The sequence below is a fragment of the Nelumbo nucifera genome, chromosome 4 (genome assembly GCF_055504915.1).
Source record: "Nelumbo nucifera cultivar China Antique chromosome 4, China Antique-T2T, whole genome shotgun sequence".
NCBI classification, from domain to species: Eukaryota; Viridiplantae; Streptophyta; class Magnoliopsida; order Proteales; family Nelumbonaceae; genus Nelumbo; species Nelumbo nucifera.
Genome location: NC_142652.1, coordinates 18,983,222 through 19,040,635, shown reverse-complemented (window position 1 = coordinate 19,040,635; position 57,414 = coordinate 18,983,222). Strand labels below are relative to the sequence as shown.

At 41.5% G+C, this 57,414-nt stretch overlaps 3 protein-coding genes, 1 long non-coding RNA gene and 1 pseudogene across 6 annotated transcripts; 4 read left to right on the top strand and 1 right to left on the bottom strand.

The window, feature by feature from the left end:
• Positions 1-2,217: 2,217 nt before the first annotated feature.
• On the top strand, positions 2,218-16,075 carry LOC104598190 (uncharacterized protein At5g01610-like; annotated as a pseudogene). Its single transcript, XR_016085247.1, has 3 exons — positions 2,218-3,229; positions 14,224-14,278; positions 15,618-16,075. The product of XR_016085247.1 is annotated as an uncharacterized protein At5g01610-like (transcript).
• Positions 16,076-18,972: 2,897 nt separating this feature from the next.
• LOC104598033 (early nodulin-like protein 17) lies at positions 18,973-21,418 on the top strand. The gene is made up of 2 exons (XM_010259906.3): positions 18,973-19,258; positions 20,619-21,418. Exons 1-2 carry the CDS (start codon positions 18,973-18,975, stop codon positions 20,960-20,962), a joined length of 630 nt encoding a protein of 209 aa, XP_010258208.2. The 3' UTR covers positions 20,963-21,418.
• Positions 21,419-24,365: 2,947 nt separating this feature from the next.
• On the top strand, positions 24,366-25,764 carry LOC104598191 (early nodulin-like protein 20). Its single transcript, XM_010260118.3, has 2 exons — positions 24,366-24,596; positions 25,234-25,764. The coding sequence occupies exons 1-2, from the start codon at positions 24,419-24,421 to the stop codon at positions 25,584-25,586; spliced, it is 531 nt and encodes a 176-aa protein (XP_010258420.1). The 5' UTR covers positions 24,366-24,418; the 3' UTR covers positions 25,587-25,764.
• Positions 25,765-33,354: 7,590 nt separating this feature from the next.
• On the bottom strand, positions 33,355-35,847 carry LOC104598034 (uncharacterized). The gene is made up of 2 exons (XR_735287.3): positions 35,280-35,847; positions 33,355-33,550 (listed from the first exon to the last, which is right to left on the bottom strand). It is a non-coding gene; the product is annotated as an uncharacterized LOC104598034 (long non-coding RNA).
• A 152-nt stretch (positions 35,848-35,999) lies between these two features.
• LOC104598035 (cell division topological specificity factor homolog, chloroplastic-like) lies at positions 36,000-44,071 on the top strand. 2 transcript variants are annotated; one of them, XM_010259908.3, is made up of 2 exons: positions 36,000-36,243; positions 43,131-44,071. In XM_010259908.3, the coding sequence occupies exons 1-2, from the start codon at positions 36,154-36,156 to the stop codon at positions 43,734-43,736; spliced, it is 696 nt and encodes a 231-aa protein (XP_010258210.1). In that variant the 5' UTR covers positions 36,000-36,153; the 3' UTR covers positions 43,737-44,071. The 2 variants fall into 2 exon arrangements, with proteins under 2 accessions (XP_010258210.1, XP_010258209.1); XM_010259907.3 differs by having other exon boundaries at positions 43,128-44,071.
• The last annotated feature ends 13,343 nt before the right edge of the window (positions 44,072-57,414 follow it).

The following is a 57,414-nucleotide window of genomic DNA, read 5'->3' as shown; positions in this document are numbered from 1 at the left end:
ATCTAGTTGAGAACAACAAAACCTGCAACGTCTCCCCAAGCTTATTATTATAGGGGCTGTTTTGTTCCATCGCCATTCATTTAATAAATGTTTTGTATGAAATTTCTCTTGAAAATACGAAAAAAATAGTGAAAAAGGTTTTTAACATTATGTTTTGATAAAACCTTATTGTGCTACACAAGTCGAGGGGTAGCATTTCCCCTAAAGCTTTTTTTTTTTTTTTTTAATGTCTGCCCCATGAAAAAGGTTTTTAACATTTCTTGGTAGTCAGGTCTCAGGTGCCATTAGATGCCATTAATCACCGCTCAAATAGTGAAAAAATGTCTCTAAAGCTTATTACTATAAGGATTGTTTAGTTTAATTGATGTTTATTTAATAAATGTTTTGTATGATTCTCTCTCCAAAAAATGAGCAAAATTTGTTGAAAAACCTTTTTAATGGTTTTTTGATAATTAGGTGCCATTACATGCCATTGAACACCATATAAGCTGAATAGTGAAAAAGCACTTAAGCGTTGGAAAAATATCAAAATAAGACATTTCTCGCTCATACACAACCTGAGAAAAACATTTCTTTAATAAACGGTTTAACCAAGTCAATGTCTGGAATCGATGTTGTTTTTTATGTCTTTTGTGGTGTTTTCTCATTATTTACTATTTCTAACAATAATATGCTGATGTGGTGTTGGAAAACTCTTATGTAGCATCATCTAGCAATAAAAAATTAAAAAAAAAAGTTTTTTTAGAAAACAACATACCAGTGCATCACGTTTTCCCAAAAATACTTATCAAAAAACGACAATGATTCCAAACATGGTCTAAATAATACTTCAAATTCAAAGCACTTGGAGAAACAACTATGTAGCATTGAATTGGTGCCATTTTTCGGATAATCGGCAACAGAACCAAGCACCATTGTAATAATCACCGGCCTCATGATCATATCTCCAGCGTTCAAATTCAAACAATAAAAGGGTGGTTTCGTGATTTCAATTTAATAACACAGCTGGTGTGGTATCAACGAATTCGGATTAATTGAATGTTTTAGCTGTTCAGCGGACTGTGAAATTAATGATGATGAAGTTTTACAGTTCTACGCCGGTATTCAAGGTGCCACTGTAAAGGATGCGGGCCCTATATATTTAATACTGGCATAAAACCTTATCACTAAAGCATTCGGTTAAGCCTTGCTCGCTACCAACAATCTTCTAGCGCATAATAGTTGATGCTTGTCGCCTTTGTCGTCTCTCGTCGGTATTCGGTAGATCACTCATGCAACGCAAGTGGCATATCTTGCGTATTTGCGTGGCCAAGGCATGGGCCATCTGGTAAGATTATCAAAATACCCATCTAATGGAAAAATTCCTCTTTTTTCGGCGTTCCCTACCGATGGGCCATGGGCTCCACTTCCTTCCTGTTTTCCTTTTTCCCTTTTTAGTGGATCCTTCGGTTCATGGGGCGCGTGAACCCTCCAATAGGAGGCATGCACGTCGCCCTATTCGGGAATTGCTATTCCGTTTACGTAACGAGTCTTTTATGGTTGTCAGTCCGGTTCAACCGGTTAGATAAAAATAAAACCCGAGCCCCCTATCTTTCCCTCTTATTCGTTTGAATTCTCTTTCCCTAGTTTCATTTTCACCCAAGCCTTAGCTCAAGAGCAAGAGACCACCGGCAGCGATTTCAATGAGTCCGACGGCTGGAGTCAACCGGCGATAAGCATCCACCACCCTCATTTTCCTTTCAAACCTATTATTCCTCTCTAATATGATATTGTTCTTTTCTACAGACCACCACTAGTGGTGATTTCTCTGTTTCACCAAGCTCCGACCGTGTGAAATCAACCGACAACAAGCGTAAATCGGCTTTACTTGTCAGTCTTAATTGTTGAAGTTCTAACATTGAAAATCTAACAATTTTTGTCTTATCTGTATTTCCTTAACACCAAGATAAAAGGTTTGATAAAGAAAATGGAGAGAACAAGCTATTATTGGATGGGAATACTTCTTTTGATAGATAGACAACATTTCAAGCTTTTGATCAATCTACGACAACGTGAAGACCCATAAATTAGACCTTGATCTTCCCAAGATGTGGGTCATTTGATTCTGGCATCTTCACAACTCACAAGACTTTCACTCTTGTCCCAGTACAATCTATATGTTACTCCATGGGTGATGACAAAAATAAGAACTCCATTAATTAATGTATCAGGGTCGCATTATATCTGATTACTGCATCAAATACTGCCATGGAGTGTTCTTTGCCAAGCAATACCCACATGCAATCCGGAAAACTCCCGTGCCTTTGACGATTGGCATCTCTCTTACTTCATTCAAGATTGGGTTCCGACCCACCACACTTAAGGAACTACCATTGTATGGTCAGCTGACAAATGCATGGATGAGAGTCGTTAGAAGGCTGAACTTGTTCTGTTGGGAAAACATGGCATAGAGCCCCTGAGCACGCCCCATGAGGGTTGAATTTATATCGGGTGTGGCTATGAGTGGGTTGTCCATTACGTAGATTGATCCAAACCAGGATGCAATTGGGTCAAAGCTCGTGATGTTGGATAGCCGGTGATAAACGCCCCAACCCAATTGCTGGTTTACACTTGTCTCTGGTTGATTCCATGCCGTTAGAGCTCATTGAAACAGAGAAATTGCCATCGGTGGTCTGTAGAAAGAAAGAATATTAGATTGGAGAGGAATAACAGGTTTGACCGCCGCTTGATTGACTCCATCCCATCAGAAACTGAAATCGCTGCACGCCACCCTCATGCTCTTGAGCTAGGGCTATGGTGAAAATGAAACTGGGGAAAGAGAGTTCAAACAAATGAGGGGGGGAAGATAGGGCTCGGGTTTTGTTTTTATCTAACTGGTTCGGATTGACAACGTTACGTTAACGGAATAGCAATCCCCGAAACGCGCCCCGTGAACCGAAGGGTCCACTGAAACCGGATTCCTTTCTTCCAACAGTGGCGTGCCTGTCTCTGACGACTGTGCCACGTTTTAGAGGGAGGAAGAGAGGGAGGCTGGACCGCTGAAGGCAGAAGGCGGTAAGCCGGTAAGAGCATTTTGGATTGAAGAGAGCTCCTTCACCTTGGTGAGAAGGGAAGAGAGGAGACAGGAATGGAAAAAGCCTTGACAACGGTTCAGAGCTTAAAAGCTGGGACTTTTTGGATTTCGAGGAAAGCCAAGGAGGAGATCTCTAATATTAGTGAAGACCTTACTGTGAGTGCTGATGATGCTATTTAAAAAGGTTACTCATCTATTTCTATTTCCTGTTTGCAATTCTGGGTTAACTTGTATTTATCTGCTAATTGTGGACCCTATTGCTACATTGCCACTCGTTTCTAGGCAACCCACCAATCCAGTTGGTGATATTCAGTTAGCTCCGCATCCATATTCCAAAATTAATGGTTGAAGGGGAAATCATTGTCCCCCCTCCTCCCAAAAAAAAATGGTGTAAAAGAAGGAAGAAAAGATCTTGTTCTGCGGGGTTCATTAATCGATAATTTTGTGTCATCTATCCGAAAATAAAAGAGGGAGAAAAGTGAAAGATGAGTTGTTATGAACAATGAAAAGGGTTCTGGATGGGGGGGAGTAAGATGTTTTAGAGTGTTCCTCCAGTACCTTGCTTTGCTTTTCTGTTCCTTCGGTTCTTATTTCCACATAATCATAACCTCTTTGGACAAGTTTATATTTTATTTTGTACTGGTCAATCAAAACTGAAATGAGACAGATATCATCGATCTCAAAGCTATGTTTTGAAAAGTTTCTGGTATTTTCAAATCTTTGTCTTGTACGCTGCTCCGTCCTTCAAAGTAAATTAAAAAAAAAAAAAAGATTACAAAGTGGTGAAATATGGGCTGTGATTATATTAAATCAACGAGAGCTTCCGGTCTTAGATGAGCTAAACACCCTGCTATAGCACAGAGAAAGTTGAAGCATTCCCCATATAATTATGCCCTGAAGCTCAATCAATCTCGAAATCCCCATGCTATTACTAACTTAGCACAGCTCAAGAATTCCACTATTCACCATAAAGTTCTGCCCTTGAAGCTCAAATCCAAGATACTCCTTTCTGTTGCTAAATTATCAAAGTTAAATACTCAACTGCCAATGTATCTTTCTAGTTATCATTTTTTTTTATCACTTTTCTAGTTATCATTTTCTTGTTGGATAAGGTGGAGATTCTTCTTTGCAATTGATAGGATTACTGTGAATCATTGTTCATTGGATCTTGATGATTTTGTATCTACACTGCATGCATAAAGGTGCCTGCTTACGCAGACTACAATATGTTTTGTGCCATTGTGTTGAAGTAGGAGAAATTTTAATATCTCGTGGTTTCATGGCTCTCCTCTGTCTTGGTTGTCTTGTTTCTCTATATTACTTTTAAACAGTTATCTTATTTAACGGTGCTTCTTATTGCAAATTTATTTTACAATTTAGATGGTTCTTGGTTCTGTTGACATTTATCTGAAGAAACGGTGTCAGCTCTGTGCCACATAGCCATTTCTCCCAATAGAGTTTGAAACGTTGTTTGGTTAAATTATTTATCAAATAAATATTTGTCTCAATTTGTGTGAGGGCCATCTGTTGGGGAAAGGGGCGGAGCCAAGTATACTGGTGGGGTCCTTGACCCCCTAAACTTTTTGTTAAATCATTATTTATATAGGGTTATTAATGGGAGATTGGATCAAAATGTAATAAATTGAGTCCTTAGCCCCCACCCCCCACCCCACACCCCACACCAAAAAAAAAAAGAAAAAAAAGGAAAATTCCTGGCTCTACAACTGGTTGGGGAAGCTTCATTTTAATGTTTCCCCCTATCAATGCGTTTGTTTTTCACTATTCAGCTTATGTGGCACTTAGCTGTCAACCGTTTTTTCTTTTTTCGTTTGAAAATGCTGTACAACACATTTATTAAATAAATGCCAACAGAACTAAACAGCCCCTTAGTGAGAAAATGACTTTTTTGACAATGAGTTTAAGTGCCATGGTTTTTTAGGATATTAGAAGTACACTTCTATTTTTAGTCTAATAGAACAGCTATTGCTAGGAAGGTGGCGATTTTATTGCAACAGGTATACTCATGCTTAAGGCTGTCAATGAGTTGGATGGACCCAAACCGGGTTGTGATAGGTTTTGGTTCCTAACTTCCAGCCTGAACTAATCATACTACAAAGACAACAATTTTTAATACCTGCCTTTCCCATGGTATGGTTGTAATATTATCATATTGTCATGTCCAAATATGTCAATTTAAAAAGCAAGCAGTTTTATTGTCTAATTACAGGTTAAAATTAGACAGGGTCTTATTGGATCATACCTGATAATCCCGATTCATAATTAGGTTTGTTCTAGGTCTGTTATTAAACACTATGAGATCTTGGTTTGGGACTGGCCCTGAACATTTATTACCAATTCAGGACCAGGTCTACCCTGACCCTGGCCTAACCTGGCCCATTGACAGCATTAATTATGGTTAGCTTTGAATTTGATTTGACAGCCAAGGATTTCAATACTCTTTGGAATTTGGATAGTGATGTAGCGCAATTCGGGCACTCCTAGTTGGCGGCTAACTGACTTCTTGTTGGCAACGAGCGGCACCTGAGAAGATGAAAGGAAGTATTCTCGGGGGTTTGCCCGGTGGGAATACTCCGATGCTTAAGTTAGTACTGTGTATGGGGAGCAAAGAGAGAAATGAAAGCTAAGAGTGGAGGTCGCGCTTTATCACTATATTTGAGAGGTTGGAGGTCTCCAGAAGAAGTTTTTCCTCTGTCCTGAGGGCTTTTATAAGAGCGCTCTTGCGAGATCGGGCATAACCGCCATTGGGAAACTGGGAAGGGGTAAACGATTATTTGGTAGCTCACCGGAGGAGTCGTAAGGCAATCAATAATGACGAGATAGCTCAGTGGGGGAACATGGAGCCCAGGGATCTCTCTGCGTTCGCCTCTGCCCACTGCATGGTGGTAAGTGGCCTTTTTCCCTCTTGTTTTGCCCTTTTTCATTGTCTTTTGATCTTCTTTTTTGTTGATAGGTAAATTCTGCCATCCATGCCATGGCTCTCCAATCGCGTCGACGCCCTCGACTAACGTGCTGCCAATCAGAAGCTCCAGGTCGAGCTCGATCGGATCCGGGGCAAGCTCCATCACACTCGCAAGGGGAGCGAGTTTCAGGAGCTGCTCGTTCATGACCAGGAGGCTCAAATCGCTCGGCTTATTGAAGAGAGCGCACGCTATAGGGAGGAATCGTCGATGATGGCGGGGGAGAGGGAGCTCCTCAGGCAACAGGTGCGGGACCTGGAGTCCACTCTTCTGAATTAGACCCGAAACTTTGATCAGATGGTTGAGGCTGAGCGAAAGAATGCAATTTGGGATTTTAAAGACTCCCAAGAATTTCATGACCTCCAGGCGGAGTATGGCTCGGGTTCGTACCGCTCAGGGTTTAAGCTATGCCGGTGGCTGGTTCGGAAGAAGTTCTTCGGGCTTAACCTCGACGGCATTACTATGAAGGGTCTGTCCCCCGAGACAACAGACCAAGCGGATGAAGAGGAGCCTGACTCTCCGGAGGATGAGGAGGCAGATCCTTGAGGTGGCGTTTTTCTGGGCTTCTGTGGCTTCCGGGTGCCGTAAACCTGGTCTTTCACCAGTTTTTCGGTTGGGTGGTTGTGCCCCATGATGATCAAACCTTTCCCGAGCTGTTTAGCTCGGCTGCTGCACTTGTTATTTTCCTTTACTGCATTTGTTTGTTGTTCTTCTTTCTTTTTTTTTTTTTTTGACAATGAAAGTCTCTCCCCTCTTCTGAGTATGATGAACTCCTTTTTTTTGTTAAAGCGATCTCATCATTTGGGTTATTGAAGTTACCTACTCAAAGTAGGGCTCTTCGGTAGGCGTTCTCCCCATTGGTCACGTTTAGGGCCTTCGTGGCATACCGCGAAGTGAATACTACATACGTCTGAACTAAGCATTGGTTGGTTGTCCCTTAGTTCGACCGACGTATCGAGACGAGCTATGCTTCGTAGGGTTTGAACCCGAGCTGCTTACGCCTTTAATATTTCATACTTTGCCTTCGCTATTGAGGTAGCCATCTTTCTTCACGCCGAGGTCTTTGTTAGCTCGGTGTTTTGTCCCTTAGGCTTAGGGAGGGACCCGTAGTCCGCTCTTGGATTCTCCCAAGCCGAAGTGGCGATTGGGGTCTTCTTGTGCCGAGGTCATGTTAGCTCGGTATTCTGGCCCTTAGGCTTTGGGAGTAGCTCGTGGCCTACTCGCTTCTTACAGGTAATATTGTCTCAAATTGACAATATTCCACGCTCGAGGTACTTGTTTCCCTTCGAGGGTCTCGAGCTTGTATGTTCCTTCCCCAAGCACTCGTTTCACTCGGTAAGGACCTTCCCAGTTGGACCCGAGTTTGCCAGTGCCGGGTTCAGGTACCATAACTTTACGAAGGGACAGGTCGCCAACGCGGAGGTTCCGCTTATTGACCCTGGCGTTGTAGTACCGAGCTACTCTCTACTGGTAGGCTGCGGTCCTAATGTACGCGAGATCCCTTACTTTGTCGAGTAGGTCGAGGTTGGTGTGTAGCTCATCTTCGTTTGTTTGATCACTGTATGCTCCTAGGCGCAACGTAGGTACTTCGATCTCTGCGGTGATCACTGCTTCGGTGCCGTAGGTGAGATTGAAGGGTGTTTCTCCCGTGGTGGTTTTCTCCGTGGTCCGGTAGGCCCATAGGACACTGGGTAGTTCATCTGCCCACAATCCTTTAGCTCGATTCAGCCGTGACTTCTGCCTAGCCATTTGCCTGAGGGTGCGCGACTGAAGTAAAGTTCTATTGGATCCCCATGTCTCGGCACCAGTCTTGAAATTTGATGTCCTCGAACTGTTTGCCGTTGTTGGAGATCAATACTCGAGGTAATCCGAAGCGGCATATCATGTTCTTCCAAAAGAAGTTTTGAACATTTCGGGCTGTTATTGTTACGAGGGGTTCGGCTTCTACCCACTTAGTAAAATAGTCCACTGCTACCACTAAGAAATTCCTTCCACCCGTTGCTGACGGGAATGGCTCGAGTAGATCAATGTCCCACTGTGCAAAGGGCCACGGACTGGTGAGGTATTTGAGGTCGGCAGCGGGTTGGTGGTGGACATTGGCATGTCTTTGGCATTTATCACATTTTCTAACGAGTTCAATGGCATCCGCCTTCATCGTTGGCTAATAGAACCCTTGTCGAAGTGCTTTCTGGGCGAGGGCCCTGTCCCCCAAGTGTCCGCCACACAGACCCTCATGGATGTCACGGAGTACGAGTTCGGCTTCGGTAAGTCGCAAGCAACGCAGGTAGGGGAATGTGTAGGATCTTCTGTACAACCGCTCGTCTATCATGACGTATTTAGCTGCTTGACGTTGCACCCTTCTGGCTGCATTGCGCTCAGCAGGGAGGGTCTCGTGTAACAAGAAGCTCATGAGTGGGTCAATCCAGCTCGGCTCTGCTTGAACAACGGGAGCGACCTCCTCTGCCCCCCCCCCCCCCCCCCCGAGAATGCTAGGCCAAGACAGGTCCTCTATGTACACGGTTCTCATGGTGATGTCGCTAGTGCTGGCTAACTTGGACAGGGCATCGGCCTCGGCGTTCTCCGACCTAGGGATCTGTCTCATGAAGTGTGACTGGAAGTTGAGCAGGGCCTCTCTGACTTTGTCTAAATAGGCGACCATGGTTGGCTCGCGAGCTTCATACTCGCCCGTGACCTGGTTGACCACGAGCTGGGAGTCGCAGCAGGTAACGATGTGCTTGGCTTTTACTTCTTTGGCTAAGGCTAGTCCGGCTATCAACGCCTCGTATTCTGCTTCATTGTTAGACGCCTCGAACTCGAAGCGTAGCGCGTATTCCAGTTTCATGCCGCTTGGGCCGTGCAGAACTATTCCGGCATCGCTGCCCTGTTGGTTCGAGGAGCCATCTACGTGAAATATCCAAGGCTCCTCATCCCAGCTCGCGGTTGGCCGAGCTAGGAGAGGTGCCACACTGGCTACTAGTTCACGAGGTTCGAACTCGACCAACCCGGGAGCTTCGGGCTCACCCGAGGTGGGAGCCTCGCGCTCAACCGGCCTGGGAACTTCGGAGTTGAACGTGCATTCGGCTATGAAATCTGCTAAGGCTTGAGCCTTAATGGCAGTTCGCGGCTTGTACTGGAGGTCGTACTCACTGAGCTCAATGGCCCACTTCGTCAACCGACCGGAGACCTCGGGCTTAAGCAATACTTGCCTCAGAGGTTTGTCGATAAGAATGATAACAGTATGAGCTTGGAAGTACGGGCGGAGCTTTCGAGCTGCTATTATCAATGCGTTTGCTAGCTTTTCCATCTCCGGGTATCTCGTTTCTGCTCCCTGCAATACTTTACTGACATAATAGATGGGTCGTTGGACCCGATCTACTTCCTTTATTAGTACCGAACTGACCACCTCGTCGCTTTCCGAGAGGTAGAGTTCTAAAACATCGCCCTCATCGGGCCGGGTTAGGGTCGGCACGCTAGTAAGGTATTCCTTGAGCTCGTTGAACGCGAGCTGGCAATCTTGGGTCCATTCGAACCCTTTGCTCTTTATTGCCTTAAAGAACGGCAGACAGCAGTCCGCCGACTTAGACATGAAACGGCTTAGGGCGGCTATGCGGCCATTCAACCTCTGAACCTCCTTCGGCTTCCGGGGCGGTTTCATGTCTAAGATGACTTTAACCTTATTCGGGTTGGCTTCAATGCCTTGCCGGTTAACGATGTATCCTAGGAACTTACCCGAGGTTACGCCGAAGGCACACTTGTTTGGATTCAATTTCATATTGAACTTACGCAAAATTCCAAAAACATAATGCAAGTCTTGTATTAATTCATGTGAGAATTGGGTTTTGACGACCATGTCATCTACATAGCATTCTACTTTTCTGCCGATTAACGGCGCAAACAATTTATTTACAAGCCTTTGAAAGGTTGCCCCTGGTTTTTCAACCCGAAGGGCATAACCTTGTAATAGTACAGACCGAATTCTATGATGAAGGCAGTCTTTTCTTCGTCTGCCGGGTCCATCTTGATCTGGTTATTGCCCGAGTAGGCGTCCAAGAAACTTAGCAACTCATGCCCTGAGGTCGCATCCACCAAACAGTCGATTCTGGGGAGCGGGAAGCAATCTTTCGGGCAAGCCCGGTTCAGGTCGGTGTAGTCGACGCACATGCGCCACTTGCCGTTGGCCTTATTTAACAAGACGGGGTTGGCTACCCAGCTTGGGTAGTGGACTTCTCTTATGAAGTCCGCCGCGAGGAGCTTCTCGACTTCCTCGTCGACTGCTTTCCACCGTTCCGGGGCTAGGTTGCGTTTCTTTTGTCTAACGAACCTAACTACAGGATCAGTGTTCAGCTTGTGAGTTATGAGTTCGGGGTTTATACCAGACATTTCTTCCGCGGACCATGCAAAAATATCTAAATTTTGAAGTAAAAAACTTACCAGTTCGGATCGTAGGGGCTCTTGGACGGAAGCGCCGATCTGGAGTGTCCGAGCTGGGTTTGCTGTTGAGGTCGGGACCGCGACTGTTTCTTCTGTGGGCGCGGCTCGTTCTTCGCCTTGATCCGTGGGTCGTTTCAGTTCAAGGTAATCGGCCACCTTGGTTTTTCCCTTTAGGGCGGCAACGTAGCACTTGCGGGACTTGAGCTGGTCGCCCCGCGCTACTCCCACACCGAAGTCTGTTGGGAATTTCATAGCCAAGTGGTAAGTGGAGACCACCGCCCGTAGGACATGGGTAATCGGTCGACCTACTATGGCATTGTAGGGAGAGGGGGTCGCTACCACTAGGAAGTTGTGTTCGAATCTGACCTCCTTTGGTAGGCCATGTGCCGATCCCTTCAGGTACTGCTATTTTCCCAAGGGGCCGGACTTTTTCTTCGCTGAAGCCTACCAAAGGAGTGTCTGCGGGCTTCAGGTCGCTTCTCTGCAACTGAAGCTGGTCAAACGCGGCTTTGAAGAGTATGTTGGCCGAGCTGCCCGAGTCGACGAGTATGCGCCTAACCTCGAAGTCGTTGATTCTCAGCTTTATTACGAGCGCGTCGTCGTGGGGGTAATGGACCCCTCGCGCATCGTCTTTTGTGAAGAAAATTGGCTCTTCCGTTCTCGGCCGCTTTGGGGGGTTCTGCTCCTCCCGGGTGACCTCGCGAACCGACGTCCGAGCTGCTGCTGAGGTGCACCCTGCAACGATCGAACCTCCCACTATCATGTGGATGGTTCCCCGAACTGGCCTCTCCTCTGGAGGCTATCTTTGTGGTTGTTCGGCCGGCCTGCTACTGGACTCGGGAGCATCTTTACCGTGCTTTCCTTGCCGACCTGTTCTATTACTATTATTATTGTTATTATTATTTTGTACAAAGTTTCTCAAATATCCGCGACGGATGAGCTCCTCTATCTCATCGCGGAGGTTTTTACAACTCTCGGTACTGTGACCATGGTCCTTATGAAAACTGCAATACAGACTCTTATTCCTTTCATTGGGATTCCCCCTCAGATGGGGCCGCCACTTCACGTACGGGGCATCCTTGATTGCCATCAGGATTTCGGCCCGCTTTGCGTTCAGTGGGGTGTAGTCAGCTCGGTCTGGTGCGGGAGCCGGAACAACTGACCCGGCTTTGCACCCCGAACTATTTCCTTTTTTCTTCGGGTGTCCTCTTGACTGGAAGGTTCCCCTTCTCTCTTTCTTTTTTCGGGTGCGCCCTCACCCTTCTGGTTGATCTCCTCTTCAGTGGCTATGAACTTATTCGCAAGCTTTAAAAACTCGGTTATGGTCGCGGGTTGGTTGACGATCATGTGCCACTTGAACTCTTTGTGCTTTACGCCCTTCTTGGCCGCTGCTAAGCGTACGGCAGGGTCCAGGCGCGGTATCTACATACAAGCGTCGTTGAACCGCTTGATATAACTTCGGATGGACTCTCCCTCTCTTTGGGCTACGTTGAAGATGCTTTCTTCAGTCTGCGGGCACCGTTTGCTGGTGACAAAGTGGGACTTGAAGGATTGTGCGAACTGCGCCCAACTTCTTATCGACCCGGGTGCCAAGTTCCGGTACCATGTGCGGGCTGTTCCCCTGAAAGTAGTGGAGAAGGCCACACACATGCATGACTCACTGGCTCGCGCCAGGTGCATCTGTGACTGAAAGGCGTGTACATGATCATTCGGGTCAAACGTCCCGTCATACTTGTCAAGAGAGGGAAGCTTGAAATCCTTGGGCATCGGGACTGCCAAGAGTTCAGAGGACAGGGGGGACGGAACCGAGAGGAGGGGAGCCTTGGCTTCGGCCGAGCCTACCTCTTCTTTGTCCATGAGCTCGGGCAAATCGTGGGTGACAGATCGGCGAGCTCGGCGGCGGCGTCTCTGCTTCTTGGTGGGCTCGACGTTCGTGCTGCTCACCTCCGCGCTGTCCAGAATGGTTTGCGGCAGGAGTAGCCCGGTCCGTTGGTGATGGCTACGGACGAAAGGGGCCTGCTTAGAGTCTGTTGCCAGGATCTCGAACCGATTTTCAAGGATTGGGGTTCCGAACTTTGACTGTTGAGGCGACGTTGATCTGCCGAGCCGTGGCCCTCCCGACCTGTCCACCATCGGCGAGATCGGGGTAGCCGGTCTCTCCCGTCTGCCGTGGGGGGGGCTGGTTTTTTGGGAGATTTTGGGGGGCCTCTCCTCGGGCGGGGTGCTCGCTCTGGCGGCGAGATTTGGCTTGCTGCGAGGCCAGGTGCTGAGGCTGTTGAAGCTGGGGTTGGGGCAGGTGAGGGAACTGCTGCTGATACTGGTACTGGGAGACCTGGTGCAGCACGTGCTGTTGATAGAGCTGAAGTTGCTGGAACTGTTGCATTTTGGCCTGCATGGTCTTCATGCACTGCATCAGATCCTCTAGCTGGTTCGGGCTGGCCGCTGGGGGCATGACCGAGGGTTTGGTGAACATCGTTCCGACTGTAGCGGGGAGTGGGGCGATGACAGGTGCCATTGTGAGAGGCACGTTCAAGCTGGGAATTCCGTCCGCTGAGAGGGGGACGATGAACTGTCCGATACAGACAGTAGGAGACTGGGGTTGCTCCCTGGAGTTACCCATTTCCGTGCTTCGTCCGACGTTGCTAGAGGAAGCCATGAGCGTTGAGTTGTTTCAAGGAAGAAGAAGTAACTGAAAGAACTTAAAGGGGAAGGCCTTTTGTCTCACAGACGGCGCCAAATGATGTAGCGCGATTCGGGCACTCCTAGCTGGCGGCTGACTGGCTCCTTGTTGGCAACGAGCGGCACCTGAGAAGATGAAAGGAAGGATTCCCGGGAGTTTGCCCGGTGGGAATACTCCGATGCTTAAGTTAGTATTGTGTATGGGGAGCAAAGAGAGAAACGAAAGCTAAGAGTGGAGGTCGCGCTTTATCACTATATTCGAGAGGTTGGAGGTCTCTAGAAGAAGTTTCTCCTCTGCCCTGAGGGCTTTTATAAGAGCGCTTTTGCGAGATCGGACATAACCACCACTGGGTCCCTGCCACAGCCGTTACCTGCCAGGGCTGCGCAGGTGGCCGTTGGGACATACTCCTTACCCGGGCGAGCGACACGTCCCCAAAGTGACAGGCACGCCTCCGCCTACTGAGAGACGTAGGCGCTGACTGTCGAAAGGACAGGGACCGCGCCGTCAGTTAGGGACGTGGCCCAGTCTGACTAGTACGGCCTATTAAATAGAAGCTTCCTGAGGAATGCTCGTGCGGCCCATTCGCGAGCTACTTTGCAACGAGCTTCGAATACTTCAGAAGTACCCTTAGTAGGATTGGTCCTCGGTTGACTTGCCTTGTTTGGGAGCTCGGGCGAGCTAGCTTTCTTAGCTCGCAAGTTAAATTTTGCCTCGGAATATCCCTTGAGGTAGCTCGGGGGACCCGGAGCTTGCATTGTGACGAGCCCCTCCTTTCCCCCGCTACCATGTAGCGAGCTGCTTTATGGACCTATCACTTAGCCGTACAGAACCATAATGCTGAGCTGTCGCTTACACTGAGTCAGCGTCCACGTGTCGCCGTTTTATAGATCGGGCCAAATCATCCTTCATCCGATAGCTTCACTTAGAACTATCTATGCTCTGCAATTCTATGTCGCCCTTGGTTACCTGTTTAGTTCCAAAGTTCATGTCATAGTGAAACCGGAAAGCATATGTTTCTATTGGTTTTTTTCTTGCACTGAAATGGTTACATATAATTGCAGACTTTCTCGAGCACTGTTGAAGAGAAGGCTAAATGGATTTTCAACAAGCTAAAAGGTGTGGATCTTATTTTATATAAATGTATCTTTTCTTGGTTCAAGGAAATGTAAGTCTGATGAGACAACAATTCCTCTCTAGAAGCCCCAAAACTGATTTCTCATAAATATATTGCTTACCTATGTTCTTTTATGTTATTCTATCAATTGTTCTCTCTTGGGGTTATAAAGTTTTATGTTTTGGGAGAAAGGGGCTTGTTTGCTCGTATGGGGGCCTAAATTGATCCATGTAAGATGTGGGGATTTTGTCTTATTGGAGATCCCAAGATATTTTCAAGCACAAAAGCAAGAGAGGTTCATTTGGTAGGTTTTGTCATCTTACCTGTGATGGTCAAGCACAGAACTTTCATGCCAATGTTGTTTGTTCATAACTTATGGAGCTGAGTTATTTTACTCCTTCAGCAGCCTTCATCCAATTTCGCATTGCTTGGCAAGAAAACTAAGATTGCAGATGAAGCACACAATGGATGAGCTGACGCAAGTCACTCTTCCATTCCTCTTTAAGATGTCTCCACTTTTTTGGACAATTATCTGAAGGAAAGTGTAATCCTAGCTTCTCTTAGATTTGGACATGTGGCCATATATTGAGTTTTGCTATCTATTGAGGAAAAAAATAGAAACTTATTATTTTATGTGATTTTAAGCTTTTCTTTTTTAGGATATAAGTCTGAGGTTTTGGGATGCGCTGTTGCCAGATTGTGGCTATTGAATTCCATGTATTTTCCCTTAATTATTGGACAAAGAAATCTCATTCTTGCTGCCCCAATTGTTGAGAAATACTTTCTTGAGATTGGAAAAATTCTTTATGGAATATATCTCAATGATGAGCAGGACAATGGAAGGGTTAACTGATCATACTTTTAAATTGTGTGGTAATTAGATGGATTGGATTCATTTTCTGAATCTATTATAATTCCTTAGGCTCTCTATGAGAAGTGATAGCAGTTCAGGTGGCAGCCCGAATGCTTCTATGTATTTCTCTAAATTGATCAGCTCTCGTTTTAGGATTTGAACAAGGAACTCTTCTGTTAATTTAACTCTCTGGTCTGGAAGTGCTGTAGGATTCCCATCTATATGTCAACCAATTGTCTACTATTTTTCTGGTCTAGTCACAGCCACTTGGACCAATCTGAGTGTTTTAACCAACAGTTGTTTCTACATTATTAGCTATTAGATGTCCTTTGCGCATGACTGTGCATGAATTTTGTGATGTTCATCATTTCATTTATGATAAAAACATGTTTGTCAATGTGTGTGCACACAGACAAACTTTTGTGGACCCAATATAATGGAAGCTTATATATCTGGTGTTTTTCTTCTCTCTCTCTCTTTCTCTACAGGCAAGCCACTGAAATCCCTGCCAGATCTTCTACTAGAGTACAATCTACCACCAGGCCTCTTTCCTCGGAACATAATATGCTATGAATTTGAGGAATCAAAGGCCAAGCTGATTGTGTACTTGCCCTCTGTTTGTGAAGTTAGCTTCAAGGATTCTTCTGTAGTGCGGTATGCACTCGAGTTAAAGGGACACTGATGAGAGGAAAGCTCACAGGGATAGAAGGAATGAAAACAAAGGCCCTGGTATGGATTAAAGTGACGAGTGTAGCTGTCGAAAGCTACAAATCCGACAAGGTTTGGTTTACCGCTGGTGTGAAGAAGTCCAGGCCAAAGGATGCATATGAAATTGTGCTTGATTCCGTTAAAGTAGAGGAATTTTGAGATTAGAATTCAAACATCTTTTTTGCCAAAATTATTATCCTCATTATAGCTCCCATTTGCTAGTGCTTTTCACATTCACATGATGCACTGATTTCTTCTTCTCTCTCTCTCTCTTGGGGGTGGGGTGGGGCGGGGGGGGGTTCTCCTTTTTCTTCTGATAAGTAAGATTACATTGACACTGCATGGCCCATCTTAGCTTGGCTAAATAGCCTTCTGTGACATGGAAAAGAAGGAATGGTTTCAGATTTGTGGGCTTTTAGTAGGAACAAGCAGTAGGCTCTAAGCTAAGGTGGACAGAAAGACCATGTGGATGATCTAGATTTTCGACCTCAAAGCAATTTGCTTTGCAGAAAAACCTGCACTGCCGGCTTAAGTTGCTCTGGCACTATAGCATAGAGCAGTGAAAGCATGGCAGAACTGTCGATGATATAGAGGGCACCCCAAAATCTCAACAAGTGTCGGTTTTGTTTTCCCACAAAAGGGTTCAGAGTCGAGAGGCAACATATTTATTCTTGCATTGCTTTCTAGTATAAAAGTTAATGCAGTGCCAATCTCGACCGATTTCATGTCGCAGAGTTGATTTTGCGGGTCCATTTCCATTGGTGTCCTGTATTTTAGTTTGTATCAACCATGTTCGGTAAAGTCAGTCCCCGCCCTCAAAAAAACGAACTGAGGGTCCGTTTGATTCACAGTCGGAATCAAAATTCATTGGAATGGGCATCAGAATGATCTTTCCTCCCACCTGTTTGGTTCATATGGGAATTGGAATCAGCTGAAATGGATTTTCATTCCCAAGAGAGGGGAAAGGAATGGCCATTCTCTCCAATGGGGGAATGCCATTTTACCAGGAATGGGATTCAGATTTCCCCCAATCCAATTCCAGACCCTTATTCTGCAAACGAAACCTGACCCTGAATGATTTGTGCCAATTAAACATCAATTGTATGTTATTTCTAATTCTGTCCTTTTCCAATCCCTGGCCCTGATAATTTTGATTAGGTAATTGGAATCCATCTTCCCTTGGGGGTTGTCAATGATTTGTTCGTGTAATAATGAACACCGGGGAGTGATCAAAGGAAATCACGCTAATTTGGACAATCTTTGCTTTTTCTTTTTCTTTACTGGCTTTGAGGTAACAAAGGGTTGTTTTTAAAGTTGTGATCCTTTTTCAGAGGTTGAAGCTCAGTGTGATTAAGAATCAAGCAAAGTGCCTGTGCCTGCTCTTACAGTCTGTACAGCCATAGTCCCCATTCATATTTCTTCTTGAGCTTTTTTGGGTGCTTGGAAGCAGTTATCGCCAGTGGGTTATGATGAGCCCACATGCCCACAACTTTGCTCAGCACTATATCTCTTCAAAAAGATAATCATTCAAATGGGCAAATCCCTAATCCCTAATCAACGATTATAAATGAAGTGATTGATTTCCATTATAAGCTGTAATTAGCTATGAAAAAGATATGAATTCTCAAATGAAAAACTACCAGCAAGATATAGAAATAGTTTTTTGAGTGATTTTGAACTTTTGAATGTGATATAAGTTCCTGAGTGATTTTCAGCCTTTCACACGCTGGATTCCATTTAGACCATGATTTCCAGCCGTGACCCAACTCTAATAAGTAATAGGAGGACCAACAGAAATCCAACGAGTGTACAGGGTCGACTTGGTGCTGCATTAAATGAAAATTTGACAGCAGTAACTCATTCTTCTTGGCCAAAGAATCCAACGTCGTTTACTTGTTCGGTTAGGCTTTAGCTGTCGGCACTCAAACTAGTTAACTATCCTTTATTTTGTCTTATCTTTTAAATTTATGTCAATTAATTATAAATTTCCAAGTTTCTTAATTCCATTCATGTCAAAACGGTTTAGCGGTGGCTCTGATGAACAAATGGAAAGAAGAAGAAGATGAATAATATTTTTGCCCTTTATTCATGTCACTATTTTTAAAATTAGATCAGACGAGACGGTTGGATTGAAAAAACCGAGAACTGATCACCTGTCAGTTCCGTTTTCCTCCAAAACTGCTTTTTCCTTTAAAACTGTTGATTTTGGTCAACAAACCGCTGAACTGACCAGTTAACCGTTCAAACCGTTTTGATCGTTTTTCAATTTTTTATTTTTTTATCAGAACGACCTTTCAGACCGTTCGAACCAGTAATCAGACCCTGACTGATTCGGTAATCAATTCGTTTTTAAAAACCACAATTCATATTATTTTAAAAAATTTAACTTATTTTTGAAAGTTTTTTTAAATATATTACTTTTATTGATATTAAACCCAAAAAATTGCGCTTATATGCTAGAAACCCTTTTATTTTTGATAGTGGAGACAATAACCGAGAGACTGATTCAAATGAAAGGTGATTGCTTATCGATGATTACACACATGCAACGTTCTAAGTCACCACTAGCGTGAATAGAGGCATATGTTGAGCCATACAAAGACTATTGCTGATTCGCATTGCATATTGTCTTTTTCCCATATTAAAAGAAACATCAATGTGCTAGCTCGTAAGGTTACTGCTTGGTGTTTGGGGACTAAAACTTATGGAGTTTGGGAAGAGCATCCTTCTCCTTGTATTTGAAGTGATCTAATAGATTAAATTATATTATGCAGAGAAAAAAAAAAGGCTGGAGTGCAAGTTTCATCCTATTTCCCGTTCATATATATATATATATATATATAAAAAAAAGATTTGTTCAGTTTGATAAACCAAAATCTCGGTTTATAAAATCTTTGTGGGTCCCATATTGTCGTGAAAATAAGATTATAGGACAGGGTGTGAGCACCAGTTGGATCTTGGGTGTACGGTTATCCACGTCAGTCACAGCACAGCACTCAACAGTACCGTACGCGTACGCGTAGGCGATCTCCCGCTCTCATTTAACAAAAGGTATTAATTTTTAAAATAAAAAAAAATTGATATTCTCCGTATTTATTAAGGTATACTATCTGGACTCACTTTTCTCATAAATAAATGACCGTGCAACCGGGAGTGGTTGTAAGGGAGTGGCTAGAGAGAGAAGAGAGCGAGAGAAAGAAAGAGAGAAGAGACAGAGAAGAGGGTTCTGGAGCTATGGAGGTATGGAGACGAGAGACTGTGTCGTCGACGCTGCTTCTGGTGCTAACATGCACCATTCTCTTCCTGATGTCGGGAGTCTCCGCCACCAGATTCATCGTCGGAGCAAACATGGGCTGGACTTCCAATGTCAACTACACTGAGTGGGCAAAAGGCAAACATTTCTACCTAGGTGACTGGCTCTGTAAGTGCTCTCTCTCTCTCTCTCTCTCGCTAAGACTGATCTACGTCTTTCGCCATTTAAGCTAAGATCTGCCTTTTTCTTTCGGGCCGCTTCTGCTTGTTCCTCTGCTTCTTTCTCTTCTTTGCTTCAGATCTTTGTACTGATGCTGTTCTCCCCCTAATTTTTAGCTAGAAACTAAGGCATTTCATAATGCCTCACTTGTACTCTTTCTGTTTAAAATAATTGCACTGACGAATAATCTTCCCCATTTTCGGTAAAACCAAGATACCATTTTGGAGTCCTATCGATGCTTGCTTGATTTCTGCTACTAAATCGCTTGGATTGCATTTTGAACCCGTATTTTTTTTTCCGCTTCAGATCTTAAATCTCCTATGTTCCTTCGCATTTTTGTCTCTTTAATTTCTTGAAATTTTATGTAGCTGATGAAAATTTCCTGTGTATTCTTAAATCTTAATTTCTTATATCTTTTTAATTTCTCGTGTACTTTTTGAACTTTTGCTGTTAACATGCTTGAAATAAATTAAGTTAAGCTTCTTGTATTTGGATCGCTAATGTTTCCAGTAATGAAGCTGGTTAAATTTGAACCTTTTTGTCTCGTTTTCTTCAATTCTCGAGGACAACGAAAGACATTTTTACACATATCTGTCAGGAAGTTATCTTCTGAATAACGGGTAGCATTGAGATGAGATACAGCAATACGGGCTGTGAATTCTTCAATCTTTGCTCAGTTTCTCAGATTTCGGTTAATAATGTACTTACATTTCAGTCCATTCACTGGGTTTTCATTTGCCTTTCATTTATGATTCTCTCTTAACAGTGAACTCAGATCTGCCCATTTTTTGCTTTCACCTGGGTCCCTTTTATTTTATTATTTTAATCAGACCACCTCTGAACAGCTCAGATCTTCTGTACCTTGACGGATTTTCCATTTTCTTTTGTCACTGCCTTTTCAGCTGTGTTTTGACGATTGCTAAATACTTCATTAATGACTAGTTCACTACATTTTACTTGATCAATCCTTGTTATTTTCGTTCCATCTCTTCCGTCTTTGGAGTCTTTTCTGGTTTCTGCTCCAAATCAGGTTGCGAACTTGACCGAGGAGTAGACGATGCGTGTTCTTCAACGAAACAGTTACTTTCTAGAACGTATTGGAACTCGGGTCCTCACGGTGTCACCCAGAGCTCTGGTTTTTTAATTCAACCGTCCAAGCTCGATTTTCCCACCCATGAAAATCCGTGCTCGCCAAATAAAAAACCCATGAAAAATCGCTATTTGCTGATTTTCTTTCTGTTTGCCAATGATTTTGATTTGAGTTATTCCGTTATTAATTAACCCAGTTCTGCACTTCCCCTGCTCGCAGTTTTTGTATACGACAGGAACCAGATGAACGTGCTAGAAGTGAACAAGACAAACTACGAGACGTGCAACGAGAACCATCCGATTCACAATTGGACCACCGGCGCAGGGAGGGATGTGGTTCCACTCAATGTCACCAAGACATACTACTTCATCAGTGGCAAAGGATTCTGCTACGGCGGCATGAAAGTCGCCGTCCACGTCGAGAAATTGCCTCCACCGCCAGCATCTTTGCCGGAGAAAAGCAAGAATGGGTCTCCGTCCAATTACGGAAGCCAGATTGTTTTGCCAGCTGTGTTCGCCATTGTTGCACTCTTTTGGGACAACTTCATTGGGTTTTGGTACTAGTAAGACGTAACCAACTGCTCCCACGCTCCCCAGTCCCTAGCTTGAGTTTGTGAAGGAGAGTTTGATTGTAAACGTTTGAATGAAGTTGTTAGAAGGAAGGGAATTTCAAATTTGTACTCTGTAACAGTGATTGCTTTTGAGTTGTTTTCACCTTTTTCTAGTTGAATCAAGGATGATCCGAAGTCCGCGATCCATGGTGGAGTAAAACGCGGTCTTTTGTTGATTGATGTCCCGCAATTTAAAATAGCGATGAATGCGGAGCTGAGCGTCAAGGAGGAAGAAAGCGTCGGTGGATGGGATCATTGAAATGTTTGTTTATTTATTTATTTAGTCATGAAAGGTAAGAATGTAACACAACACAACCAGCTTTAGTCGGAGGCAGGCAGGTGGTGGTTGGAACTTGGAAATGGCATTCTTTCGCGTCGTGTTATTGTTACCATTTATTTATTTATCTTCATCTGAGGCGGCAGTGAGTCATCCATTTCGGTTTACACTTGATATCCATCGGATTAACCGGCTCTGAATTCTGTACTGTGATGCCGACCAGAACCCTAAAAATCGGGTCTGGGTCGGCTGGCCTGGTAGCAGTGGTTGGGCCACCACAATTTTAATGGCGATTCGAAATCGTCATTAATCGAACAAAAAATTCAAAAATCTATAACGACCGGAAAGACATGTTTGGCAGAGATGAGAGTGGGTTATTTTTGGGGATGGAATAAGAAGCAAGGGAATTCACATCTACGACGCGGGAGATATTCTCAATGGACGTTGAGCTGTGCATGTAGGGCGCGTTTGGGGGGCGGGGGGAATTGTGAACTCGGGGTAAGAACAACCCATAAACCCCTGGGCCCTGGCCCCCGGCCCTCTCACTCTGACTCGCCATGTGCATCCTAGTTGGCATTCCCTTTCTTTTGTAACTGTGCAAATGCAATGTATAGATTAGGGGGAAAGCAAAAGCTTTAATTTCTCGTCATTTTTCAAAGATTAGCCACAGCAGATGTTTACATCCCACAGAAGTATAATTGAATTGCATCTTATTATTATTATTATTGGCTTTGAGGCAGTAGATGACGGCAGTGATGCAGTATATGTATCAGTAAGGGTCCCACTTGAGGGGAAGGCATCTAGTTATAGCCATTGGATTGGCAATAAGATGGGACTTCTGCCCGTCCAGACTGTCCAGTCCAATTATCAAAGACAGGACACAGGATTGTGTGATTAGGGGTATCACTTGGACTTAATTTGGTCCAATTGCAGTTCAATGTGAGTCCATTATAAATAGATCAGATCTAATCTAATGAATGTTTTGGACCAAGGACTGGTCCAATTCAATATTTAGACCATCCAATTTTTTTAAATTTATTTTGATTTAGATTGGTTTTAAACTAAATGGTCCATTGATACATATATTCTTATCTTATATCAATAAATTAGATATTGACTTAATTCAACCCAATCCAATATAAATTTGTTATGGATGGACCAGATTTAATCTAATTTAATAAATATTTTGGACTGAATTAATCTAATCCAATATGTCTTATTGATCCATCCAATCCGTTCAAATTAATTTTGGACTGGATGAGGTCCAATCCAAAACCGGTCCATTGATACTCTTAAGTGTGATGACAAAATACTCCTGTTCCCCATAAGATATACAGTATAAAGGGGAAGCAAACCCCTCATTCATCCATTTCATACGCCAAAACTAGTTCCTTTACCTGGTGCCTCACACACACATCCTATCATACATTAGGAGCATCTCTCATACTTATTTGTTAATATTCATGAAAAATATTTTCAATACATGGTGGATGTACATGTGAGACGCCCATTTGTGAGGAGCAGATTCCGTCACCCGTGTAAGAGACCTTCTCCACTTTCTCCGGTTTGCCTACACAACTCTATTCCTCTCCTTTGACTAGGATCTGATATCTGATGTTAGGTGTTTTCTTTTTATTTATATTAAAATTAAAATTAAGAAGAGATCCCCTCTAATGTGATGTGGCACCCGGAGGGACGAAATTAAATAGGACGCAGTCGGTGGTGGTCTGGTGTTATCGCGATTTCTGTAGGTGCGTTGAAAGCTGCCTCTGTACGGCGGGTCCCATGCATTATGCTTATGCTCCTGAGATGGCGGGATGCGTGCGTTGCGGCGAGGAGGCATCTCTCGCCTATTCTCTATCTCTGTTAACTGATACCTAACCTCGCTAAAAAGTGACTGACTGGCCACTGGTCAGCGTTGTTAAAAGCGTGCAACTTGGGTGGATCTTGCTGCACGTTTATACAAAGCCAGTTCAACCCAATGTCCATCTCCACGTCGACCTTCTCCATTCATCACTTATTGCCATTTGGATTTGGAAATTAGAACAAATAAAAATCAACCATTATTTCTCGTTGTGTTCACTGTGGTTGAAAGGTTGAATGAAACCATTTTTCAAAAGAAAACAGAAAAGAAGTTGTTAAAAATAAATTGAAATCAGAATAGAAATCGCTATTTGTTGTGACTTGTCCAACGGAGCAGATAAGCATATAATGTGCAGTTGATGACCCCAATAAAGTATTTGTTGTGACTATTGCAACTTGCAACCATAAAAGGGGCTTTCTTGTAATTTAGAGTTTTTATTTGTTATAGAGAGCACTAGCAGGGTCTGTGAATTGCTCGTAGTAGGGCATATGGAAACTGTTCTCATCCTTGAGTGACAACGGATCCCAGCTTTGGCCCGGCCCAACACAAAATTTATCAACCCAGCCCAAGTAGCCATTGAGCCTATTGATTTGAGAGCCCTAATTATGATGCAGTTGTCTTGTCAGCGTAGCCCATCAAATGGCCACTCTGCTCGGTTCGCGTACAAGATCCAACGCCCCACCGATGGTGATGGTTTACCAACTGTCAATTCTAGTTGAGCGGTTGCAGAAGGATCTAGATCTAGAGTCTTGATGGCACGTTCCCTTGGCAGTGGCATCATAAGTCCGATCTGTCCATAATTTGTGGGCCACTGGTGAGTGGTGGTCACTGGTTGTGGTGGAGGGAATATATGATGTACGTATTGTCCCATAAAAGGAAAATGAAACGGCTGCAGTTCACGCTTTTCTCACTCTCAATGGCAGTAACTGTTTTTTTTCACATGCACTTCGCAACCCTAGGATCGGAATCGGACGAACGGCGAGCCACTCGACTTAACACCCCCCAGGTCGGATTGGCTTCCAACAGATTCTCCCGCGGCTCCATCGCTACTGTTATTGCTAATGTGCACCGTAATGCTCACAACATCAGCTTTAATTCTTACTCAAATTGACCCGCCTCTCTCTCTCTCTCTTTCGTTGTGACAGTTACTTTTCCTTCCTTCCCTTCCCTTCGGCCCTTTCCATCGTTATAAATAGTAGATTAGGAGTCCATTCCCAGCACGAGAGAGATAGAGACGAACACAGACAGAGAAGAAGCGAGTTGTAGTAATGGGGGCGATATCGAGAAGAGCACTTCTTCAATGGATGATTCTCTTGATGATAGTTTGCATTGGACGCGTTTCAGGGAAAATGCTTCGTGTTGGAGGATCATCACAAGGGTGGAATCCCGACGTCAACTACACTGAATGGGCTAGTAAACAATACTTCTACGTCGGCTTATGGCTCTGTAATTCTCTCTCTCTCTCTGAAACACATACAAGCAAATCTTTTTTTCCTATATTAACTGTCGTCTTCTTAAGTAAAACCCTAGTATTCCATATTTACTGTTACATTGATATGCTTCCTTCTGTATTAAAATGATTTGATCTTAAAAATAGAAATTCAGGTTCCCCGCATTTGTACGTATTCCTGGTATTACAATTAATGTGTCATTAACGTGTTCTCTATCATTGCCTCCTCGATTTCTTCTATCCAATTCTACGTACTATCTTCACGTATGGATGATTTTCCCTTCATTCCGCCCCATCAAGATTTCTTTCCCCTTTTTCTCGTCTACATTTTCACTATTTCTAGTAGATTATGAAGCTTCGCAGATCTTCTCCGCGAAGCTTTATACTTAGCATATATTAATTTCATCTCAACTCTCAAATGTTCTTCTTTCTGCTTCCATACCGGACTAATAAAATCCAATACTATTTTTTTTTCTTCTCTTCACGTTTTCCGTCATTTCTACAATAAAGCTAATCTGATGGCATCACAGATTCCTTTATTCAACTTTTCAACCGGTTTTTAGGGTTAGAGTTGTTATTGTTTGTGCTTTTTAACTGTTTTGCTTTTTTCTCTTGTTTTTTTTTGGGGTTCAGATTTTGGATATGATCGGTATTATTACAACGTGTTGGAGGTAAACGAGACGAGCTACGAAACATGCAATGACAGGGACCCAATCACAAACGTGACACGTGGAGCGGGAAGGGACGTATTTAATCTGACGGAAGCCAAAACCTATTACTTCCTCAGCAGCGGAGGATACTGCTGGCATGGCATGAAACTGGCTGTCCCCGTTCACCAATTCCCCTTACCTCCTCCCGTTGCCGCACCTTCTCCCAGTTCCTCCACCAAAAGCAGCTCCACCTCCTCTAGTCCTTCAATTATACTGCCAGCTGCCCTTGTTTTGGCTGTAACCTGGACTATAAACTCCCTCTTCAGTTTCCGGTAGCGATTTCTTCTCTATCCTTTTGGTTGAACATTTACTTCTTGTATTGGTACCAGGAAATTAAAAGACTGTTTTTGCTTGCTGTGTTGTAGTCGGTATTTCTTGCTAAGAGAGTAACAGCTACATTTGATTATCCCTTGCTTATTTTGGTTAGCTTTTTAAACAAACTATTGATTTGGAGAATCAACCAATGGCTCTTATAGTTATAGAGAGTACATCCATCCCTATTATTGATGTATTTATTTATTGGAAGAACAAGTACATTCCTACTAAAACCATACCCTCCAGTGAATTTTAAGGCAAACTCACCTGACTGGTTACCACTTTTACGATGCCGGTTGATTCCGCATCATATCAAACCAAAATGAAAAAATAAATAATATGTAGCAAATTTGAATCGATTGGACCATGATAGTAGAAAGATACGATACCAAAAAGACTTTAATCAATCAAGTGGTAATCAAGCAAGTGAGCAACTGGTATTTATTAAAATTCAAACGGGGAAGGGTTGATTTGTCAAAACGGGATAGGAATTGATACATATTTTATCCAATTATAAATGGATTGAATTGAGTTGGTACAGTTTGCAGTCCTAGATACATTAACAGAGGTTGAAACACCTAAAATCTAAACTCCATTGCATCCATATCCTTAAAAGTAAAAAAATAAGTAAATTTGTTCTCTTCTATAAAGTTCAATATTCACATATTTTATTTATTCAGTTTTGGTAATCATTTGGTTGAACTCAATAGCAAACAGGTATTGAACTCGTGGATCCATTGGATACAACCATTCTCAAGTCTGGTTTCATCCAGCCGGTTAAATTGAGCATTTGTTAAAATTTGAATGCCTACGAACCTAAACCCAAGTCAGTATGGTTGAAATTCTTGAACCTGGGCAACCCATCCAGATAATCAGATACCCATGGGCCACGGCCACAAGTCGAGCTATGAAACTGTGACATCAATGTCATTTTGTTAGGCAAAACTTCGACAACCCTACCATGTACCAGAAATCTGAGCCAGCTTCCATCCTCAGCTACTCAAATGTCTCAACCCTAACCATTCAAATGGGGGTTGTGAGCAAATTCTCTTTGGCCTAACTAGTATTCTTATCAAGTTAACTATCAAGGTGTAAAGTGATTAGACATGGATCAGTTTGTCTGGGTTGGGCTCTGTCTAGACCTTCCTGTTCAGTTCTAGAGGAAGAGGCGCTTGCATTCAGCCCTCACCCCTAACACATCCCTGGCCCAACTTGGAGATTAAAGGGCACTCACTCCCTCACTCACAAAAGTTAAGATTCTTAGAGGATCTGCCCCAACTTTCCCTTGGAAGCTGGTCTCTGACCCCTGAATGTAAAACAAAAAATCAGGAGACGGAGGTCCTTTTCCCATGTCCAACGTGAAGCCAACAATGCTGCCCTGCCCACACTCTTGCCAAGACCCAAGATGGCCATATCAGAAGTCTGTTTTCAATCCTCAAATTTATCCATTTGTATCAAATAAGTTGTGAAATCACCTTCGCATTTTACTATGAATTTTGATGTTGAATGAAGCAGCCTACGGGCTTTTTCCAAAAAAACCAATGAAAGTTTATCAAAATTTTGGGTGTGATTATGATGACAAGATCTCAGGTTTAAGAATCCGATCCATCCAAACCACTCTCAAATTTTTTATTGATCCGTGGTCAAAGATTTGGATGGTTCACTTCGGCCCATGACACTCTTATTAACATTATTTGGAATTAACGTGGGCCCATGCACACAATACATGCCCACATCACAATATATTTAAGCATTCTTATAAAGTTTTAAAAGATTTTTTTGTCGATAGACATTCACACTCACACCACGGTGCAGAACACTTGTACATGTGTGGTGTGATTTCAACCACATCAAAAATGGGCCCAATGGACCAGTCCATAGCATAAATTTTCTTGACAATACCAAACACCCCCTAAATTAGGGAATGATCTAAAGTTCTGAACCAATCATTTCTTAGGAGCCTGAATCTCCCGAAAGCAAAAATTCTGAACCGATAGCAAGCAATTTCTTGTCGACAATACCAATCACCCCCTTAAATCGGGAATGTTCTAAAGTTTTGAATGGATCATCTAATAGGGGCCCAAATCTCCCCAAAGCCAAAATTCTGTGCACATAGCATCCAGCCATATATTGAAAAATATCTCCATGTGTGTCAAAATCACGGAAAGATATTCCCAATGTGTGGTTAAGTTCCTATGCTTTCACAGTATATGCAGACTTTTTGCTTAAAAAATCTCATTCCATCCACTTTAAAGATTTTTTTTAGTAAAACACCTTAGAAATTGATAGGGCAAAATATCAGCTTAAATTCTTATCCCACATATAACACATAAGCAAATATTTGTGACCATAATATAAAACGTTTATTTAAAATCTTTAATAGTGATGCATGAATCGTGTAAACACATTAAACTATGTTTTGGGTGCCTGGTATGTGGCAACTGGTAAGTTACATGAGACGGATGGGCTCCCTACACAGCATCCCTCTCTCTCTCTCTCTCCTACCATATTTACAGGCTAATAAATTCTCCATTAGCATGTTCATTTTCCTATTGACTCTTTGGGATTGACATTCAAAGTTTCTTCCATACCTTAAGGCCATTTAATACATTAATTCTCTCCACTTCCTATACTTAGAATTAAAATTTTACCAAATTCATAACCCACTAAAATTTGTACGGCCCCACAATTTTTATGTTACAAAAATGACATGCCAGAAGATTCAAAACTAGGTTAGATGAAAGCCAGCAAACCTACCAGTACACGCCTACTTAGCTGTTATAGTTTCATCATTTCTAAGCTTTAAAGTCTTTACTTTTCTTCTAAGTGCATTCCTGTGATATTTTTTAATTAATTATTCATTAAAATCTACACTTATAAATATTAACAACTATAATATTGATTTCCTAAGAATTAAGATGTACATGTATATGCTTAGTTCATCAATCATTTTTCAATGTTTACCGATAGTTTATACTTCACATGATATATCAAATCATGTGTTTCTTATCTGCATATGGTTTATTTATGATCATTTGAGATTTAGATTTAGATTTAAATTTAGTGTTTCAGTGTATCTTACTAAAACCAAATTACTTAATAATGTTGAAAATTTTCAGCAAAAATATATATAGTTAAAATTTATATTGTGTTTGAATGTTGTCATTTACTGAATTGCCATAAGTTCAAGTTTAGTAATTTTCAATTCATTTTGTTAAAAAAATACAACATGAAAGTCATTTTAGTATATTTTATTTTGTTTCAAATCCAATATAAATCCGATGGATAAGATTCAATTCTTATTCAAATATAAATGAATCAAATTTCCATCTACCAACAATCTCTTTTTCTTTTCATTCTTTTGTTGTGGAGGGAGAATTCAATTGCTCCAGGAATTGCAAATGGTGTATGAAATATTAATTTGCAATAAAGGCTCAGTTTGGAAAGAGTACAAATGCATACAAAATAATACAAATTAATAGGTTTTGCACTCTACATATTTGTATTTGTACCCCTTCCAAACAAAGCCTACAAATATGTATAGTACAAATCTATACTACTTTAAAAAACACGAATAGCCTTAAGAATATTTCTGAAATTTTTTGAGGATAAAAATTACCCTTTTATATTTAAATTTATTGATAAAAATTAGGGTAATCAATTATTAATATTAAATGAGTTGAAAAGAGGTAAATTTAAGGTATTCAATGCATTCAATTCCCTCTCATTAAATACAACATTTAATATATTATCTTCCATTCACCTTCATTAAATCATATATTTAAGGCATTTTTGTTTCTTCTCATCATTAAATTCTATTAATTAAATCCACACATAATAAATTAATAATTCGAATACCATAAAACTTATACTTTTAAAAGTTACTTGAAAAAAATAGTGTTTTCATCTAGGTGGTGGTAAGAAATTAAACCATTTTGGATCAAATGGGCTAATCCATGTTGCCACAATTAAATAATAAAATTCAAAAATAGATAAAATGCAAATATATATATATATATATATATATATATATATATATATTAAAAAATTGAGAACATTTGTAACATTATATATTCAACATATTAAACAATAACAAGTATGATAAATAAGAGATGTTTTTATTAATGATGGAAATAGAATATAAAACTTAAAACCAATTGAAAATAAAATGATTTTCCTATTCTCTCTCATTAAATATCATATCTGAGGTATACTCTCTCATTAACTCATATATTTAAGATATATTTTTTTCATTATTAAATTCTATTAATTAAATCCATAATATTAATTTTAATAGTATAAAAATAAATATTTTGAAAATTAATTTGAAAACAAAACCATTTTCTTCCCTCTTGGCGGTCGGTAAGCAATTCAACCATTTGGGGTTAAATGGGTTAATAAATAATGTCAAATTAAATAATAAAAAATAAAAAAATAAATATATAATACAAAAAAAAGAATTAGACATCTCTCTAATATTGTATATTTACTATAGAAAACAAAAATAAGTATGAAATCTAAATGATGAAAATGAAATGTTAAACTTAAAATCAACCTTGAAATGAAATGCTACCATAGTCAAATAATAAAAATTTAAAAAATAAAAAATACAAAGAATCACACAAATAAAAAAATAGAGAAATTTTTGGACAAAAATCTAATGTTATATATTTATAAAAGATAAACTATTGGGTACATCTCTAATACTATACATTCATTATATTGAACATAAATCTTTAAAATGTAATAAAAAGTACAAGTAATAAAAGATATATAAAAAATTATATATTAATTATGTCAAACAAAAGTTAATTGTGATAAATAAAAATTATTTATATAATATAGATGAAATATATAATTTAAAACTAAATCAAAGCAAAAATATTTTTACTTATAACTGAAACCGAATAATAATAATAATAACAATAATTGTTATTATAATTTAAGATTTCCATGTGCAATGCACATGCACATTTACCATGGGCATTCAAATTTATTTTTAATGATATTATTACTTTTATTCATTTTTTATTTTTATCTTAACTATGATATATCTAAAATTCAAGTAATTAATATAAAGAAAATTTTCTCACATACAATGCATGTGTTTAATTATTAGTAGATACAAAATACCAAGTTTTGCACTCTACATATTTGTATTTGTACTCCTTCCAAATTGAGCCAAAGTGTTCCTCCGCTCCAATAGAGCCTAGCTAAATTACTAAATCCAAAAATTTTCAAAATCAAATTTTGTCGAAAATAGATATTTTATATATACAGATTATATAAATCAAGTATGGAATCTGATTTTAGAATCCAACTGCAACCCAAACGTCAAGCCTTGGAAGGTTCCTAATAGAAGCTTACCATTTACACCTCATTCGTTTGCCAAAAAGTTGTTTCTTTTGTCAAGAAATGTTAGTTGGATCAATGAAACAAGTTCTCAAAAGAGACCTAATTTTATGTATTGGCAAAGGCATTTTAGTTCCACAATAATTTTGGCCAATTTTCCTCCATGGGTACCTGGGTAAGTGATTTACCCACCTAGGAGAAGAGAAACTTACCCAAGACCAAAAATTTACCAAGGTTCCCTGAGTCCTACACCTCCCTGTAAAAGAATACAAGGAAATTGGTCAACTTCCACATTGACCAATTCCCCCCCCCCCCCCTCCAACTTATTGGCAAACGAATTGGTCCTTAGTGAAAATCATCTGTCTAAAAGAGGGAGCTAAGAGTCCTCTCATGTCAATGCTCGAACAAACCTCCTCCTCTCTTTCTCACACATGTGGTTATTTAATTTTAAATTAAAAAATATAAATTACAATGAAACCCTCTCAAGTCTTAATTCTTTCTAAAAAAAACTACCATAACTATCTCCAATAAAACCATTATCAACTCTATCCCTCTCTATCTCTCCCAAATGGTCAATATTTGTAAGATCTCCCCTCATTTATTAAATCCTTCCATCTCTCCTTTTCAATCACATTCCCTCCAGTTTATAATAAAAGTGGGGGTATAACATTAGATGGGTTGGGTTGGATTAAGAGCCTGCTCAAGCCCAGCCTTAAGACATGGGCTTCAGATCTGAGTCTAGACTAAGGTTAGCCAAATTTGCCAACTAAAATCCCACCTAAATTAAACCCATCACAACCTGTGATGATTTGGGTGGGTTGTTCAAGTTCGAAAGCCTTCCCACCCATGTTTTTCAATTTTCACATTTTATCTTTTATTTTGGCTTTGTAGTTATATTGGATACCATTAAATAAAGTTAAGCTGTCTACAAGAAATGATGTTCTTTTTCTTTTTTCTTTGATTCTTTGTTTATTTTAATATAAATATTAGCCATATATCATGTACTTATTAAATGTCATAGTTACTTGAACTCCGCCCCATATAGTTGACGCAAGGCTTAGATGATGATGATATATTAGTTGAACACTATAAAGTATAAACAACTATTGAATGATATTTTATGACAAAAATATTCCATGGTCCTCAAATATTTCCTTATTAATTGACATTAATGCATATAAAATCTTTTTCCAGAGGTTCCTACCAATTTCTATTCAACCCCGTGCATTGCATGGATTCATTTGCTAGTTAACAGTGAAAGTATAAAACAAGTGAAAACAGAAAAAGAAGATTATGTTGAGAAATGAAGAGAAAGATGACTTCCATGTCAAATTTTATGATCAATTATGAAATCTGTCTGTTGAAGAGCCCTAATCAATAATTAAAACTAAAACTTCCAATTCATCTCAATAAAATTAGGGCACATATCCCTATCGAAGAAAGAAAGGGGGAGAACGAGATCAAGAGAATGATTGGTTCACTGATGGTTCAAGGAAAGTTAAAGGATGTTTCATATCCCCTCATAATGTCATCATATTATCACCACTACTTCGATGGTACATGGCACCTTCTACTGTACAGCAGGCTCAGACTCTTAAATTCCACTCCAGAACAAGAAGGCTGAGGTCATAACAGACTCTGGCTTGATCCTATAGAGATGTATCCATTTTAATGTTCCAGATATGCCTCATATAAGCTCCCTAACCCCACCCAATTACACATACCAGGTCAGCCAGCCTGCCATGTCCTTGGCTTTCTTGTTCAGGAGTTGGAAAGAAATCTATACAGCTCCAAGTGGGATCTTCCCAAAATAAAACCACCATTAGTACTAAGAGAATTGTCAAAGGAACATGGAGCTAATTGCATGTGAATCCTACTCCATAATACATTGATCTTCTATTAAAGCAAGTATTAAATCTGTTTTAAACGGGTTCAATCCATATCCTTTTTCCCTTCACATTGTCCTACCAGAGCCTTCAACTTGGACCAAGTGACTAACAAAATACACCTTTCATTTCATTCTCTTCAAACATATAGCAGTGAGACCTCATTGCCACATGCTATCTTATATTGAACATTCTACTCCATAAAACTCAGTTATATCACCACTCATACTACAAAGGCCAAAAGTAAAAAACAAGTTTCTTTTTTCTTAATTGTTGAAAGTAAAACAAGTTAAAAACCAATAATTTCTTCTTTTCTTGTTTTGGAAAGTTGAAATCAACAATATCATTAGTTCTCTTTTTTTTTCCTTTTCATTATGGCTTTTTGTATATATCTGATGCATAAGTGTATGCAAAAGCACATCATAACCCTCTACTCAGAATGTTTTTGTGCTCCAGTGGTAGTAGTAAAAGTAAATAAATAGAAAAAGAAATGAATGAAATCATCCTTTTGTCTTATTCACATAAGAAACTCAAAATAGGCATGCACCGTCAAAAACAAGTATAAATATACACACACATCCATCTTCTTACAGTGATTTTTTTAGGGAAATTGCAATATTTGAGGACAACATAATTTGATGAATGAGAACGAAGAACAACATTGCTTGCATTCTCCTCAAACTGACACTGGCAAAAGCATGAATTTGAGACAGCCAAATTATAAAAAACAAAAAGATAACAAAAAGAAAGGGGTGAGAGTAAGGAGGGAATCCTAAATAATAAGGTACAAGGTACAAAACACATGCTATGTTACCCAGATATGGCAAGGGCAGAGCTGGATACAAAATTTACTTTAAACACTTAACTATGTAACATGATATAGCACCCTTGTAAGCAACGAGGTATCATAATTCATAGCAGAGAGAGAGAGAGAGAGAGAATGAAAATGATATGAAATAAACCATGCAGCAGGATAGGAAATATGAATTGTATAAAGATATTAAAAAAGTGAGATCAGCTACTTTACATGGATGCAGGTAAATCCAAAAAAAAAAAAAAAACACAACCTGGGACCTTTTGATACTTTAATGTCAATTATTTTGTATAAAATAACACCAGAATTGATTAAAAAAGTAAAGGATTTAATTGCAGAAACATAAATCCATGCAAACGACATAAAATAATTAAAACAATTTACAACTGAACTTTGTTGTTTATTAATGTTTATAACTGAGATTTATTATCTATCAAGTATTACAAATTAAAATTTCATCCAAAATTATAGCACTTGATTCTGATATTATATAGATGCATATTACAGACTTGACCAAGAGGAACCCCCTAGGGTGTACTGTTAGGAACTTGTCTACAGATGTCAATTCATTATTCATCCGGTGTTTGAAAGGGCCAATATATTCATACGTGAATGTGATATAGGAAACAAAGTGCTTGAACCATTTAATTGAGCTTATCCCTAGCAACTTCGTATGCAATGAAGAATTATGTATAACTAGACAAGAGATCCTAAAGAGCTAGGACTGATTTTCGAATGACAACTAGAGTTGAATTGTTGTCTACCCAATTTTGGCCAGGAGGAAGAGGGTCAAAGCCCCAGATTGACAAATAAGAAGATAATCACAGAAGCTGTTGCAGAAATAAGGATGCCAACTTCGAACCTAGGTTGAAGAAACTACAACCGAAAGAAGGGTGGAGGATATAATGGCACTAAAAATGATCAAAGGTGGACAGAGAAATCACGAGAGAAAGAGAAGTCCAAAGTCCAAATTGTGTGGAATATCATGAATATGAGCATGGGGGGGCATTGAGAAACTCAGACGGGAAATATTTCAGAAACTTCAAGGTCAGAAATAAAGAATCGAAGTGTTTCCTACATCCTACTCAACCAATAGTGCTAGTTGAATATGAGTTACTCTTGCGCCATTGGTTATTAACATCGTAAGGTGGAATTCTCCAGTACTGGCAAGCAGAAGTCCGACAATTCCTATAAACCCAATACCAGATTATTATGCACCGGCATCTCCTTTTGACCGCCTAAAAGGGGATTTTGTGCATGGAAAAGGAATAATACAAAATCGCCTAGTGATGACAGAAACACACAGTGGAAATTCATAAGCTACTGGACTGCTAGGTGGTACCGTGGTAGTGGTACTCTCTGAATATCTCATTTAGGAGTGCTGATGTTGTTAAGATGAACGCATATTGAAAAGAAAATATAAAAGTAGATCAATCCAAAAAGGAAAAGGAAATAGCCATCCAGAAAACCACAACTGCAACACAAAATTGAAAAACTGGGAAAACTAAAGCCCATATGGCAAATAAGACACCAAAAAACAAAACCCAGATATCAAACTGAAAGGAAAAACAAGAAGTAACATCCAAAAAAAGAAAAGGATACCTGGTTCAGGGGAAGTATGCTTTGACAGGAAATTTTCCGACCCTCTCCTCCTCCTTAGGTTCCAGGGTGTACTTCTGGCCAAAATGGGGATTCCCACTAATAAATTCATTGTCATAAAAATCACTTGGGGCCGGAATTGCAGAGAGAAATTTACAACCAAACGATTTAATTCCTGATATCGTAGCGGGTAACAATTGAGGCAATAAAATGGGGCAATGCAGAAGAGATTGAGACCTTATTGTTATGTCTTTAAGGAGAAGGCAAGCTCTCCATCTCCCCATTTTCGTTTTCTTCAACCATTTCACTAATTTTCCCTGTTCACCGTCGCCGAAGGTCTGGCGGGCAGATGGAGAGGACCAGAGGAGGAAGAAGAAATCCTCTTGAATATGTTTTCCACCCAAAAAAAAAAAAGAGGAAGAAGAATCCGGGAGAGATGGAGGGAAGGGGTGATTTAATATGGCCTCATTATGACTAAAGTGCCCTTCTTTTCACTTTAAAAATACTTAAATGCCCTTTGGCCCCAATTCACCGAGATCACATCAGCTCCCCCACAGGCGCGCCCCACATGCACAACTCAGCGTGCATTGAGATCATCTCCCGTACTTTTTCTAGAGAGATGCTCCCAATACACGGTCGGATGTGCTGTAGGGCGTCTGTGAGGCGCCGATGTGAACTAAAAATTCACCAAGTGGCTTCCCTCTTTGCTGGTACCGACTCCCGAGTCCCCGGAGTCCCAAGTTTCCAATATGCCTGAAGAAAAAAGGAAAGTAGATGAAATGCGTTGAGAGCCCTTAGATTTGAACGAGAGGAAGTGAGACAGGGTAAAAGCAGAAGAAAAAGGGCAGAGAGAGAGAGAGAGGCAGAAAGAGAAGTGATGGCGATTTCTGCAGATTTGAGGGTTTCTGCGACGTTGGCTTCTTCTTATCCTGCGCACCCCCTTCGACGTTCTTCTGCACCTACAAAGGTTAGTTCATTTTTCCCTTTTCGATTGTCAATGGAAAATCTTAACTTTTGTCTAATGGTTTACATGCAGCCTATCAATATTTCATCCGTAGAGCTCCTCATTATTATTCTTTTACTGATAATAAGTAATTATGTGTTAGGATTCCTTTTTGGAGTAGCTCAAGTATGAATTTCTGCTTGTTGGAGTTCTTGTTCTACCCAAAACCTCTGCCACTGCAAAAAGAACCTGTGCATACAAATGGAATTATTTTTTATAAGTACATACAAAAATAAAAATGGAATTTTCCTTTATGGGGCTTCATTAATGATATCATGCAAGTAACTGTTGAATCTTGCCATACTTTACATAAATTGAATGCATAAGAGATTCCTTTGAGGAAACGCCTATTCCCTTGTAGGTTTTGTTTAAAGCGTTTATGTAAAACTCTGTTTATGGAATTTGGTTTTCTAGCTACCATGGTTCTCATATCATCTTAAAATAGGGGGCATATGGAGAAGTGACTTTTTTTTTTCTTTTTGGGTAGTATTCATACATTTCTGCCGAGCAAATGTTTGTTTGCATTGAGATTTATTTCTCTGGTACCTGGTATTTCCTTATAAAATTGATGAATAAGCATTTCGTCATTATAGGAAGTGATTGTCCAGAAAAATATAAATCCTACTTTCATTGTGCTTCTTGCAATTGATTTACATGCTTTCAAGTCGTTACTCTTAGATCATTAAGTTGCAAAGTTAAAAACGAGGCATCTTTAAGATGAATATACTGCTAATTCCACCCTATAATTATAAATAAAATAAAGTAGAAGAATTTCCCCACAAAATTTAATTTTTCTTGTATCCTTGATTAAGGTCACATGTTCTCTTTTCGGTTGCATTCTAGCTGGAAAGTCAAACAGGTATCATTTTTTTATCGGCATCAAGCAGGTATCATTGTCCAGTAAGCTAAACTAAACTCTAGAAATCGTGATATAGAAACATGGTTATATAGGTGTAAAAATACATCAATACTTTAAAAGGTATACCAAGGCTAGGAATTAAATATAAACCCGGAGAACCAAAGTTTGGTGCCTCACTATAATGTGTCCCTCTCGCGATAACTTGTCTAGGAGTGGAATCTGTTTTATTATGTTAGCTTAAAGCATTATCAACATGTTACAAGAAATACCATGTCAATGTTAAGTGCCTAGAGTCAGCACCGATGGAACAATTATTTTTGAGGTTTCTTGGTGACATTACTTATATTTGATTCTTTTTTCCACTTTGTATATATTTGTGTGAATGTTGGCCCATTGAAAATCTCCACCTTTCTCAAATGATTGATTTCATATTATGCCAAATTTGTCCACAACCCCCATTTGTAGCAATATGTCTTTTTAAGAGTTGGAGTTCTGCAGCTCATGTTTTAACTTCTATATATTTACTGTGTTTTTACAGACAAATGCCAATGAAACTTCATATTAAATAATAATATTCAGGAATCTGGCAAAATAGTGTGAATTGTCTCTTTTCATTTATTATGTTTGGCTTTGTTGGGCTTTGTTCTTTTGAGACAAATGGTTTAGGTTTTGCATATGTCACCCTGTAAAATTAAGATTTGAGTGGTTGATAGCCCCTTTCTTGTATATGATCCAATTTGTTGTTAAGGTATCAACAACCATATAAAACAAGTTGCTAACTTGCTAACCATTGAGATCAGTGTTTTCAACCTGTCGTTGATCCAGCCAGTTGAACCGTTCAAACCACCACCAGCCTTGATTTCGGGTCTGGTTCTGCTGAAACCCACCATTTGGTCAAAAAAATGTTGACCTGGTAAAAAAAGTTCAACCTGGGCGGTTCGATTGTTGACCCGGTCACTGGGTCGTGGGTTGCACATTCAATGTATGTGCAAACTTCCAAAGGTGATAACTTTGCACTCTGATGTCCAATTGGGGTGATCTTTGTTTATTTTGGGTAACTTTTTGAGATCTATGTATCCCAAGGCACCAAAGGCACCTTGCCCCACTATTTTTGCCAAAAAAAAAACTTTTTGGGCCTCAAAAATAATTATTTATACATATATTGCATGTTTATACACACACACACACATTGATTGAGATAGAAGCCGACCACCAAAAAATATAAATAGCAATCTGCAATCCTCATCATTATCTAACCCTTGGTCCATCTATATGGGGTCAGCTACATGAATCCTCTTCCTCTATTCTATTCTGTTAAATACCAAAAAAAAGTATAAATGGCAATATTTCTGCAAAAGATGTTCCAAACAGCCATGATAACCAAATGACTCTCTATATACCAGTTGATAAGAATACCATTTCAGTGGCTAATTGATAAGAATACCATTTCAGTGGCTAATCTCCATACTTAATCTTTCAAACTACTAAAACATTGAAAATGCTGTTATTGCTTCCACTTCACACTGCCAATAGGTTCATTAACATTTGGCTATATTGATTTTCCAATCAAGATAACAGTTTAAAAAGGGTATTAACATGATATTTTCTTAGTGTAGAGTGTTTGAGGTAGTTTTTTGTACATTGGCATTTTGGCATAGAGGATCTTGTGGACAAGGTATCTTCAAGACTCGAGGAAGAAAAAAAGAGACAATGAATGATGCTTGTGATACCTTTGTCCCTTCTCCTTTTCTTTTTTGTCTTTTTTTTTATCTCTTTTCATTTACTCTTTCCTGCAAGTTTGGTATTTGAGTGGATGTCAGGGAACTTGTCCAAAGAATAATATAGTGTTTTAGATGGAAAGTAGGATCAGTTGGTGGCAGATATGCTTACAGGCTCTCAAAAAATTGTGTGCATGTTTTATTTATGGATTTCTTCTGTTATCTCATTTTAAATCTGGAAGGGATGTTTGTCTTGTATTACAGAATATTCATGGTATGAAATTATGCCTATCACCTATGCTACTTGTGTTGATACATACTGTTTTAAGTAATACTGTAATACTAAATGTAGATAATGCAGTTTATATATGATATCTTGATATCTTGCATCACATCATTATACCCTTGCTTCTCTGTGCCTTATGGCTATCATGTTCTCAGTCTGGCAATTAGCCCATCTGCATTATTTGAAGCAATTCCTCCTGTGACTAATGAGGGAGTTTGTGAGGCTGAAAGGTCCTAAACCTTTCAGATTTGAGAGCATGTGGATGAATCATCCAAATTTTTTGGAATTCATAGAGCAGAAATGGTATCTTTATCAGGTGGAAGGTTCGGCAGGTTTCAATCTAATGAAGAAGTTAAAATTTTTAGAGGATTTAAAGAAATGGAGCTCTCAAGTTTTCAGGAATGTTGAGAAAAGAAAAAAGGAGGTCCTAGACAGAATGGCTAGGCTGGATAGATTGGAGGAGGAAGATAATCTATTTCAGGCAGGGAGGATGGAGAGGGAGAGAAAGCAGAATTAGAAAAATTAAGGGGCTATTTGGCAAGTCTTTTTTGAAATATCTTCTGGAAGCTTTGACAGTCAAAAGACAATGTGAGCTTTTGTATCAAGATCTCAGCAGCGTGAAGACCATTTGGTTAAGGCGCGTCTGTCCGCGCGAGAACAAGTTGAAAAAAGGCGAAAAGCTCCATTTGGAGCTTCCCGAAAATAGCTCGAAATGGGCTTCCTGCATCTTTTCGGGGCTGTGGCTTTTATCGGCTAGATCTTTTCCCAACCAAACGGGAAAAGACCAAAATGTGGGCTGCCGAGCTTCTAAAAAGCCGACAGCCCATGCGAAAAGATGCGCCAAACGGGGCCTTAATTCTTTATGAGGAAATTTCGTGGAAGTAGAAAGCAAGGGTTAAGTGGCTTAGAGAAGGGTATAGAGATAAAAATACTTCTTTTCCAAGCTATGGTGAAGGGGAGAAGAAAAAGGAATACAATTATGAAATTGGAAGGGGAAGATAGACTTGTTGATGATCAACAGGAGATTGCTGAAGAAATAAGGGGCTTCTATGAGAAGCTGTATAAAGCCTTGCCAAATAGAAAATGCCACTTAGGGGGCTTGGAGTTTGGGCAGTTGGAAGAGCGGGTTAGGGAGTGGTTGGAGAGAGAGTTTGAGGAGGGAGAGGTTTGGTATGCAATTAAGAAGATGAATGGAAATAAAGCTCTAGGGCCGGATGGTAGGGGCTTCTATGAGAAGCTGTTTAAAGCATTGCCAAATAGAAAATGTCACTTAGGGGGCTTGGAGTTTGGGCAGTTGGAAGAGGGGATTAGGGAGTGGTTGGAGAGAGAGTTTGAGGAGGGAGAGGTTTGGTATGCAATCAAGAAGATGAATGGAGGTAAAGCTCCGGGGCCGAATGGTTTCAACATTAGCTTCTACAAAATGTGTTGGGCCATCATTAAGAAAGACTTAATGTTAATGTTTAGGGAGTTTTTGGGGGAGAGAAAGCTAGAAAAATCAGCAAATGCAACATTTATCTCACTCACCAAAATTAGTTGGAGCTGTTCGAGTTAAAGATTTCAGACCTATCAGCCTGCTCTGTAGCCCATATAAAATTCTAGCAAAGGTGCTGGCTGGGAGGTTAAAGTTGGTGCTACATACTGTGGTGGGGCCCACCCAATTGGCGTTTGTGCAAGGAAGACAAATCTTGGATGGGGTTCTGATTGCTAGTGAGTGTGCTGATTCAGATTAGAAATGGGCATGTAGGGTAATTTGTAAGATTGACCTTGAGAAGGCTTGTGATCATGTGGAGTGGGGCTTCTTGGAAGAAGTGTTGAGGATGGGCTTCGAGGAAAGTTGGAGAAGCTGGATCTTTGCTTGCATTTTGTCAGTGTCCTTTTCTGCTATTGTAAATGGAGTGTCAACAGAATTTTTCAGCTCTTCAAGGGGATTAAGGCAAGGGGACCCTCTCTCACCGTTACTTTTTGTTTTTGTGGTGGAGGTGTTAAGTAAATTGATTATTAAAGGGTGTGAAGAAGGCTTAATTTGTGGGTTCAAGATTGGGAAGGAGGGTTAAACCATATCACATCTGTTTGTGATATGGTTTTGGGTGCGTCACTGGAGTAGGTTTAGTTTCTTAGGAGCATACTTAATTGTTTTAAAATGTTGCATGGCCTCAAGATTAACCTTGGTAAGAGTACTATGGTTGGAGTGGGAGACATCCAAAATTCTGTTCTTGAAGAGTGTGCAGGAGCCTTGGGCTGTCTGGTTGGTAACTTCCCTTTCTCTTATTTGGGGCTCCCAATTGGGGCTAGGGCTTCTGCTGCTTCTACCTGGCAACCTGTGCTAGACAGAATAGACCAAAGGTTGGCCGGTTGGAAAGGAAATTTTCTGTCTTTTGCTGGGAAACTTACATTGATAAAAAGTGTCCTTTCTAACCTGTCGATCTATTACCTATCTTTATTAGATTAGAGCTCCCAAGGCAGTGTTGGGGGAGATAGAATCCAAATGGAGTTTTTGTGGAGTGTGAGGGGTGAAAGAAAGAAAGTACATTTAGTTAAGTGGGAAGTGGTGTGCAAGCCTAAAAAAGAAGGGGGTCTTGGGGTGCGAAGGGTGGGGATCTTTAACAAAGCATTGTTGGGAAAGTGGGTGTGGAGATTCGGAAGAGAGAGGGAGGCTTTATGGAGGAGAGTAGTGGCTGGAAAATATGGGATGGTGAACTTTGGGTGTGATTCAAAGGAAGTAAAATACTGTTATGGGGTTTGTGTGTGGAAAGGGATAATGAGTTTCAATTCTTTGATGGTTTCTCACTATTCCTGGAGGGTGGGGAATGGATCCAGCATTAGATTCTGGGAGGATGATTGGTCTGGGTTAGGGAAGCTCTGTGAAATCTGTCCAAGGCTGTACAGATTAGGTCTGGAAAGGTGTATCTATTTCAAATTGTTATGAAGTCTCAAATGGTTTTGTGGTGTGGACACCAAATTTCAGAAGACCTTTACTCGACTGGGAGATGGAGGAATGTGTGGAGCTGCTGTCCAAATTGCAGGCTTTGGAAATCAATCCGTCAGGAGATGATATTAGGTGGTGGAAGGAATGCAAGGATGGAAAATTTACAATCAAGTCAATGTACTCAGTTCTGATCAGAAGCATGTTCCCCTAAGGGTGGAAGCCTTTGTATGGTTGTTAGCCAAGGGGTGTATTCTGACTCAGGACAACATAAAGGGTCAAGGATTTCAATTCCCAAGCAGATGTGCCCTATGCTTAGCTGGAGAAGAAAACATCATGCATTTGTTCTACAGGTGCAGCTTCATTTCCCCAATTTGGTTCTATTTTTTCAAGCTGTTTAAGGTGGACCGGTGGTCAATCTGAGATCAGGCTGAAACCTTTGGACTTTGGCCAAGAGTTCAGGGTGGCTCTAAGGTCAAGCTGGTGTGGAGCTGCATTCAATTCGTGGTGTGCTGGGAAGTTTGGAAGGAAAGAAATAGAAAAGTCTTTGAGAATAAGAAGAAAAGTTGGGAAGAGGTGGTGGCTCTGATCAGTTCATCAGTCATAGGTTGGGTGTTAATTCTGCCAGATTTTCAGGGATTAAAGAAAGATTTTGGGGCAGACTTCTGGAGCTCTTTGTATGCTTAATTTTCTGTTTTGCTTTTAAGCCTGTTTGTTTTTGTTTCTTCTGGTTGTTTCTGGGGGTGACCTCTTGTCACCCTACGAGCTGTAAAACTCTTTTTAGTAATAATTTTTTTTCTTTATTTATATTAAAAAAAAACTAATGAGGCCTTATTTTTTGCATGAGGCCATCATATGGAGACTAGTTTTCTTTGTAAAATAGAGTTATGATATGATCATACAGTTGGTACCTTTTTATTTCACATCCTTGTTCATTGAATAGCTTCTATGGCACCTCATATATTGAAATTGTTTTTGTATCAGAGATTATTTTCATCTTTTGTATTAGAGATAGTTTGGTCAATCTAATGATTTTATACTTTTTTATCTCATTGCATCAAGAAGGTAGCATTCAGTGGTTTCCTTAGTGGAGGATCAAGTATTTCTGAAATTACACCCAAGTGGCCCCCCATTGCCCTTGAATGCCATAATGTGCAGTGCTATTGCCACCGTAGTTTTGGGATCACAGCTGACAATAATCTCTCTTCAAAAACCTTGAACCAAGAAGTAGAGGGCTTCCTCCTAAATGCAATAAACATGAGCTTCTTTGAACGGTTAAACTTGGCTTGGAAGATACTCTTCCCCCCACTAATTACGAGGAGGAGATCTAATGCGAAGATTGCCAAGCAACGCCTGAAGATGATCCTCTTCTCTGATAGATGTGCTGTTAGTGATGAGGCAAAGCAGAAGATTGTGAAGAACATTGTGAGCGTTTTGTCTGATTTTGTGGAGATAGATTCACAGGATAAAGTCCAGCTTAGTGTCTCAACAGATCCAGATCTTGGGACTGTGTACTCTGTCACGGTGCCAGTCCGACGGGTGAAATCTCAATATCAGGATGTAGATGAGTTTGGAACAATAACAGGCGTTGAGTACAAAGATACTGGTGAAAGGTCTGGTTCTGTTGATGTCACATTCGATTTCTTTATTCCAAGTGACATAACTCAGTAACTTCGGGTGTTTTAAATTATTCCTGCTCAGTATTCCTTTTATTTATTTATTCCTTCCTTGGAGTGAGGGGAATGAGAGAGAGAGAGAGAGAGAGAAGTGGGGATGTTGGATCATATCTAGGCTAAGATTGCAAGATGTTCTTTGTAGCAAAAGTCCACTTTAGATTCTTGGATCTTAGAACCTTAAGAAGCCCCTAAAGTCTTGTATATATTGGAAATTTTCCTTAATTAACAGTGCTTCCTTTGAACTCCAAACTTAATTGAACAATATAGCAGCATACTAGCATCATGACTTTAATGGTACCAATTGCCATCTAAATTGACATGGCATAAGCATTGAAAGTGTTTAATCAAGTCTTTTGTTTAGATAAAGATGTGATTTTTTTTTTCGGCTTTACCCAATTTCCCTCGGTATTTGTAAACAGTTGACTGGCCTACCTTGTCACACTCTCTACCTAGATGCATCATTTTCTCGAGTTCTCGACTCATCTATCGTTCTGTTAATAACGTTATATTTGGTTAAAATTCTACACTATTTCAAGGATGAGCTTCGAGATGGCGCACACACACAAAGACCTCCACACGAGAGAGAGAGAGAGAGTAAAGAGTAAATAATGGTAAAAGCTGCATTTTATGAAAATTGCTGTAAGATAACAGGAACAAAACCCATGGTGCATTTTATGGAAATTGCTGGAGCATAACTCAAACATGAACATAGTGAGAGCGGCATGTTGACATCTTTAATGTAACGTGAGGTATAACTGTTATTGATTATCGAGTCTTGAAGATTCGGGAAAAAAAAAAAAACTTGAAATGAAATTACTTCTTGAGCTTTTCCTCTTGTTCTTTTCCACCAGTGGGAGACACCGGGAGATTTTTTTTGTTAAGCTATTCTGCAACCTCTAGAGTATAGTACATCAACAAGAAAACTGTACCTTTTGGATATAACTTATTTTAAGGGCTCATCTCCTTTTTGCAATTAAAAACTTAGTGTTCATAAGGTATTTTAATCACAACAAAAAAAAGAGATAAGTCCTTAAAATAAGGAATGTCAAATGCAGCCTTAGTTTGGTGGCTTCTTTAGATTGGCTTTAGTCAATCTATCTCAATCAACGTTGATGCCCTTTCAAACAAACCCTAAAAGTGGGTGAAGCAGATTTTCAAACTTCAAGGTAATTGATGAAGGGTGATTTGGCACGACCTATTAAGAAGGGGACATGTAGATGCGATCTGCTCGAGGGGTGACAATTCAGCCAAACGAACCTAGTTCGCAACATTCGAAGCTCGGGTATTCAGCCACCTCAACCCAAAAACCACCTCGGCGTAGAGACACTTCGACACCCAATCCAATTCAAGACTAAAGAACCAAAGTGCCAATTCGGAGATAAAGAGCCGAAACACCATGTAATCGACTCCAAAGGCCTCCCCAACAGACCCCGAATTTTTCAGGATCACGACGGAACTCATCCTAGCTCCGCTTGAATCAGAGTTAGACGATAAACCTTATCAACACATTGCTCTCCTTCAAAAACGGAACAAATCTTACCCGCACAGCCCGAAGATCCCAGAGCTCTTTCATAAGGCCTACAACTATTCCATTATATAAGGACATGAAACCCCAAGGCAAAGGTACGCGTGATTATTTACTCACTAGCATTCAAGCATTCAAGTATTCAGCTCGCATCCACAGTATAGTACTGACTTAAGCATCGGAGCGACATCGCCAGGTTAGCCACCCCGGGTTCTCTGATCTACTATTTTGCAGCTAGGTCCAACTCGCCGCGCAACTAGAGCTCGAATCATCTTCCAGCTAGGAGTATCTAGATCACACACCATCAATTGGCTCCGTCTGTGGGAATTTCGATCAAAAGGTCGTCCCAATCTTAGTTGCAGTTTTATTTTTCGATTTATCCCAATGGATTCTTCCAACAACACTGAAAAAAGCATCGAGATGAACGTCGTCGGGGGGCAAGATCAGCAATTAACCTTCCCCCAAGGTCCTACAGTATGCATTGGTCAGTTTACTATTCCTCTTACAGCTTCAGGAGCCCCATCACTGTCCGTACCGCAGGGCACTTCCCAAGTGAACATCCTACTTCCCCTAGTGGGTGCAACTTTCTTCGAGCCATCTGTGGTCCCTCCTAGAATCGGGCACTCCCAATTCCATGACCTCGTTCAGTGCGTCCAGACAATACAAATCCAAATGCAGCAGGTCCAACAGTTCCAACAATATCAGCAGTACTATCTGTATCAGCAGTATCAGCAGCAGTTTCCACCACTACAGTCGAACCAGCAGCCAATTCCACCCCGGCACCCAATGTTGTGTTAGGACCAGAACCCGAATCGGCCTGGAACTAGCCAGAACGTCAATCGATCCCCCCATCGGGGTAAGGGGACCTCGTAGGTGTCGATTCCTCCCAGGGATCAGGTTTCACCCCGTGGGAGGAGAGACGATCAACACACTCCTCCAGTCTCGCAAGCAAATTTTAGAAACAGGCCCGGGGATAGTCAGCTCAATAGGGCCAATCTGGCTCGACACTCCCAGCAGGAAAATAACGGCTTGCGAGGAGATAACAACCAGCCCGAAGTTTGAGGTGTGAACTCGAGGCAGGACCCCTCAGTCCTTCGTGATAGCCGATGCGAACCCCACAACCAAGAAACCTTGACAAGAAGGAACTAGGATCCACTTCGCGATAATGTCCGTAGTGATGCTAAAATACCAAATCAGATTGAAATTAGTAGTACCAACGTAGAGCCGGTAAAGAAGCAGCAGCGGCGACATCACAAAACACGCCGCTCCTCGGCCAGAAACAGTCTGCCAGCGAAGCCAAACTAGCAAGCAGAGCAAGCTAAAGAAAATGAAGAAGTGAGCTCAGTGGCAACAAAGGTTGCGCCTCCATTGCTTTGCCCATCATCTCCTCTATCTCCCGAGCTCCTAGCAACTCCGATGCCGAAAGACTTCAAGGTGCCCCCATTAGATAAGTATGACGGGTCGTTTGACCCCAACGATCATGTGGATTCCTTCTAGTCTCAGATGCACCTATCTAGGGTTGACGAGTCCTGCATGTGTATGGCCTTCTCCACTACGTTTAGGGGGGTGGTCCGAACTTGGTATCGAAACCTCGCACCGGGCTCCATCAAAAACTGGCCCCAATTTGCCGACCTGTTTGTTGCACACTTCATTACCAGCAAGAAGTGCCCGAAATCGCAAGAAAACCTTCTGAACGTGGTTTAGAGGGAAGGAGAATCAATCAGAAGCCATATAAAGTGCTTCCTCGCACACCCACAAGCCAGGTCGGCGCTCCAGGATGCCGCCCATGGAGAGAATGAGCTATACCCCTTTGAATGCTAAGCGATGAGAGATCTTAATGGCTATTAAGGATTCCTCCTTTCTCAAATGGCCTCATAGGTTAAGGGAAGACCCGGCAACAAGAAACCCGAATGTCTATTGCCATTTCCACCGAGATCATGGACACAGCACGGAGAATTGCAGGAATCTCCGCAACGAGATCGATGAACTTATCCGCCGCGGGTATCTAGAGAATTACATATTGCAAGGAGAGGGTGCAAGCAGACCAACTGGCAGATTGACAGGGGAATCAGAGGAGGAATGGCCCCGAGGTCAGCAGGCAGAATGTGCAACCACCGTGATAGTTGCCAAAGGAAAGACCAGTCTGCGGGGTGATCAACATGATCACCGACGGGTCCATCATTGCCGGATGTACATCGGCAGCTGGGAGGACCTCAATCCGCGAATTGGAGAACGAAGGTGAAAACTCGCCAAAGTGACCTCGCCTCGAAGAACCGATCTACTTCACTGAGGACGATGCGCGTGAGATCCAGTACCCGCACGATGATGCTTTAGTAGTAAAGCTAAGGATTAATGACTTCGAGGTGAAACACATCTTGATGGACTCAGGCAACTTAGTAGACATACTCTTCAAGGAGACCTTTGATAAATTACAGTTATAGCAGAGCGACCTGAAACCGGTAGATACGCCTTTGATAGGGTTTAGCGGCGAGGAGGTCATACCTCTTGGTCGAATCACAGTACCCGTGGAAGCCGGCACGTAGCCAAACATTGTGCGATTTGAGCATACATTCTTGGTAGTCACGACTCCCTCCCCCTACAACGCAATAGTAGGTCGGCCTATCACGCATGTTTTATGTGCGATAGTGTTCACTTACTACTTAGCAATGAAATTCCCAACTAATTATGGAGTGGGAGTCGTGCGAGGTGACCAGCTCGAATCTCGCAAGTGCTACGTGGCCTTAAAAGGAAAAACAAAACAAGCAGAGGACGTCGAGCTCGAGCAACCGGTGGAGTATACCGACAAGTGAGCTGCCCCGAAAGAAGAAACAGTCCACATACCAGTCTCTGCCGTCAAACCAGCCAAAACTCTTTAGATCAGTGCCTCGATCAGCGAACTGCTTCGAACCCAGCTAGTAAGTTTCTTACTTGAAAATTTAGATATTTTTGCTTGGTCTGCGGCAGAGATGCCCGGGATTGATCCAAAAATTATAACTCAGAAACTTAATACCGACCCTTTAGTTAGGCCAATAAGACAAAAGAAACACAACCTCGCCCCGGAATGTTGGAGGGTAGTCGATGAAGAGGTCGGGAAGCTCCTCACAACATATTTCATCAGGGAAGTCCATTACCCAAGCTAGGTGGCCAACCCGGTTCTAGTGAAAAATGCCAATGGCAAATGGCACATGTGTGTCGACTACACCGACCTAAACAACGCCTGCCCGAAAGACTGCTTCCCGTTACCCAAGATCGACCGGCTAGTGGACGCGACCTCAGGGCATGAGTTACTGAGCTTCCTGGACACCTATTCCGGTTACAACTAGATTAGGATGGATCCCGCTAACGAAGACAATACCGCTTTCATAACTGAGCTCGGGTTATATTATTACAAGGTCATGCCCTTCAAATTGAAAAATGTTGGGGCAACATTCTAACGCCTTGTAAATAAAATTTTTGAGTCATTGATCAACAATAAAGTAGAATGTTATGTTGATGACATGGTCATGAAGACCCAGTTTTCAAATTCTTTGTTGAATGATTTAAAAGGAGTTTTTCAAATTTTACGAAGGTATAACATGAAATTAAATCTGAATAAATGCATCTTTGGAGTCACTTTGGGTAAATTCCTAGGCTATATAGTCAACCGATGTGGCATCGATGCCAACCCAGACAAAATAAAAGTGATCCTAAATATGAGACCACCCCGGAAAATAAAAGAGGTCTAGAGGCTGACTGGCCGGATAGCCGCCCCGAGCCGCTTCATGTTTAAATCGGCAAACCGGTGCCTACCATTTTTTAAAGCTATAAAAAAGAGCAAGAACTTCGAATGGATTGAAGAGTGTCAGCATGATTTTGATGAGCTGAAAAGGTACTTAAGTACTGCCCCAGTTTTAACTCAACCCGAAGAAGGGGACATGTTAAAACTATACCTCTTTGCGAGCGATGAAGTGGTTAGTTTGGTACTAATCAAAAAAGTAGATCGGGTTCAACGACCCATCTACTAAGTAAAATTTTGCAGGATGCAGAAAGTAGATATCTGGAGATTGAGAAACTAGCATACGCACTGATCATAGCAGCCTGGAAACTTCGTCCGTGCTTCCAGGCCCATACTATCGTTTATCACCAACAAACCCCTAAGGCAAATTCTGCTTAAGCTCGAAGTGTCTGGAAAATTAACGAAGTGGTCCATCAAGCTGAGCGAATACGATATCCGGTATGAGCCTCGACCAGTAGTCAAAGCCCAGGTCTTGGCAAACTTTGTAGCAGAGTGCATGTTCGGCCTAGTGACCTCCGAGTTGACCGAGCTCGCTCACACGATAGGAGTATCAACTAGTACGGCGCCAACCCCAGTCAGAGTGGAACCGACCTGGGACGAGGAGCCATGGATCCTCTACGTAGACGGCTCGTCCAACCAGCAGGGAAGCGGTGCAGGACTGATACTGTACAGCCCAAACGAGGTGAATCTGGAGTATGCTCTCTGGTTCGGATTCGAGGCATCGAACGAGGCAGAATATGAAGCATTGATCTCCAGGCTAACCTTAGCAAGGAAAATGAAAGCAAAGCACCTCATCGTATGCAGCGACTCACAACTAGTGGTCAACCAAGTCACTGGTGAGCACGAAGCCCGTGACCCAACTATGGCAGCTTATTTGGCCAAAGTCAGAGAGATCCTACACAACTTCATTTCTTGCTTTATCAGGAAAATTCCGAGGTCTGAGAACGCTGAGGCCGATGCCTTGTCACGTCTAGCGAGCACGAGCAGCAACACTATGCGAACTGTGTACATAGAGGACTTACCTCGGCCCAACATTCTCGAGGGGGCAGAAGAGGTTGCTCCCATGTCACAAGCGGACTGAGCTATATCGACCCACTTGCTGGTTATCTGCTCCATGGGACTCTACCTGCATAACGCAATGCGGTTTGAAGGGTAAGCGCCAGTCAGCCAAATACGTCCTCATAGACGTACAACTGTACAGAAAATCCTTCACGCTCCCTTATCTGTGCTGTCTGCGACCCTCAGAAACTGAGCACATACTTTGCGACACCTATGACGGCTTGTGCAGTGGACACTTGGGGGCAGAGCCCTCGCACAGAAAGTGTTAAGGCAAAGCTATTATTGGCTCACAATGAAGGTAGATGCACTCGAGCTCGTCAAAAAGTGTGACAAGTGTTAGAGGCATGCCAACATCCACCACCAACCTACTGCTGATTTGAAATACCTCACCAGCCCGTGGCCCTTTACGTAGTGGGGAATCAACATCCTTGGTCCTTTCCCGCCAGCAACAGGGCAAAGGAGGTTCTTGGTTGTAGTAGTCGATTATTTTACGAAGTGGATGGAAGTCGAACCCCTGGTAACGATCACAGCCCGTAACATACAAAATTTCTTCTGGAAAAGCATAGTATGCCGCTTCGGACTACCCCAGGTGCCGATATCCGACAATGGGAAGTAGTTCGAAGATGTTAAGTTTCAAAACTGGTGTGTCGAGATGAGGATTCAGCAAAACTTTACCTCGGTGGCACACCCCCAAGCGAACGAACAAGCATAAGTAATTAACAAGGTGATACTTCGCAAAATGAAAGCTCGCTTAACTCAAGGCAAGGGATTGTAGGTGGACAAAATGCCTAGTGCCCTTTGGGCCTACCGAACTACTATCAAGACTACGACGGGTGAAACCCCCTTCAACCTCACGTATGGCACAGAGGCGGCGATCCCTGCAGAGATCGAGGTACCCACATTACGATTGGAGGCTTATGATGAGGAAACAAACAATGATGAGCTCCGTACCAACCTAGACTTGTCAAAGCAGGTGCGAGACCTGGCCTACATTCGGACCGCAGCCTACCAATAGAGAGTAGCTCGGTACTATAACGCCTGGGTCAGAAAATGACAGTTTCGTGTTGGCGATCTGGTTCTTCGAAAAGTTATGGTACCTAAGCCCGGCGTAGGTAAGCTTGGACTAAATTGGGAAGGTCAGTACTGTGTAAAGTGGGTATTCGGGGAAGGCACATATGAGCTCGAGACTTTGGAAGGGAAGCAGGTACCTTAAGCATGGAATATCGATAACCTAATAAGGTACTACTTATGAGCCCATGACTCAAAGGCAAAAATTCTTTAAGTCTATGTGACCACCGAACTGGTCAAAAAAGACGACCGACTAGAGAGAGGACTATGAGTCACTCCCATAAGCCTAAGGGCTATGGTGTCGGGCTGACAAAACAACCTCGGCACTACAATAAGTCCTAGTCACCTATTCAGCATAGGTAGACAAGTCCTAGTCGCCTCTTCGGCATAGGCAGACAAGTCCTAGTCGCCTCTTCGGCATAGGGAGATAAGTCCTAGTCGCCTCCTCAGCATAGGGAGATAAGTCCTAGTTGCCTCCTCGGCGTAGGCGCAACGATCCCCAATCGCCTCCTCGGCTTAGGTAAGTATGTAGCCCGTGCATAGACAAGTCGAGTATATACCCTACAGTGTCTAGCTACCTCGACGTACAACAAACATAAAGTTAATCCCACCTAGAGTCCAGCTCGCTAGTCTGGCATTTCGGAATAACCAATCGCCTCTAAGTAACCCGTGCATAGACAGGTCGGGTATATACCCTATAGTGTCTATCGACTTCGGCGTACAACAACACAAGGTTAATCCCACCTGGAGTCCAACTCGCTAGTCTGGCACTTCGGGATAACCAACACTTAGGAAAATTTTTTACTTAGAAAGATTTTTGCACAAGATTTTTTGAATCATTATATTTCATTAACAAAAATGTTCCGAATACATGGTTACTATAACCGGGCTCGGAGGCCTGGGACATACACTATATGGGGGGTTCCAAGAAAAGAGACATGTTTAAACATCAAATCTACCAGAATCCCCTCCAGCAGGTAGGTCGGTCTCCAATCTCCATGTGGTCCTCCTTCGCGTCATCTCGACCTACCTCCCCTAACGGTCTCGCCTCGAGAAGTTCGTCATCGCTCTCTCACTCGGAGGAGTCAAGTTCCTCGTCAGCCTCCTTCGCCATCTCTAGAGTAATGGTAGACATGGAGATGGATCAGAAATTGAGCTCGGGGAACTTCTGCCGCATTAACCACTTACAGAGCTTGAAGCCCAATCGGTACGAGCCAGAGCCATACTCAACCTGGAGGTCGTGAAACTCAGGGGACTCCTTGAACTCCTTGATGACGCGATCTCTTTCCTGAATCCTCGCCTCTTGAATGGCAGTGTCAAGGTTTTCATTCTCCCGGAGGAGAACTTCCTTCTCCCCCTTGAGCTTCTTCTTCTCCTCCGTCAACACTAGGATCAACTCCTCCTAGCTCCGAGCTCCCTTCTTGGCTCTAAGAACTTCCCCCCGAGCTAAGTCCAGCTCGCGGTAAAACTTCCAAGCATTCTCTTCAGCCTCCCGAGCTCGCTTCAAGTGGATCTCAAATTGGTAGACGAGCGAGTGGATAGCAGAGTTCACCTAAAGAATAGAAAGCAAGTGTAAGTGTCATTGACAGAAGAATAAGAAAGAAAACGAAGGGGCAAGTTACTTACCACCATACAGTAGCTAGTTGTCCTCCCTTCGAGCTGACTTGTTGGCATGTCAGCCCACTCCGTGACCTCCACAAGAAACACGACATCTTTGCTCTTAAGGAGCCCGAGCCTCGGAGTCATTATGATCTCCTTTGCTGAGGGGTGCTGAGGCTCAGGCACCAAAGTACCTTCGGGTTCGCGAGGTGGGTCCCCTCATCCTGATCCTCATCCAAGTCAACAATCGGAGGTTGGGGGCGAACCTCCTCCCCTGGGAGCTCGGTAGAGGGTGGCTCTGGCGTTGTGACCTCGAGTTCGGAAGGAATCGAAGAGGTGACCTCCTCTCAACGGGACCTCTTTGAGGCCTTTATCTTCTTCCCCTTCTGAACACTCCTTAAAAGGTTAGCGGCGTCAACACCCGTCATAGCTTCTGCAAGAGAGAGGAAAAAGAGTTAGTTGCGAACTAAAGTACGCGGGTCAGGACCCCTAGCACGAGGAGTGGGGGGCAATTAATGAAGGGGGATTTGGCACGACCTAGTAAGAAGGGGACACATAGACGCGATCTGATCGAGGGGTGACAACTCAGCCAAATGAACCCAGTTCGCAACATTTGAAGCTCGGGTATTTAGCCACCTCGGCCAAAAAACCACCTCACCGTAGAGACACCTCGACACCCAATCCAGTTTGGGACTAAAGAACTGAAGTGCCAATTCGGAGCTAAAGAGTCGAAACGCCACGTAATCGACTCCAAAGGCCTCCCCAACAGACCCCAAATTTCTCGGGATCACGACGAGACTCATCCTAGCTCCGCCTGAATCGGAGTTAGACGATAAATCTTATCAACACTTTGCTCTCCTTAAAAAATGGAACAGATCTTATTCGCACAACCCGAAGATCCTGAAGCTATTTCGTAAGGCCCACGACTATTCCATTATATAAGGACATGAAACCCCAAGGCAAAGGTACGCGTGATTATTTACTCACTAGCATTTGAGCATTCAAGTATTCAGCTCGCATCCACAGTATAGTATTGACTTAAGCTTCGAAAGGACCTCGTTGGGTTAGCCACCATGGGTTCTCTGATCTACTATTTTGCAGCTAGGTCCAACTCGCCGCGCAACTGAAGTTTGGATCATCTTCCAGTTAGGAGTATCTAGATCGCGCACCATCAATAATGTTTGGTACCACTACTATTTATTAGGAAAAATGATGCCAACATAAGTCAAGGTTCAAAGTAATAGACAGATTTAAGAAATGCATCGGGATACGTTTTAGATATACATGGATACAGATGAAAAATCAAGATATGCATAAATATGATAGGAAATTCAAATAAATCAAAAAATATATATTAGTAACAATACTTACAAGTTTAATATGATTGTAAATAAGTCATTTAAATATAAAAAAATATAATTTAATGTTTATATAAAATGTTATCAAGATATAATTAATAACCATTGAAAAATGATGGAAAAACTAAAATATGAAAAAACAAGAAAAAACTAAAATAAATTATTAATGTATATACATTAGTATATAAATTTTAATAATTAATTTCAGCATTTATTAATAAGCACCGTGACTAAGGTACTAAGGTTCGAGCCTTGCTATTGTTAACATTTGTAGTTTTTAATTGAGAGAGAGAGGATCATTAATTAATCGAATTAATGAGAGAATTGGAATAAGGCGCAATACATATCTGTATCGACTGATACATATCCGGAACAACCCGATACGGGCCCAAATGATTTATACATGTTTCGTGTATCAGGTTCTTATCGGAACGGTACGAATCAGCCGATACAGCCCAATACGTTACGATATTTTAAACCTTACATCAAGTAGGTATTTTTTGTGATGCGTTTCATTTTTTGTTTGGTTTATCCATTTACCAGGAAAACAATTGTATGGTGTAACAAGGTTTATGGACTAGGGGCACTCAGAACTTTGGTGGGAGCTTGATGACTTGGGATCTAAGTGGAGAAACTCATGGGTTATTGTTGGAGATTTCAACACTGTCATACTCTCCCTAAAAGGACAAAAAATGAGATTACAACAAAGCGGATATAAGAAGTTTCTCAGATTTTCCAAGAGCATTGAGATCTTATGAATTTGCATTAGATAGAAACCTAGAGAAGTGGAGTTTAAGCAGATAGAAACCTAGAGAAAATCTCAAAAAGTTGAGGCGAAATCACTACTTTTTGAGAAGCTAGCTTAAAGTGAAAGGGAAGACGTATTGTTAGTAGGTTTTGATGTGATCAAATGGTTCAGAATGTTTGTAGAAGATGCACTTCAAGCAAATATAGAAACAGCTTGGAAGAGCTCCAAAGAAGGAAACAATCGAAGATATTTTGCTAAAAGAATATGGAACAAGAAAGGTAGATTCCTGGCACTAATCGAATTCTTTGGAAAATGCAAGAAACAACTAGTATGCATACCCGAATGAAAGAATGGGTCAAGTCGGAGAGAAACCAAAAATGTGTTACTATGTTTCTTGGAGGTAACAAAGGAAAATTCTGAGATGAAACAAGTTTCTAGAGAAACAAGTAGTATCTGCCCTCTGAAGGAAAAACCTTGGTTGTCACTTCTTGGTAAATGGTCTGGGTGCTGATAAGTTGGCTTATAATATAGAAAAGGTAGAATGGGAAAAGAAGCTAATGGTTGAAGTTGAAAGCAAACCATAAAACTTAAGGCTTGTAGCATAGGACATAGCTAAGAATCTAAAGGACAAAGGTCCAATCCTGTTTACCCCCTTTGAAGATTGTAAAGCTCTGTTAGACTTGATGGGAAAGGAGCTAGATATCAGTGTTTTGAATTTGGTCCTAAGACTAGGGCAGTGACAGTGATGAGATGGTCCCCTACCTCCAACTCCAAAGATTTTTTAGTGGAGGATGGTGTAATCATTTGGATTGTTGGGCTTCTATTCCACTTGTGGAAGCTAGAAATCTTTCAGTCGATTGCATTCTTATGTAAGGAAAAACTAGCAAGTGTCTTTGCTTTAGATCTTCATTCGGTGGCTTTGAGAGTGAACGATGTGAAGCCTGAAGAAATTCCAAGAATATTCAAGTGCTTGCCGATAATGTCTTCTATTCAATCTAGATCTTGACCTCCATTGAAGCAAGCCTCTAGAGAGGTTCCAAGAGAATGGAAGACGAAGTGCTAGAAGATGAATACCTACATGGATCAAGAGATTGGCTAAATTCAAATTAGCTAAGTTTACTCAAAAATGGAAAACTTGGGGTTGAAGAATACAAAAGGCTTTTCTGCAAAGCCAATATTGAGGCATGCAAGCAAAGGCAACAACAACACTTATGCAAAAGTTTTGACAAATGTAATGTACCCACACTAATTATCGAACAAGAAACGTGTATTCTCAGGCCTAGGACAATCGCAGTTAGTTTAGAAAGTGGTCATTCGAAGAAAACAAGTTTATTTAAAATTGGGCCTAAATAGAAGCAAATTGTTTTAGTAAGTGGGCTTATAAATAGGCTAGGGCCTATGTTAGAGAAACAATCACATGACTACTTAAGTAACCACGTGACAAGAGGGGTAAAAAAGATAGGGGACGCTAATCCTGACCTATCATCATTCCATTTTCAACCCTACTCGAGAACTGGTTTTTCGAATAGAAGTGTCACGGAGAAACTCTTATGGAGACCAAGGCTTGTCTCTTACTTGACTACTCCTTAACAGCCAAATCCAATATATGGCAGAAACAAAGAAAAAGAAGATGAGTTTGATTCAGACTGGGTAAGCTATGGAGGGGAAAGAACTGATGAGGAAAATATTGGGGAATCCAGTATTGGCAGTATCAAGATTAGACATGATAATAGTTTAATGGAGGAAATGGATGTGGGAACAAGATTGTTATTTGAACCAACTTCACCAGCCCCAACCAAATTTACTTTGGATCCTCAGAAGAGTGTTGGGTCAGAAAGTCCTCATCTTGGGGGTGATAACTTCTTGAGTCAAGGTGGAGCATTTTCTCTCCCCTTTAAGAGACAAGGTCAGGGTGATTGTAGAATGGTTACCTCTCCTCCAACTTTAGCAAGCAAAAGTGTAGCCCCCCCCTCTCCCGCTGAGCACTTCAAAGGCCGATTTGGAGGAGAACCCCCCGTCTAAAATCCCTTTCCACCAAACTTCTACAAGACCCTCTACCACCCCCTTGGAGCCTAGTGTGTTGTGTCATTCCACATATGTTCCTTTATGTGATTTGGCTAATCCCCCCTCTCTCCTGTTGTTTTGTCTATTCAACTTGTAGGTGTTGGAGATAAAAAGGCAAAAAGAAAAACTAGAAAAAATAACAAGTAGTTCTGATAAAAAATCCAAACAAGGTGGAGGGATAGGCATCTACAAGAAGATAAAAGAAACTGAGCGAAGTGGAGAGATTAAGATCTGAAGTGGATTATGAAATAGGAGGTATAGGGAGGAAGGAAAGAAAATTGGGTTAAAATAAGGTGATTCTTTGGGTTCTTACTAGTTCTTTTAGTCCACGAAGATACTTAGCTGGAATGTAAGGGGTCTAGGGAGCTCAATAAAAAGGAGTATGATTAGAAAAGTCCTTAGGAAAGAGAAACCAACCATTGTGTTAATCTAATAATCAAAATTGCAAGAGGTGGACAGTAGATGCGTAAGGAGTGT

Bases quoted from the DNA above. Each gene is read 5' to 3' on its own strand.
- LOC104598191 (XM_010260118.3), top strand. From the start codon at position 24,419: ATGGGGGCGATATCGAGAAGAGCACTTCTTCAATGGATGATTCTCTTG. The intron at 24,597-25,233 runs GTAATTCTCTCT...TTTGGGGTTCAG, and splicing joins CTACGTCGGCTTATGGCTCT to ATTTTGGATATGATCGGTAT.
- LOC104598035 (XM_010259907.3), top strand. From the start codon at position 36,154: ATGGCGATTTCTGCAGATTTGAGGGTTTCTGCGACGTTGGCTTCTTCT. The intron at 36,244-43,127 runs GTTAGTTCATTT...CATTGCATCAAG, and splicing joins GTTCTTCTGCACCTACAAAG to AAGGTAGCATTCAGTGGTTT.
- LOC104598033 (XM_010259906.3), top strand. From the start codon at position 18,973: ATGACCGTGCAACCGGGAGTGGTTGTAAGGGAGTGGCTAGAGAGAGAA. The intron at 19,259-20,618 runs GTAAGTGCTCTC...CCCTGCTCGCAG, and splicing joins CTACCTAGGTGACTGGCTCT to TTTTTGTATACGACAGGAAC.